General features: G+C 37.0%; 4 protein-coding genes across 9 annotated transcripts; 1 reads left to right on the top strand and 3 right to left on the bottom strand.

The window, feature by feature from the left end:
- Positions 1 to 16681: 16681 nt before the first annotated feature.
- LOC131332043 (cyclin-dependent kinase F-4) lies at positions 16682 to 26084 on the top strand. Of its 3 annotated transcripts, XM_058366065.1 has the most exons (19): positions 16683 to 16843; positions 19502 to 19762; positions 19836 to 19886; positions 20005 to 20550; positions 20634 to 20712; positions 20833 to 20901; positions 20991 to 21080; positions 21167 to 21305; positions 21598 to 21700; positions 21815 to 21867; positions 21963 to 22029; positions 22349 to 22457; positions 22906 to 22971; positions 23126 to 23194; positions 23318 to 23381; positions 23464 to 23580; positions 24386 to 24417; positions 24768 to 24849; positions 25589 to 26084. In XM_058366065.1, exons 4-19 carry the CDS (start codon positions 20543 to 20545, stop codon positions 25798 to 25800), a joined length of 1359 nt encoding a protein of 452 aa, XP_058222048.1. In that variant the 5' UTR covers positions 16683 to 16843; positions 19502 to 19762; positions 19836 to 19886; positions 20005 to 20542; the 3' UTR covers positions 25801 to 26084. The 3 variants fall into 3 exon arrangements, with proteins under 3 accessions (XP_058222049.1, XP_058222048.1, XP_058222047.1); XM_058366064.1 differs by having other exon boundaries at positions 19502 to 19886; XM_058366066.1 differs by lacking the exon at positions 21598 to 21700 and having other exon boundaries at positions 16682 to 16843; positions 19502 to 19886; positions 21167 to 21225; positions 21833 to 21867.
- Positions 26085 to 26910: 826 nt separating this feature from the next.
- LOC131334103 (protein Brevis radix-like 1) lies at positions 26911 to 37326 on the bottom strand. 2 transcript variants are annotated; one of them, XM_058368980.1, is made up of 6 exons: positions 36875 to 37326; positions 35126 to 35289; positions 30514 to 30878; positions 29428 to 29557; positions 27946 to 28328; positions 26911 to 27367 (listed from the first exon to the last, which is right to left on the bottom strand). In XM_058368980.1, the coding sequence occupies exons 2-6, from the start codon at positions 35237 to 35239 to the stop codon at positions 27289 to 27291; spliced, it is 1071 nt and encodes a 356-aa protein (XP_058224963.1). In that variant the 5' UTR covers positions 35240 to 35289; positions 36875 to 37326; the 3' UTR covers positions 26911 to 27288. The 2 variants fall into 2 exon arrangements, with proteins under 2 accessions (XP_058224963.1, XP_058224962.1); XM_058368979.1 differs by having other exon boundaries at positions 36880 to 37320.
- A 14303-nt stretch (positions 37327 to 51629) lies between these two features.
- LOC131333359 (uncharacterized) lies at positions 51630 to 56515 on the bottom strand. Of its 2 annotated transcripts, none has more exons than XM_058367834.1 (5): positions 56085 to 56515; positions 53978 to 54073; positions 53798 to 53846; positions 53529 to 53653; positions 51630 to 51832 (listed from the first exon to the last, which is right to left on the bottom strand). In XM_058367834.1, the coding sequence occupies exons 1-4, from the start codon at positions 56451 to 56453 to the stop codon at positions 53559 to 53561; spliced, it is 609 nt and encodes a 202-aa protein (XP_058223817.1). In that variant the 5' UTR covers positions 56454 to 56515; the 3' UTR covers positions 51630 to 51832; positions 53529 to 53558. The 2 variants fall into 2 exon arrangements, with proteins under 2 accessions (XP_058223817.1, XP_058223818.1); XM_058367835.1 differs by having other exon boundaries at positions 53978 to 54067.
- Positions 56516 to 64932: 8417 nt separating this feature from the next.
- On the bottom strand, positions 64933 to 71203 carry LOC131333480 (growth-regulating factor 4-like). 2 transcript variants are annotated; one of them, XM_058368021.1, is made up of 5 exons: positions 71048 to 71203; positions 70663 to 70958; positions 69327 to 69681; positions 66377 to 66783; positions 64933 to 65220 (listed from the first exon to the last, which is right to left on the bottom strand). In XM_058368021.1, exons 2-5 carry the CDS (start codon positions 70868 to 70870, stop codon positions 65213 to 65215), a joined length of 978 nt encoding a protein of 325 aa, XP_058224004.1. In that variant the 5' UTR covers positions 70871 to 70958; positions 71048 to 71203; the 3' UTR covers positions 64933 to 65212. The 2 variants fall into 2 exon arrangements, with proteins under 2 accessions (XP_058224004.1, XP_058224003.1); XM_058368020.1 differs by lacking the exon at positions 64933 to 65220 and having other exon boundaries at positions 65228 to 66783.
- Positions 71204 to 71600: the final 397 nt, after the last annotated feature.

Here is a 71600-nt window from a genome sequence, read left to right as displayed (position 1 = left end):
ATAGGATTGAACAAATAGTTCAAGACAATGATGGTACTGTATTTTTAAATTTTAGAAATTCACAGACTAGTCAATTCACGAGAAGTCTGAGTTCTAGAAATGGTCAGGCTCCTTATAGAGTTAGCATGCCTAATACTAGTCGACATTCGACATCTGAGATACCAGAATCTCATCATCCGATGGACGATGAGAATTTGGTTGGGATAAGAATATCTCAAAATCAAATACTTCATGGAGTTCATACTCCAAATGATCATACAGTAGAATCGCCTACTGCTAGCGAAATGGCATTTACTATTAATAATGATAATAGGACCTGAGCTTAGACAGGAAATTAATAAAGAATTCCAACAACCTAAATATCAGAAATTTAGGAGTTGGTATTTCAATAATTATAATTCTGATCAATTACAAGAATTCAAAAAGGAATTTTATGATTGGTTGGAACGCCAACAAAAAATTATACCTTTTACTCAATGGTTTTATGGAAGGTATTGGATTGAATGTGATAGATCCATAAATGTCATACAAGATTATCATAGGAATTGGAGGTCTATGACAGGTACTGTTATTCGAACAGTGCATCCTCCTACAATACCTTTGTCGATAGAGGGCAATTCTGAGTCTGATCCACCATTAGAAACTGCTGCTTTTGTTAAACCAACTAGCACAGATCCAAATGGAAAAGTTTATAAACAGAACAATCACACTAATGCTTGTCTTAATACTATCGGTGATCAATTGATCAAAATAGAAGAGCAAATAGCTCAAACTAGGGAAGATATTAAACAGATGAGTCCCAAGGTCAATAATACAGAGGATGGTATCTCACCGTCAAATATTCGGCCACCATTACCTATAACTGGTTTTAATCTCACTGACCCTAATAAAAATTCTGATTTACTTAAGGAATTACAAAAGAGATTTAAGGGTCTAACTCTTAATGTTATTACTGATGAACAAGAAATGTCTCAACAAGAAGTTACAGAATTAGAAAATTCTTTTCTTCAATCTCAATTTGAGACTATTAATAAAATCCAATATCCCCAAAAATTCCCTTATGGAGGAGCTGATAGGTATTATTATCCTAGACCTACTCCACAAGATATGTTATATGAAGAATCTGGTTTCCAAAAACAGATGTCTTATAGTGGTAGGACTATCTATGAATGGAACATAGATGGCATGACTGAATATCAAATTTTTAGTGTTGTACACCAAATGATGATGTATAGCACAATTTGTACTAATAATAAAAATGAAGATAAAGAAGTTGCTGGATGGATCACAGTGGGATTCACTGGGATGATTAAAGGTTGGTGGGACAATGTCCTTACGTCTAACCAGCGACAAGAAATATTAAATGCAGTAAAAACTAATGAAGCTGGTCAGGTAAAACAAGATGCAGTTTATACTCTTGTCCAGTCAATAATTTTACACTTTGTTGGTCATTGGGACAACCAACGTGAAAGAAGTAGAGAACTACTTCAAAATTTGAAATGTCCAACGTTAACACATTTCCGTTGGTATAAAGACGTTTTCCTTGCAAACGTAATGCAAAGAATTGATGCTAATAGTGAGCATTGGAAGTCAAAATTTGTTGATGGATTACCTTATTTCTTTGTAGAGAAAATAAGGAAAAAATTACCTTATTTCTTTGCAGAGAAAATAAGGAAAAAATTGCGAGACCAAAATAATGGTTTAACTATTGATTATGATAGATATACTTATGGACAACTTATATCTATAATTATCCAGGAAGGATTGACTTTGTGTAATGACATAAAGTTGCATAACCAATTGAAAAAACGAAACCTAACTGGAAAACAGGAGTTAGGACAATTTTGTGACCAGTTTGGTTATGATTTACCCCAATATCAAAAACCTCAAAAGAATAAGAGTAGTAACAAGACTACTCGAAAATATTCTAAAAAGAAGTACGGTAAAAAGAAACAGAAGGAGAGGGTTGAGCAATCAAGCTCAAAATCTACTACTGCTAAAAAGTAGAGAAATAAAAAGAGTGATAAGAAAATCACTGCAAAATGTTTCAAATGTGGCAAAATAGGACACTATGCCAATAAATGCAAAACTAAAAAGAAATTAGAAGAACTTCAATTAGATAAAGGATTAAAGCAAACTCTTTACAAACTTGTAATTAATTCTAGTGATTCTGATTCAGAAGATCAAATAAATGATCTCTCTGAAAATGAAAATACTTCTTCTACTTCAGAAGAGGAAGAAATCACTAATAATTGTAGCTGTAATGAGATTGAGTGTTCAACTTCTAATGATTATTGGAAGGCAACTGTTGAAATGAATGGTCTCAGTATTAATGTTTTTACTGAGAAACAGCAGGGTCTTTTAGAAGTTATTGATCAAATTGAAGATCCTCAACTTAAAATAAGGATCATCGAAACTTGTATTTCCTCCATGAAGGAAGAAGAGGAAGACAGACCCCAGCTTCCTAATGAAAATTACAGCTTAAAAATTGTTCTTGATAGATTGGAGCAGGTGGAAAATTTTAAACCTGTTACTATTCCTGAACTAAAGAGTGAAATCAACACCCTGAAAGCAGAAATTAAGTTGTTAAAAACTTTTCAGAATAAAGCTGCTCAAGAATTTTATGATATAAAGACAAGATTAGTTGTCTTAGAAAATAGAGGCAAATCAAGCAAAGTGGATGATTTGGCCTACTTGAATTCTATTAATAAGGTGGTTTACCAAAAATGGCACATTAAGGTCAATTTGGTGATCCATAGGGAATATATAATCAATGATATTATTGCACTAGTAGATAGTGGTGCTGACATGAATTGTATTCAAGAAGGAATAATTCTAACTCAATATTTCGAGAAAACCTCTCAAAGCCTTACTAATGCTAGTGGAGCGAAAATGATAATCAAATACAAACTCAATAATGTACACATCTGTAATAAAGGTGTTTGTTTGGAAACAACTTTTCTTTGTATAAGAAATCTTCAACAGGAGTTAATCCTTGGAACTCCTTTTTTGGCTATGTTGTTGCCAATGAAAACCTGTACTGCTGGTATAACTGCTCAGGTGGATGGACATGAAATATTTTTTGAATTTGTCTCCCCACCTGTCTACAAAGAAATCAATGATATTATGAGGAAAATATCTCATAAAGATAAGCAGATAAATTTTCTTAAAAAAGAGATTCATATAATGAATATTAAAGAAATGCTTCAGACACCTACTTTGAAAGGAAAAATTTCTCAAATAGAGAATAATTTCAAACAAGAAATATGTAGTGATATCCCCAATGCTTTTTGGGATAGGAAAAAATATATTGTTTCATTACCTTATGAGAAGGGTTTTAATGAAAAAAGAATTCCCACAAAAGCTAGACCTTCTCAGATGAAACAAGAATATTTGAAATTATGTCAAAATGAGATTGACAGTTTGCTCAAAAAGCAGTTAATTAAAAAAAGTTATTCTCCTTGGAGTTGCACAGCTTTTTACGTCAATAAAAATGCCGAAAAGGAACGAGGTGTTCCTAGATTGGTTATTAATTATAAACCATTGAATGAAGTCTTAATGTGGATTAGGTATCCCATTCCTAATAAAAAAGACTTGTTAGATCGACTGAATAAAGCAGTTATCTTTTCCAAATTTGACTTAAAATCTGGATGCTGGCAGATTCAAATACAAGAATCTGATCGTTATAAGACAGCCTTTGCTGTCCCTTTTGGTCATTATGAATGGAATGTAATGCCTTTTGGTCTGAAGAATGCACCTTCAGAATTTCAAAATATTATGAATGATATTTTTTATCCATATGCTGATTTTGCTATCTGTTACATTGATGATGTTCTAATATTTTCTGAGAACATTGACCAGCATGTTAAACATCTTAGAGTTTTTAAAGATGTAATTAAAAGAAATGGATTGGTTGTTTCTGCTCCTAAGATGAAATTATTTCAGACTAAGGTCAGATTCTTAGGACACAATATTCACCAAGGAAAGATTATCCCTATTGATAGAAGTATAGAATTTGCTTCTAAATTTCTAGATGAAATTAAGGATAAAACCCAATTACAGAGATTTCTCGGGAGTCTCAATTATATAGGAGAATATTATAAAGAATTAGCTCAGGATTCTGCACTCTTATATGATAAACTTAAGAAGAATCCTCCCCCCTGGTCTGATCAGCATACTATGGCTGTTAGAAAAATCAAATTAAAAGCTAAACAATTGCCTTGCTTGGCAATTGCTAACCCAGAATGGGAAAAAATTGTGGAGACAGATGCCTCAAATATTGGTTATGGTGGTATCTTAAAACAACATAACCCAAATTCTGGGAAAGAAGAGTTAGTACGTTTTACTTCTGGACTCTTCAAAAATGCACAAGCTCATTACAGTACTATAAAGAAAGAAATTCTTTCTATTATTAAATGCATAAATAAATTTCAAATATATATATATATATATATATATATATCGGGGAGGGTTTCAAAATAAGATATACGGTGTTCCTTGGCTGTCATTGCTTCTTCCTGCAGTGAGCTAATTGCATGTAGAGATCCGTAGCCTGGTCGCTCGGGCCGTTTTACCTTTTGACCTATGTGAACAATCCCAGTACATATGGCGCAGGCGGAAAGCAGGGTTCTTAGAACATAACATTCATTAAAGTCTTTGCTAGTATTGTGTCCGTTCGATACATGGGACACAAGGAAAAAAAAGAAGTGCCTTGATATTTTTCATTGTTTCCGTGCATTAAACAGACACTACGCTAGTTCATAAATAAGATTTTGGAAGAACTACATTGCACCTGTTAGATTCACGGGATAACATACACACCAGATATTTGATAGGAGTAATAAACTTACAAAAGTTCACCGAGTTAAATCAAACTAAATTGAGCTTTGATTGTACCTCTACATCTTCCCATTTGCAGTTTGAACTTGTGGAGAAGTGTTAATTTGAGTATTGGTTGTGCTAATTTTTTTCTCTTGTATGACAACAGTTTTTATTAGATAGGCTATTTAACCGGATGTGAACATAAGTATTCAAACTCATTAGGATGACCACCTAAATAAGTCATCTAAATAGGATACCTATTTAGTTTTTCGGTTCTGCTGACAAGTGCCCCAGGGGGACAAGTTAAGGTGCATTAAATATGGATATTCTCCAACAATAAGATGTAAGTACTATTAATGCCATTTTCTAAAAAGAAAGTCAACAACAATGTAAATATATATACTTAGAGCATCTCCAACACTTAACTTCAAATTGGAGATGTCAATTTTTTTTAAAGGTATATGTGGCATTTTGGCATCTTCTATTTGACATTAGAAGCTCCTCTCCAACCATTATGCCAAAGTTTTGAACTTCACAACAGTTGCTTTGTACTTTTCAACGGAAGTTTTTAAACTTCTCACAGTTACTTTTGAAATTTGGCAAGGGGAGAGGAAGCTGTCAATTTTGGCAGATGGGAGGTTCATGCCAAAGTCATGTCAACTTTGGCAAAGAGAAGAAATATGAGTTGGAAGGTGAGTTAATGTAAAAAATAACAGTTAATTTATCCACCTCAGCTTTGACATCTTCTATAGGAGATGCTCTTATTACTCTACTATTTTAGCATGTAATTAAATATCTTACCATAATGATATGTGTGATATAACAGATATCCAATTAAATTGTGCTAACAAAATATAAACCATAGTTTTGCCTTAACCCAATACCATGGCACGACAAAATTAATTGATATGTTCAAAATTCAATTTTTCGCAAAATCCTATAAGAGAAAATAAGTTCCTCTTACAGATCCAGAAAATAATGATCACATGAGTAAGAAAAAACCCAAAAGAAATGAAATGAAATGAAAAGTCCTTTCGAAAAAAAAAAATGAAAAGAAAAGAAAGAAAGAAAGTAAAAAAGTTGCAGATGGCTCTTGATCTGTAAGAATTGCTGGAAAACATAGATCGAAGATTTTGAACGTAATATATTGAAAACGTTTCAATATCTATGTTTTCCAGCCCAACGTTTTAATTGCCCTTGATTTTTTGGAAACTTTAGAAATAGAAATCGGCAAAAGGGGGCAAATTCTTTTAGAAATAACATTAAGTGTTGAGAAATATTTCACATATATTACACCTTAACCTCAAGGGTTGTTCACGGTCCGGATCGGATCGGATTCATATGAATCCAATCCTAATCCGTATCTCACGGTTTTTAGAAAATGCAATCCAATCCTAATCCAAAAGTCTCACGGTTTGGTCCGGTTTTATCCACAGATTTCCTGTCATAAACATTAAAAAACGCAAAAGTACTTCAACTATTGTATTACATATTATTCCAAATTTTTAGTTTAAGTGATGAGCAATAAGAGAAACATTATAGTCCAGATTGACAAATTTTCAGTTCAAGTGACCAGCAATAAGAGAAACATTACATTGCAATAAGCTACAAACTGCAACATTACAATTACAGCCATTGTTACATCATTCCAGTCCAAGTTTCATCATTCCAGCAACCAAATTCCATCAGTCTTGAATTGGATTAAGAGAAACATTCTGAGTTCTGTCTTAAACAATTTTAGGATTGTGGACAGGAGTATACTGTCTACGGTTTACCCCTTAAATTTTAATGTAAAATTGTTAAAAAAAATTCATAATAAGTAGTAGAATTATAATTATTTATAAATTTTACACACACAAATGTATATATTTTATTTTTTAAATATCTCACGGTTCGGTTCGGATAATCCACGGTTTTGAAATAAAAATCCAATCCTAATCCGTATCTCACGGTTTTTTAATTTTCAAATTCGTGTCCGAACCATTAATCCACGGATCGGTTCGGTTCGGACCGATTTCACGGTTCTCGATTTTTATTGGATAGCTCTATTAACCTGTGCTTCGGAGACATTGGTTAGCATTTGCCTTAATATTTTTCAAAATATTGAATTGTACGTTATTTGGGTGATCAAGAAAACTAGAATACTATTACGTAATAACAGTGCTCCAAGAGCTGCTGTTTTAGAAGGTGACCTTTGCTTTCTTTACACCTATCCCTTGCATTGGAAACGTGGCGCCACTTGTAAAACCAAATTCAGCGCACCTGATCAGCCACCCACCAAATAATGCAATTTTTATTTTTTGACCAAAAACCTAATAATGCAATTTTTAATTTTTTGACCAAAAACCTAATAGTCATCAATGAAGCAGTTGTGAATCACAAACAAGTAAAAGTAATTGGATAAGATAAGAAAGAATATATGTTTGCCACCACCCACATGACCTAACTCTGTGAAATCACACCCCTCATTTTACTCTGTGTGGTAGTTGTGTGTACCACTTGGAAAAAGTGGAGCCCACTTGTTTGGTTTAATCACACCAGAGAATTATTTAGTTTGATTGAGGAATATTCGGATCGATCCTCTCCTGCCCACAGAGTGAGATAATTTGTGGTGTTGGGTTCATTTGTAGGAGCTTTCGGGAATCACTGTAACGATCAAAATTGTTTTTTTTTTTTTTTTTTGAGCTCGGGGAGAATTTGAATCGGGTTCAAAATCATGTTAATACGTAAATTATCTACGAATATATTTTTAAAATGCAGTTATTTTTAACAGAGTGAATTGATTTACTGAATTGAAATCCATTTGTCTTAATATAAATTTATTGTGATAATGTTCTTATTATTATCCAATTTAAATTAGTGATGTAGACGAGTTTTTTGAAGAAAAAAAAAAGAGAATTGTATTTTCATCCTAAAATCAGCACCTACTTACTCCATGTTTTAGTCCATGACACAGTCGTAATTACCTTTTAGTCCTATAAATGCATGCATAAAAGCCCCATCATATTCCTATTAACTAATTTCTCTGTGTATTTGTATATAGAATATGCGGATAAAAAAAAAAGTATATAGAATATCGTCTTGTTTGGTAGTCATTTCGTTTCCTGTTTTTTGTTTTCATTTTCAGAATTTTCAAAATTTTGAACTGAAAGTATGTTTGGTTGCCCAATTTCATTTTTCAAAATTGAAATAGTTTTCAAAATTTTTGAAAATTGAGGAAGTGCCAAAACTCAGCTTTCACTTCCTTCCAAAAACAAATTAAAACCGGCTGCCAACCAAAACAATGTCGTCGCCGAACTCCTTTGCGACAGGCCTAGGTACCCTCCCCTGCCCCCTCCGCCTAACCCCTGCCCTCCACCTCCGCGGCGGCGGCAGAGGAGACGGTCCCAGCCGCTGGGCCCCCCCGGCCACCAGGATCGCCCAAACAGCTACCTCTTCAACGGCTGCCGCCGGCGGGGCAAGCAAGGAAGTGGGAGGACTAGGAGCTCCCTTACTACCTCACGAGCTTCCTCACCATTGTCATACTCGGAGTGGGCCTCAACGCAAAGCCCGACCTCACCATCGAGACCTGGGCCCACCAGAAAGCCCTCCAGCATCTCCAGACCCTGCAATTGGCTGATAATTCTGAATGATTGTTGAATCTATTGAGTAATTTGATTTAGCTTTCTGCTCTGTTTTGGACGAACGTGTTGGAAATCAGATCTTGGCTCTTCAGCATTTCAAACAGCTTCGGTTTTTTTTTTTTTAATCTTGAATTGTTAAATACTGTATGTGGAGGAGTTTATGATGATTCTCTGAATTTGGGTTCCAGTTTTATGTCAAAAAAACCGGGGCAAAATTCCTTGTTTTTTTTTTTTTTTGAAAATAGGTTGATACAAACATATTTTATGCTTTCACTTTTTTTTAGGAAAAGTAAAAACTGACTTCAGGAAATAGAAAATAGAAAACAGAAAAGTGGCAGTGTTACCAAACATAGCCTAATTTTTTCAATTTTGGCTGACTCTTCATGTGGGAAAAAATAGTTTTCGTCAGATCAAGATTGAAAGCCCTACGATTCCAACCGCGTCCTCGACAAATTAAAAAGAGCAGAGCAATCCTTTTCAATTCTCTTTATATATGCACATCTATATATTTGTTTAATCCCACACCCACACCAACACCAAGGAGTGATTATTATGTGCTTTTGGAGCACCATCGTGTGGTGCTCTCGGAGCAAAGAATAAATTTTCAACAACCATATCAAGTGGCGGGGTCAAGAATTCCATTCAGAGGGGCACCTTTTTACAATAAGATAAAAAAAAATTCACTGTAAAATATAAGAAAATTACTAAAGCACAAAAGTTTAAACATTCTTTATTAGGCACAAAAGCTTGTAAACACGAGTACAAATGTCTTAATATTCGTTGCTTAATTTTTTTTTTACAATTTACTCCGCCGAGTTTTTGTCTTTTGAAAGTTCGGTATAATTGCTAGGTTAAAAATTTCATTAAAAAAATCTGGCTCTATGTATACCACCAATTCATTGTTCAACTTTTGATTATTCATTCGGTTCTACAATGGATTGCTCAACTTTTACTTCAAAAAATTGGAAAATGATTTGGATGGATTTTAAACATGCTACACAAAGTAGCAATTTGCTATTTGACTCGGTGAAAAAAGTATTTAATTCTTGAAGGGGTCCATTGATTTAGTTGAAAACCCATGACAACACATTAGACAATAAGTCCAATACCCAAAATATGCTATTCCTCTAATATTTTTTTGAGAACGTACAAAAATAAAAAGTGGGTGATAAAAATCCGGAAAGACACACGTAACCCCCTATTCGTTAACTGCCTCTGCCCTAACCACACCCATACCCGCAACATGGCTGACATTGTTATGGTTAATTTTTGTTGTGATATATGAGCACAATAATTTACATCCGTTTTATGATAAACTTGTGATACAGTACATTAAAGTCTTGCGTAAAGTATGATAAATTTTGGATATACAATGATAAATTGATTCGATTGGCTATTTCTTATAAAAATTATGATAAATTTAGACGTGTTAAATTTATCGTTTTTTTTTTTTTTTTTTTTGTTATCATGCTTCTTGCATGGGATATAATTGTGATAAAATTATCATGCTTATTTTAATAATTTTCTGACAGACCTTGTGGTGAGGAGTTACGTTCCATTATGGGTACACCATTTGGTGTACTCCAAATATATATCGGATTGTGTCGGATCCACTTTAAGATTCCATAAAAATAATCGGAACCTCTCACTATGTTTAAAATGGTTTTCCATTATTCCTATAAAAAATCAGCTAAGTCAAACATCGGTAAGGGTTTGAGAGAGGATTCCGAAATGAGTCTCACACAACACGTTATATATTTGGCGTACGTACACCAAATGTGAAAAGGAATACCCATAATTTATTATTGGAGCCGATCCTTTGACCATAATGCATGCTAAGTGTTTCGATTACCCACGTGATATATGACTCAATCAAATGGTCATGATGCAACGCTACATGAATAATTAAAATGATTAATCTACATTAGTTTTGATTTTTTTTCTATTTGGGATTATCGGTCCGTTTGTTCTGACTTGGACCCTGGCTGGCCTAGTCATCATTAATCAAAGCCAGACATCCTCCTTAATACGTACTTTGAAAAATCTATTGGAAATGCTTTACCATGACTTATTAGACTTTATCTTTATTTTTTACACAATTAATCAGATGCACTTCATCGTATATATGCATGGTAACCATGTGTACCGTCAAAATCCAGATCAATTTAAAACAAGCTCTCTAGTTCCTTTAAAAATTTAACCAAAATAACAGTACAACTTGCTCAATAAATAATGTATTAAAATTTTAGCCAAAATAAGCAGTAAGGTATCGAATTTTCCCCCTATTTTAATGCAACTAAACAGATGTATTATCAATAAATGGCGTGGCAAAATTATTTCCCATTAAATATCACTCTTATGAAAGTATTAATTATGCCCACGCAGTCGATCGTATTGACCATCTTATGTTCAGTTGATACTAGATATGATGGATAGTTCATTCGACATTTCTTGTGACATAGTTGTGCGAAGGTAAGACTTAATCAATTTCAACTTTGAAAACTTTTTTCTTTAGAAACAACTATGATGATATAGTCGATTTTTTCGTTGAACTTTTATAATAGGGTACTAACATAGAAGGAGCCCCTAACATTTACAATTTCTTGGGGACCTAATTTGGCGACATCTTTAGCTCAAGGCCAACACTCTATATAAAAGGATCCGTTCTGCTAACAAGTGCCCCAGACACACAAGTTAAGGTGCATTAAATATGGATATTCAACAGTAAGATATCAGTACTATTAATGCCATTTTTAAAAAAAAGAAATTCAACAGCAATGTAAATACATATACTCATTACTCCACTATTTTAGCATGTAATTAAATATCTTACCATAATGATATCTAGTACTTTTTGCAGATACAAATATCCAATTAAATTGTGCTAACAAAATATAAACCATAGTTTTGCCTTAAACCAATACCATGGCATGACAAAACTAACTGAGACGTTCAAAATTCAATTTTTCGCAAAATCTTATAAGAAAAAATAAGTTCCTCTTATAGATCCAGAAATAGCTAGTGATCACATGAGTAAGAAAAACCCAAAATAAATGAAATGAAAAGAAAAGAAAAAAGAAAGAAAGGAAGTAAAAAAGTTGCAGATGGCTCTTGATCTGTAAGAATGGCTGGAAAACATAGATATTGATGACATAGATTGATGATTATAAAATAAAAATAAAAAGCCTATATTGAAGACTTTGAACGTAACTACGTAAGACAGAGAAAGTAGAATATGAAAACATATACTTTGAACGTAAGATATTGAAAACGTTTCCATATCTATGTTTTCCGGTCCAAAATTTTAATTGCCCTTGATTTCTTGAAAAACTTCAGAAATAGAAATCGGCAAAAGGGGGCAGATTCCTTTAGAAATGACATTAAGTTTTGAGAAATATTCTATACCAGTGGATGCCCGTGCCTGAAGGCACGGCGCAACGTATTCTTAACCCAAAAGTGAATAGAATTTGAGAAAATAGAAAAGTAATACATGACAATAGGTACTACATTTTGTTAAATTTCAAGTGAGCCCGTCTACGTTAGAGCACAATCGAAGTCCAAGAAAAATCAAGCTCAACGTAATAATTTATTAACTCCAACACGTACAATAAGACCCCATGCGCGTCCCTGCACATTTTATAGGCACAACATAAACAATGATGCCAAAAGCCCCTAAATTACCTTGGCAGAGAGGAGAGGAGAGTTGAGTAACTCATAGCAGCTATATCAACTACAACTTCACGGCAATCATTAATAAAGTAACATATTCATATCATCAGATTGTTGGGGCTAACATATTCATATCTCTTTGAGGCATTGTTGGTGTTGAGAGGCATTGTTGGTGTTGAGTACTCTCTGCAACTCCTTGCAAGTGGGCGATGGAGCCTCCAGGATTAGTTGAGGTGCGCGAAAATTGGTATAGATATCTGAGTTATCAAAAAGGAAATACATGAAAGGAAAATAAAAATGTTCTCTTTTTTTTTTTCACCAGTAACAAATAACGTCTTGGAATACAAAAAAAAACTTCAGGTCTTTACCCTTGAATCCTTAAGGATTGACCGAAACCAACAATGGGTCAGAATTATAATCAGAACCTCAATTATATTTGTAACATCTCAATTCGGGTCAATACAATATTGATCATAATTTAGCGAATCAAAATCTGACCGAAAACCGGTCTCACCAATTCCTAATCCCACAATTAACTCATAATAAGTTGTAAAGCCTTCATTGTGGATAAGCAAGATTTGTATTAACAAAGAACAAGAAGACATGTACAATTACGCAGGTCATACACCAAGCCATACACATTTAGGAATATAAAAATCAATATCATCGCAAACCAAACCACTAATTTAATTAACACAAATACTGTCATGACCATAGAAAAGCTCCAAAAACAGTATCGTGGATTTCGTGATTGCCCATGCCTAAATGCACGACACAATACGCTGATCAAAAAAAAAAAAGGCGCGGCACAACATTTTTTATTACAACTTAAAAAAAATTATCCATGGAGAGAAACAGTGTACTACTCTAGACAACATGACACGAAATTGCATCAATATATCTAACCTAGAGAGAGGGAGAGAACGAGTAGAAACATTAGAATAACGAAAAAATAAAAAAATTTGATTACCTCTTGTTCTGACAAAGTAGAGGTAATGACGCTCTCTCTTTCTCCAATCAAGGTTGGAAGGAAGCTGATTTCTTCTCTTCTTGGAAAAGCTTACGAATTAGATTATTAAGGAAAGCGTAGATTCATTAATTGTTGAAGGAAAACGTATGTACATACTACTCCGTTTTAAGGAAACAACGTAATTATCAACTTTAAAAAACAAGTAATGTTTCCTTTTAGTATATATATGAATCAAAAAAGGTTTGTTTCGTTTTTGAATGTTAAAAAATCAACCTAATTCGGGTCGTTACAATATTAATCATAATTTAGCGAATCAAAATCTGACCAACAACCGGTCTCACAAATTCCTAATCCCACAATTAACTCATAATAAGTAGTAAAGCCTTCATTGTGGATAAGCAAGATTTGTATTAACAAAGAACTGGAAGACATGTACAATTACGCAGGTCATACACCAAGCCATACACATTTATGAATATAAAAATCAATATCATCACAAACCAAACCACTAATTCAATTAATAGTAATACTGTCATGACCATAGAAAAGCTCCAAAAACAGTATCATGGATTTTGTGATTGCCCATGCCTAAAGGCACGACACAATACGCCGATTAAAAAAAAAGGGCGCGACACAACATTTTTTATTACAACTTTAAAAAAATTATCCATGGAGAGAAACAGTGTACTACTTCAGATAACATGACTCCAAATTGCCTCAAAACATCTAACCTAGAGAGAGGGAGAGAACATGTACAAACATTAGAATAACGAAAAAAATAAAAAGATTTGATTACCTTTTGTTCTAACAAAGTAAAGGTAATGACCCTCTCTCTTTCTCCAATCAAGGTAGAAGGAAGTTGATTTCTTCTCTTCTTAGAGAAGCTTATGAATTAGATTATTAAGGCAAATGTAGATTCATTATTGAAGGAAAACGTATGTGAATGCTACCCCGTTTTAAAGAAACAACAATTATCAACTTTAAAAAACAAAGAATGTTTCCTTTTAGTGTATGAATCAAAAAATGTTTGTTTCCTTTTTGAATGTAGAAAAATCAACCTAAAAGGAAATTATTGAGTTGGATGTAGGAAATTTAAATAGGAAAATCTTGTTAAGGAAACAACGTAAAATCAATCAATTGAAAAGATTTACCGGTCATAAGGTTAGGGGAGTTTAGATTAGGAAGTATCCTCTCGATCAGACGGCTACAACTAACATGAAATATTGATCGGACGGTTGTAGAGGGTGCTGGATTTATATCTATAGACAAAAACCGCTCTATTTTATAATATAGATATATATTACATCTTAACTTGTGCACCGACAACATTAGTTAGCATTTGCCTAAAAAGATTACCAACATCGTGGGGATGGTAATTTATTGTTCTTGACCAGAAATTCATAAGTAATTCTTTTTGTAAAGTCTCGATTTTTCGGAAGTAATATAAAATAATTTCTTAAGAAATTTTTGCTAAATAAATATAATTTTTCAAAATAAAGGTTTAGCTATTACAATCTCAAGATAAATCTACTGATTCAAAATACATTGTCAATACATTGACTTCAGAGCTGACTTTAGGCTTGATACGGATTCTAAGCATACTCGATCTTTGTTTCTGATATTCTCTCCGTGTCGAACTGCACCATCATTGAATCCCCTCTGTTGAATCCTGCGCACCCTCTGGCAAATTGATCGCCGAAGCAATCGATTTATCAGGATACAGACATATCCGTGAGTGATAAATCACCCAGTAGAATAATCCAACCCAACTACCCCACTTACTTTACAGCTAGCAAGCAGCAGGATAATACTGAAAAAGTAAAACAGAGATTTTTCACAGTGCCAGTCCTTTACTATCCATTAACCTAACGTAAAATCTAAGATCTCATCCACGAGATCTTTCCTCCCCAACCACTAGCTATGCCCTATCCCATGAGATCACTTTCTTTTGCTGTCGCGGATTGCACCTAAGTTATGTACCTAGTGTGTATCCCTCTCATTACAACAAAAGAAAGCTTATCATGTCCGAATCATAACTAGGGTTCGCCTATCTTATGCATCACTTCACAATCATTACTGGGCTTACTTTGTCAGTTTCAAATCATCACTGGGCTTACTTTGCCAGTTTCAAGTCATCTCATCACATCTCAAAATTCCACCTGCAGGCAATCTAAAAATAAAACTTTCCAATTTATCAATTACTTAGCATCGTCTAGGTGAATTCTATTCGCATACCACCCCATGTCTCTAGGGTCCAATCTAGCATTCAAATCAAGTGTCGGTGCAATACACAATTAAATCAAATTATAATTAAAACAAATAACGAGCAATGCAATCACACAATTTTTCATGAATGGGCCGTTGCCCTTATTCTTGTATGGCCCTAATGTCAATAATAGACTGAGAACTTTTTAAAAAATATATTAAAAAAAATTCTAGGCTCTTATTAATTATTTTTAAGAAATTAGATTGATTAAAAATTAATTAAATACATTAATTAGGTAAAAATATTAGAATAATTATCACGACATTAATAAGAGCCCTAAATGTCTTATACAACACGTTCGAGTGCCAAAAGTTGGGTTTGGAGGGTCGCGGGATTATTTTAAATAATGATATTAACACATTGAAATTAAAACATATCTTTTATTTGCATCTTCTCTCTAGATTACAAGATTTTTCATGCATTTGTATATATTTATTCAATTTGAGAATTTATTCATTAAACAAGCTTAATTTCAACACAAAGTTCCATGGGAAAACGAGAGAATTGATTTAAAACAACCCATGCATCTTTATGGAGTAGGCCGCTAAAAAAAGATCCTTATTTTTTAAGAAGACAATTACAAGTTAAAAAATTACGGGTTTATTGAAATTTAAAAATATACAATATGGATATGTAAATTTTTTTCATTTACATTATTTTTGAGTTTGAAAATGTGAAATAACCTGCTTATTTTTTAAGAAGATTTCTGAAACGGGGCCTAAGTACTGTATATATTTTTCCATAAATGAACCAAAAACAAATTGAGAAACGAGAGAATTCCAGATCTGCTAAATGATCTTGGGTCCACCCATCAAGTGGCAGTGACTAGGGATGTCCCACCCACCAGGCCACCATAGCACCATCCAGATTTAAAACGTTTCGTAGCTTATACTACTAAACTACGGATGTACAGGATCGTAGCCCCTCTCACATTATTACATATACTACTATATTCAGTCTCCCCGTCCTACATTGCGAAAATCATTCTTCGGTTTCTCACTAAGTTTTTTTTTTTTCCCAATAACGGATATACAGATCAGCTTACAAGTGCCTTACTTAAATTTGAATCTTGAAATAGCCTTGAGTTGTAAAATATTTAACCACCCGGTAAAATTTGTAAAGAAAGCAAACATTTATTTAGAGTTTATTTTCGCTATATTATCGGACTACACGGTAATTGACAATGGTCAAATCGTTTCCGTGAAATGATAAACAGTAGGAGTATTTTACCTAATGAAGAATGCGAGAAAAACGACCCGCTTAAAATTCGATGAAAATATGGTATTACGCCCTTCATGACGATTACTTAATCAAAGCCTTTGGGTTATATAAAGTAACAAGATTTCTTGCCCGCAAAGCGAATACAGATATTTGGTGGGTGGGGAGTTTTCTAGAGAGAGAAAAATAGAGGGGGAGAGAGAGAGAGAGAGATAGAAATTGAGCGGAGCTGCCCGCAGTCCGTGGCGACTTTAGGTTATGCCGTTTGCACCACAGGTAACCTTCTCTCCCTCCCTCTCTCTCACTCTGAATAATATGTATGTATCTTGTTGTGATTTTTCTCTACGTATTCGTGCTTTATTCACGACGTATTGGATGTGAACCAGATCTAAACAGATTTATTCGAAATATTTTCGAACCGGTTTCAGATTCGTTTCATTAGATCTAGCGTTACGGAATTTTCCCAATTAACGTTAGGGTTCCGTCTTTTGTGTATCCATTAACGTCGTTTTGAACACTATAGATCAGAATTTGGGGTAATCTAATCTATCGTTATTTTTTATTCATATGACACTTGGGTTATGATACGTGATTAGTGTTGATTTGGTTCTGTATAAATCCTCATGGTGCTTGTTTTTTTGTTTTGAATATTCATGATTCAAGCTGTTGATTAAGCCGTTATCTTTCTTTCAACAATTGTACATTTCAATGTTCTAGAAGTCGCTAGGCACTAGTTGGGTGGAAGAGGGGCGACTAGCGCCTAGAGGCCGACTCGTTGGCCAACTAGCTCCGTAGGCGGCTGTCTACTTGGCACCTAGGCCGATTTTTATCTAGGTGTTGGACCCCAGCCTAGCGCCTAGGTGCCGACTAGTTGGCTGCCTAGATCAATTTTTTTTTAGAACTTTGGGATATTTAGTTTTGATTTTAGAAACGATTTGTATATATGATACTGTTGACTCATGGCAATGAATGGTTGCTGTGTTTTATGTCCCTCGTGTTTGTTATGAGGGGGAGGGAAAGAGGGAGTATCCTTCCCCTTCTATGGTTGGACAGGGGAAAGGAGAGTTACCTTTCCTTCTTCTTTATCTGGCTGGTCAATAGTCATGTGGGGAAGGGAGGTGCAATTCGATATTTAAATATAGAAGAATTAATGAAGGGTATAATGGTAGGAACTATGAATGTGTTTATGAGAAGCAAGTCACTTCTCCTCGGTTTCCTTCCAATTCTTGAAGGATACAAGGAAAAAAGAGCACGTCTTAGAATGATTGTACTTTCTCGCCAACCCTCCACAGCTCTCCTTTCCCCTCCTAAAGTAATCCGAGCATGTTAATAACTAACTTCTCCCTCTGGATCCTAGAATTCCCCTCCTAACTCCTCAGCCCCAATGGAGTATTTTGTACGTTTAGCATCAGAAGATCGTGAAGGGTTCTATTCAAAGATTTTATTAGCTTCCATTGATCGCAAGGGATGGTAAGTTGGTAACGTCGGTGGTCCCTACAAATCGATATTGTACAGTGGATCATGTAAGTAACAGTTTTTGGCTAATATCTATGAAGCACCGACACCTCTAGAGGTCGAAGTATCACAGTTTTGGGACACGGGGATACGGCGGGGACACTTGGCATGTCCCATAATTCAATTTAAATTTTTTACGGGGACCTCTAGAGGTTCGTGTTGGTGTCCGTATCCGTGCATCATAGGCTAATATAAGATACGGTTAACGTTGCCTTAACATTCTGTAGCTGTAAACGGGGCCACACACATGCTAACAAAAAGAGAAGAAAATCCAATTCCAACCACCACCACCAAAATGCACGCAAGGGGGAAGCCCAAGAAGGGGGAGATTAGAAGTAAAAAAGGAACTTGCAGCAGGTTCTCTGCTTTTGATTGAAGAAAATAGTCCGAACTTATTGTATAGAAATTTTGATTTTCTGGGATGCAGTCATTGTTTTTTGTTGTATCATCGTAGGATCATGTTGCCCAAAGAACTGGTTTCTTGATGCCTAGAATTCTATGAAGCACCGACACCTCTAGAGATCGACGTATTACAGTGTCGGACATGGGGACATGTATGTCCCATAATTTAATTTAAATTTTTTAGAGGGACATGGTGGGGGGTCAAAGTGTAATATTTTTTAAAATTTTGGGGGTCAAACTGTAATTTCTCAATAGGGTTGTATTGAACTTATGGATATCTTGTTTTATTTGAATGGTATTGGAACTATGAATTTTTTGTTTTGTCCACATTTTGCCATTTAAACTTGGAAAAAAATATAAATAAGTAAATAAATATACATGTGGCGTGTCCCCCGCTGTGTCCGTGTCCCCATTTTTTTATAGAATTCCCGTGTCTGTGTCTGTGCATCATAGCTAGAATTTAAGTTTGATGATATGAGGTAAGGTAGTGTTGAAATTTTGGCTTGAAGAAATAGTTTTTGAAGAAATATACTGCTATAGTGGTGTCTGAAAAGTTTTGGTTGGATCTAACTATTTGGATTGCAGATATCATCGTGATCTAGTTTTCTTTTCATATAGGATCTTGATTTAGCCTTTCATGTATGATTGAGATTTTACTACGTTTTGATGCACCGCCGTCACAGACACATATAGCAAACCTTAGATGATAAGAAAAGAACTTAAGCAATAAATGCAGGCTATCTCTGACGAGATATTGTCACGGGATTGTTATTTAATGGTAGAAATCTTTATTAAGATCACTAGGGTGATTGTTGCATGTGGTATTCAGAAGTGGCAATGGGGGAGTTAATAACGACTTAAATCCATTCTTGCCACTCGTTGGAAATTCAGAGATACCAATTCTTTTTGTATATTTGGTTTTGCTTTTGTGATTGTTTGAGAGTGTCATTCTTAATCCGTGCAGAATACCTTGTTTATGTCATGTGCATTATGGTGCCTATTTTCTTGCTTTGCCAGGTTGCGTCAGACTTCGCTTTCGGGGACTTTTTTTCCTTTACTAAGTCATGGAACAAGTGTGCCTTTGGTCAGATTGCTACCAGTTTCGGGTTTTCCCTCTCCAGCAAGCGCTTGACTGGCGGCGTTTCGTACTTGGAGATTTCCTTCTTGTTTCGTTCGTCAACTGCACTTAGTGGACATTTTCTCTTGAATAAACAATACAGGAGGCCTAACGCAATTTCTTTCTGAGATAGGTGTTAGATCTTTTGTGCACATCTATGAGTAAGCTGCATATTTGCTTCTTACCAAGCCAGCTTTATTTGGAAGCATTTTCTGACACCTTTCGTGCTTGTAGTGCATTGTTGGTGCAATATCCAGTTGTGACCGATGAGAAATCGTCTTCTAGGTATAGCTTCGCCTATTGTTGTTTCTTGTATACTCAATATGTTTGTTCTCGTTCGATTAGTTTTGTAGTCTGACTCTAACCTTTGTCTTTGTTATTATTTTTCTTTTTCTGAATACAGGGTTGAAATCTGCAAACGGAGAATGATATTTTATTAAGTAGTTTATATTAGTAGTTCTAAGTATTTCTGTCTTCTCTTCCCGACGGCTGCTGGTCAGAGAGATGAGTTGATCAGTAAAGTAACTGAAGATTTTGTGAGAGAGTTTATGTAATGTACCTGAGGTAGCTTTTATCAAGTTTGTGATAGTGCCAGGTGACTCTGTTCTGATCAAGGATCCAGTATATTTGCTAAAGCAACATACTCTGGCTTGATCAAATTTGGACCGGCGTCAAGATGCTTTGCAGTTCTCTTGTCCTCCTATATATGCCTTACTGTCACCTCAGGGCTTTTGTTTTGGTACATCTTATGAATAAGGCTGTGCGGCCTGTCCATCAGAAATATGCTGGTTCTGTGCTCATGCATGGTGCAACACAAAATTGATGGCGGATTCAGCTAGATCAGCTTTAAAGTCTTCTACTGAAGATAATTGTTTTAGTTTTCGTCTACCTGCATTTTTTTGTTGAGTAAATAAAGCATCACGGGCTCTTGAATCACAAGAATGGAGAGGTGCGTTGGTTTGTTTAATCTTTTTTGGTGAAATTTCTATCATGATTTTTGTTGATTCAGCATGGCACTTCTGGGTGGTACAGGTATAAGATAATCAAAGAAGTTGGTGATGGAACTTTTGGAACTGTCTGGCGGGCTATAAATAAACAGAGTGGTGAAGTTGTAAGTTCACATAATTTCCTGTCGCCGTTATAGATGACTTCGTGAAATGTTTCAGTATGCTCTTTTGAATTAATATCCTAGTAGTTTGAGCAGCATCCACAACTTTTGTTATTTCTACAGGTTGCAATTAAGAAAATGAAGAGAAAATATTATTCTTGGGAGGAATGTATAAATTTGAGAGAAGTTAAGGTAACATTTTACTGTTTAAATTTGAAGACTCTGGCTTTACTGTTTGTCTCTGTTTTGACATTACATGTTTATGTTTTTTTCTCTCTCAGTCATTGCGGAAAATGAACCATCCTAATATTGTGAAGCTGAAGGAAGTCATTAGAGAGAATGACATTCTGTATTTTGTGTTCGAGTACATGGTTTGTGGACTTACCACGTCTTTCAATGAGCTCACTCTTAAATTACATTGTTAGTTGTGTGAAATGCCAGTTCTTTCTTGTTTCAGGAATGCAACCTATATCAACTTATTAAAGACAGAGCAAAGCTTTTCTCAGAAGCTGAAGTCAGAAATTGGTGCTTTCAAGTGTTTCAGGGGCTTGCATACATGCATCAGCGAGGATATTTTCATCGTGACCTTAAGCCAGGTAATTCTTACTGATTGCATATGATTCATGATCCAGGATTTGTCTATCTGGTAGATATGACCTTTGAAAAGTAGACCTGATTGAGATGTTACAACTCTTCCTTTTTGTATCCGTTCAATTTTTGCAAAATAGAAAGATCAAAGAAGCAATTGTGTTTAATTTTTTCATATCGGATGATATTTCTGAATGATTCATAGGCATGGGTTCACGTCAATTGTATAAGCCTTTTTTCTGCCCTTGGTTTTTGCTTTGAGGAATATGTTTTTCAGCTCTCTCTCTCTCTCTCTCTCAGAGAATTTGCTGGTGTCGAAAGATCTAATAAAAATTGCTGATTTTGGTCTTGCTCGTGAGATCAGCTCTCAGCCACCTTATACAGAATATGTTTCAACACGCTGGTACGACATAGTGGTTTTGCTCTTTTTCACTATTTTTTTTTCATTTCTTTCTTATAGTGACCGCAAAATTCTGTTGTTATGCCGTGTGTTTGAATCCTAAATATGACTTGTCAGGTATCGGGCCCCTGAAGTTTTGCTTCAGTCTCCATTATACGATTCTGCAGTTGGTGAGTTGATGGAAATAAACCTTGTTAAGAAATGTATTAATTATCATGCCTTTAAATTTTAAGTTTGTAATTGGTTTTCTTCCTTCATACACCAGATATGTGGGCAATGGGTGCAATCATGGCCGAACTGTTTACCCTCCGTCCCCTTTTTCCAGGCTCAAGGTGCATATCTTGTTCTTTCATCCCTTTCATTTCTTGTTATAATTTACAAGTCTGTTGGGACAGTTACTAGATCTAGTAGATCATGACTTTTGGTTAAGCCGTTAAAGCTGTTTTTCACTATAGAGGAGGTGAAAAGGTTAAGATCAAAGATGCTTTTAGTATAACATTTTACTTTATGATGTGTTTGCGATGTTTTCAATGTAACTTTTAATCCCTGATTTGGATACATCTTCTGGGTTGAAAATCTTTTTGTTCAAAATTTTGCCTCTGTGTGTGTGTGTGTTGTGTAGTGGACTAAGTATCAACCCTCTTGCTGCAGTGAAGCAGATGAGATCTACAAAATATGCAGTGTACTAGGTACTCCGACCGAGAGTGTATGGGCTGAAGGACTTAAACTTGCAAACGATATTAACTACCAGTTCCCTCAGGTCAGCTGATTTTGTTTTTACCATGTCCCTTTGTGGATTCTAAGCCATTAATATTCTTGCTACGTCAAGTGCTTTGCCGGGTGTTGTAGTTTGGATATGTAGCTGTGTATGCCTGAGCTTTCGTGCTGTTGCAAGTTATGTGTATCGGGCCCATATTCTGGTCATGGTCTAGATTTTTTTGCTGTCTCCATAGTAATATGAGTATGGGCTGTTAGAACTGTAGCAAATGTTGGAAGTTCCATTGATTGCATGCTTCTTATGGTTCTGCTTCGTTGGTGCAATCTGTATGAATAATTAGAATGCTTCCTAGTTTTTCTTGTCTTATGCATGTGCATTGACTTTTAATGTCATTGTTTTAGCACATTTAGCAAATTAACTTTTAGTAACTTTTATTTGTTAGTAAATATGGTCCAGGCCTTAAATAATGCTGTTTTATTTGACATGACAGCTCACTGGTGTACATCTATCTGTGTTGATACCATCTGCTAGTGAGGATGCTGTCAATTTTATTACAGTAAGTACTGGTTTTTTTGAAACTTATGGAGTAACTTTCTGCTATACTTTTGGTCACCATGTTTTTATGATAATGTGTTTTGAGAGCTTAGCTGGTTTTGTTTGGTATCTAGCTTATCTTCTAAAATTTATTTGTCTATGTCTTACCAATCTAGTCGCTGTGTTCGTGGGATCCTTGTAAGAGGCCGACAGCCTTGGAGGCCTTACAACATCCTTTCTTTCAGGTGCCAATTTGTTTTCCTTCTGCACCATAAGACCTGGAATGTGCATATCATTATTTTCCCTTGTAGTCTATCTGCCACGCCTTCAGTAATTTTTTAATTTAATTGCTTCATTTAATATGTCAGAGTTGCTTTTACATCCCACCATCTCTGCGCTCCAAATCTGCTGTCACTAGGACACCTCCATCAGGTATGTCTTTGTAGGACTATTTTGTCCTCCTTGAAAATTTATGAACTACTACTAGATCCTGATTTTTTGACACACATCGCAGCTGGAACAAGGGGTGCATTAGAGCAGAAATCTGTGAGGCGGTATTCTGGGACTCTGCCTAATTTGAAGCATGCAAGCAACCTTCCTCCTGTCAAATCTCACGTTTCTGTAACCACAGGTCAGGTCGTACATTATTGATAGTTTTTGATGATCTAAGAGCATCTCCAAGGAAGTAGCAAAATCAAACTAAACTACATTTGAAGAGCCATGTAAGCAAAATGCGCTCCAAAGAAGGTAGCAAACTAGCTACATCATTTTGGTGTAGCTCTCACTCTTCAAGTGACTCTTCAAATTGCCAATTCACAAAATTAGGTATTCATGATTGGTGAATTAATTAATTTATTTGGCAGTGGGTCCATTAAAGTCAAAGGATAATAAAAAACTTCAAAATTTGAAGGGTGCTTTGGAGTGCACTTGTTCCAAACATGTGTCACCACAGCCAAATATAGTATAGAAATTTGCCACCTCCCTCAGAGATGCTCTAAATAAAGCTTTCGCTATATTTAAAGAACCGTTCTGGTTCTAGACGTAATTTTTTTTATTTTTTATGGGAGTTCTTGATGTAATTGGTTATATGAGAGTAGATGGAATTATAAATATATGGGAGATGCCAAATTTGTATCTGTTGGTGATATCTAATGTTTATTGAACTTCATTTTTTACTTCGATGCCTATAACATGATCTGTTTTTTCTAAAGCTAGTATGGTATTATCCTCTTTGAGGTGATTTTAGTTGCAACTCTTCTTTTTTCTTCCATGCCTGCAAATAACTAGACTCTACTGAATAAGTATTGACCATGCAGAATGTCACCTAGAATGATATCTGTATGTTTATGGACCTCTGAGGATCATAATGCCATAATTGACAACTGAAAATGAAAAATGGTGCCTCATTTCTGATATGTTTCAGTTGATTGTTGCAGGTGTGCAGCGAAAGTTGGAATTGAATAATCAGGTAAGACTTGAAGTGCATGAGCTTACATATACTTTTGCATCTGTATCATGTACACAAGACGACATAAAGTGGGACCCACCATGGTCCGTTTCATATTCCTAGTCGTCATTTTTGCATGGATGACTTACACACGGAGGCTTATAAAATGAACGGCTCGAATCATAAAATGGCACCTTGGTGGGTTGCATTTTACGTCAGATGGTCACATGAGAGGTTCTTTTCTCGGTGATGGTTATTCCAGATGCTTGTTCTTTGGTTATTTCTATTCTTTCGGTACTGTTATTTTGGTTATGGCAGTGATTTGTGTGCTCTTCACTGATTTTTTCTGGTTATAACTTTGTGCTGCTTAGGATGCAATTAAGAACGATAAGTTTACAAAGGCTGCTGCCAAACCTCAACCAAGATACCGGCCACCTGCAAGGAACAGTCCGAGTAAGTCTTTCAGCTATCTCGTTATTGTTATATTTTTTTATACGGTTTATATAGCTTGATGGCTCCCCCAACCCCATTCTTTTTGTGCCTCACAAGTTTGCTTCAAACCTCTGGTATCTTTGCCCTGATGATGTGATAATCTATGGTGTACTGTTGTGGGGCACCTTCAGCTCCTGGCTGGACACTGTCCCCTCCCTCTAAGGAAGAACACTGAGAAACAAGAAGGAAAAGAACGGAATCTTTATTGCATCCTAACTCCTAAGCACCACAGAGCAATGACCAGAAAGTTAGAGAAATGGATGCATAGGGAGCTAGTAATCTTTTTTTACATGACTGAGGGTTTTTACGAGGCATGTTACTTCACTTGGAAAAGTCTTTTGGATGTAGTTTAGCTGTTTTGCTAACAGTACGTACTACATAGAGTCGTAGACAGTATGTGTATCTCATGCATCTGTTCTTTTATTGTTGTGTGGTTGTGCATGTTAAGAGCTCTGTGGAGAGGTGTGACACAAGGTTATGCACAATTTTTGTTTCTTGGAGTTCATACCAGTATATGTTGTTATCAAGTAAATGATGTTTAAGACAAAATGTGAACCGCAAACCATCATAAATGTTAGTAATAGGAAAGCTTGTTAAAATACCAGTATAAAGCCCATCAAATTTTGTTAAGCCTGTTACATCGTCAGTGTTTTAGCAGTTTGTTCCCCTTCTGATATACTAGAATGGTTTCTGTTGGCAGCCTCTATTTACAATGGGAAGGTTGCCCGTGGAGTTTCAGAGACAGCGGAGAAACTGGGAAATATGGCTCTTGGCTCTGCACGAGTGCCAGCAAGGCACGCCGTTCCAGCACCTATGAAGGCTGGGGGATGGCATGGCCAACCTCACTTGTTTCTTGGGCGATCTCAAGAGATTCAGCCTGGAAGAAGCCTCTCCAGAAAAGTGGCAGGATGAAAATGGTTAACGTGTTCAGTTACGGTTCTATGGCACATATAGACATTGCCTTGTGTGCTTGTTTGTGGTCGAGCTTTGCTTATCCAGTGACCGGTGTGATATTTTGAAGTTGCGTGAAAACCATATTGTGATGGGTGATGTTTGAGAATTTCCTTCAGACCTACGTATCGAAACAATGTGTGATGGATGGTGGTTACAATTCACGAAAGATACATAAGTATTACGTATCAATAATGGTTTTGTTTTAGTACTATGCATTTCGTTATAAAGATTGCAGTTTGCTATAAGCTGAGTGTTTGGATGATGTGACTGCCATTTGCATGATACGTACTGATCTTCTTTCGCTGAGAGACCAGTAAATATCTTCTGGAGGACTTGGACTGGACATCTGCTTAATAAATTTGCTGTTGATTTGAGACTTTGTGAATACATTGTTTTAAAAGGTGGGGAAATGGAGTTTGTATGGGATGAACTTTCAAGTAGAATATTATTCTGCACAATTTTTTCTACTAATTTTTGGGTGTTGGTTGAACTAAAAATTTGAAAAACAATTTAAGTGAAACTTTCTCCATCAATTTTCCGCAAGTCATTTTGCAGCTCTCTACCATAATCCGACCATTAACTCTCTCTCTCTCTCTCTCTCTCTCTCTCTCTCTCTGGCTCCAAATGTAAATTACCTTCTGTTTTTTTTTCAAGTATTGCTAATGCCAAATTTTTTTTTTGTTAATGCTTAAACTATGTGCAAGGTATAAGGTTTTTATGCACTAAAGTTTTGGAACTAACAAAAATAATTTTTTGCTCTTATCATTTTGGAGCCACAGAGAGAGAGAGAGTGTGTGTTATAAATTGGATTGTGGTTCTCTCTCTCTCTCTCTCTCTCTCTCTCAACTGTGGTTCAATTGACGCCACAACACATGAACAATATTAAGGATAGAGCGACTGGGTGATAACGGATTGAGTACTGTTATTGATATACATGAACAATAACTTGTACTGAAACTAATTGCTGTAAAATTCGCGGTGTGAAATTTTCTTTTAACTGAAAAAGAAAACAATTTCGAAATCCAGATCTAAAACTAGTACATACTCGAAGTAACGAACTCAGACCTGTAAATTCGGAGAAACTTTTCTTCGGTAAATAATGTCAGAGAAACTTACAAACTGTTGGTGTGAACTGTGATGATCACAAAACACATATCTCTGAGAAATAAGAGCCTCCAGAAACTAAACAATAGCTGTGCCTCAAATGGCATTCATTTGAGTTACTGTCTATCTACTTGCTAGATTATGGCCACTCTGTGCACTGATTCCTTGCGAAAAATCAAAACATGGTGCCATTTCAATATTGAAATGTTAAAAGGAGAATCTGATCTGTGGTGTCAGTATTAGTGGATAGAATTGTAACGTCATATGCCGAAACGAATTTGATGATACCATATCAAGAGTAAATGTGAGGACATCTTTGGCCTGTGAGAAAAAACAAATAACTCAAAGATATTGAGCTTGTATCCTATCCCTATTCTGTTCCCACCAGACCTTCGCGTGTACTTCTCCAAACCTTTCGCGGCTGTGAAAAATGGAAATATCAATCAGCAATGTAGATGGAAACATCAATTTTAAGGTCCTTATAAAAGGAAATCCCTCTGGGCAAAGCGGTAGTAAGGAACATACCTTGAAAGGCGTCATTACAAGACATAGTTAAGTATGAGGGGGGGGGGGGGGGGGGGGGGGGGGGGGGGGGGAAAGGGGAAGTGTAAATACATACAACTAATTGTTTGAACAATGACAAAAGTTTACCAACGATAATTGAGTTACAAAGACGAATTTCATGGCTTGCCAAAACTGCTTTGTAATACACCAGTATGTCGAGAAATCTGCTTGGTAAACTGACTTTCAAAGTTTTTAAAACAACCCAATTTTAAGAAAACATCAAAAGTCTAAAGGTGAATTGTCAAATTGTTATTGCACAACTGTTTGAATTTTGAAATAACAAGGGAAATGGAAAAAAATGAAGATGGAGGCGGCGAAAACAATCTCAAAGAGGTTAAATTTGAAAAAAAAGAGAACACATTGGAATCAAGGTTCTAGTTCCACAAAAACTGCACAAAAGAGAATAAAACGAGAGATCAGGTAAACTATCCATACCTGAATCTTACACGCCGTAGCTCTCTGGTGCCATCAGCTAATTGTCTAATGGTAATGTACACCCCAGGCTCATCTTCTTCAATCCATTCCGAATCAATGTCGCTGGCATTGCTAATCGAAACTGAAGCCTCATCTCTAGATGAGGTGGTTGTTCTTGAAGCGTCCATTGATGATGTCTCACCCTTAGGGGCTCCGGTGCCATACGCAGTACTTGACCCGGCAGCATAGTAGTGGTGGCTGCCTCCTTGATCTAAATGCTCCGGTGGGAGATACCCCTTACTCCCAGAAGGTTTATAGTAGTTTCTTGGAGTCCATTCTTTGTTTAGTGATGGAGCCATCGGGCTTTCTCTAGCCGATCCAAGTTTCGAGTAAGAAGAATCTCTCTGCATTGTTGAGAGTTCAATTCTATTAGCTACGGTAATTTCATATCAGTTCATTTGGTGATTTACCTATTGTTGAAAGTTTTGAACTTGAGTTGTAAGTGGTTATGTAAAGGTAGGGAGGCAAACAGTAGTAAGAATTGAATCAAAGATAACAAGTCAGCTTGTGTAGTGACGTATCGAAGTAAGCTGTAAAGGATGGATAACTTTATAAAGGACTAATTACTAAGTGACTCTCTCCTGTTAAATCTACTAATATTGTGAAATGTTAATTTGATAACATGTAGGTCAGACAAAGTATATCAAGTTATCTATTAGGCCATCACCCTTATCATGTGCAATCCTGTCTTAGATGCAGAGATGAAAACACTGAAACAAGCAGGGAATGAAGAACTGTATCAACCATAAAGAAGAGAAATACAATGCCAATGGGGACCAAATGCAGACGGATAGGCTTTAAGCCAAGACCTTCTACAAGCCAAAGCTTTGATACCATGTTAGAAAACAAATTTTCTCAAAAACTTGAGTTATAGGAAATGGGCCATGTATATCTAAGATGTCTAATATCTCCAAACCCCAACCTACTACAATGTTAATCACAATAACTATCCTGTTGATGCAAGGATGATCAGAGGTGAGTTGGGTCAGGTAGCGACCAAATTAGAGAAGGGGTAATAAAATGTGGTAGAACTTCTTTTAGTCTGAATAAAGAGAAAGGCCTATCATAGTGTTTGTCCTCCCAATGAAGGATGTTTAAAGGTGAATGGGATATGCTAGATATGTACCTCTTAAGTTGGTAAAGGGCTCGCTAATATGACTATATGAATATCAGACCAGGACAAGAGAAAGTAAACCTTACCTTCATATTCAGTTGGAGATACTGGAAAATGTGCAAATGTGGATTTTGTCATCGTGGTTATAATTAATCAGGAAAGACTAATTTCCTTTCTCATGGGTGAGGGATTTTCATACCAAAACACGTGTATTTTAGTTTATATGGGAACGATTTTGTGATTCCGGACAAGTTGCCGTTCAAACAAAACAAAATCTAGCAAAGCAGAAACCAGTGAAATGAAAGTGGGGAAGTAGATAAGTGGTTCACCTCACACTCAGACCTAGAGGGAGTGTCAAGAGCTTGTTGATTGAATTTCTGAACATTGTAGAGCTCCATGATTCGATCATAGTTCTCGCCCCACCACCGTTGAGCTTGCCATTTGTCAAACATTTCTCGGCTTCACATTTGGAATGTTCCAAGAAATCAGTATCAAATCTTGTATGATAAAATAAATTCAGCAGAAAAATCAACAATCGAGCAATTTGGTATTCCAAAAACTTCATATAGTCTGTTTGTTAAATTCCAAAATCTGAACGTTTTCTTGTGAGGAGATGAGCTTCCCCACACACCTACCTTGTTGCATGTGGAAAAGTCTAGTTCATGCATTGGTTGACTCTGAAAAATGTGATCTACGTAAAAACTTTCTGATGATCATAAATCTTTCAACGTGGACTCTTTAAACACCCCCGTGCATTAAAATATACAAAAAAGGAAGCACCAGTCGAGGGTCAACAAAAAAGGAAGCCCAGCAATACATCGTGCAATCCAATAAGGCAATAAATGTCAATTTCTATGTTATATGGACCAGGGTACAAGTATCGGGCTTGTGCTCATGGTTACGTGTCGAACCTTTCTAAACTTAAACCTCAACACATAACGATATGTGTCAAAGTTCTGGGTAGGGTATGGGAATATGTCCAGTGTCCTAAACGCTTCATTGTATTTTACGGTGGATAATATTCTTTGGTAACATGTTTAACTATTTAGAAATTTACCAAAATAAACAACACTAAGAAAATGTATCGAGTTTCTATTTGTCATCCATATGACAGGTTAGAAATGTATTTTTTCTTGCTGATGTGACCTTTTTTTTTTTCCTTCACCAATTATGAAAGACAGGGGATTCAAGCGTTTAATCCGTGTTGAACACGTATTCCACACCCTTGCCAAGCGTTTAATAGTGTTTAAAATCCGTCTATTTAATCAAGGGTAAATTCTTCAACTCATTGGTCTACTTTTTAGGCTCTCTGTTCCTGATTATGCAAAATAGATTCAGAGCCATTTTTCCTGGATTTCCAATTTTATAAGAGAACATAGTGCATGAGCAAGAATTTGTACAGAACACTTGTGTACCTGAATCGGATTCGTTTGAGATCATTCCCACCATTAGGAAGAGACACAAAAGTAATTTGAACCCCAGGCTCCACCTGTGCCATCCATTCTTTGGGTTCATCCTCATCATCTAGCACCACTTCACCACCTCCAGGGGTCCGGTCACCACCAAAAGCCCTAGTGAACCTTGAATCTGATCCACTCGGGCGGTGACCGGTTCTAGTAAAATCCCACGCGGGTGTTGAGCTCGAGCTTCCTGGTTGCATGTAGGAGGGGTAGGGGACCCCTTCTGAGATGGTGTCGAACTCTGGGAAGGGCCGTTGTCCTCTCTTGTAGCTACTAGAGCCTTTACAGGAACCCGACATTTTCAGTGCCATGTCCTTTATCTGCATATTGTTGGAATCATTGGTTAGGTAAACGTAATAATACAGTTCTTCTCATTGTTCAGCATTTCTTCATTGAAACTAACCTCATAACCTATCGTAATATGCTCGAGCTCAAACAGTCAAATCTTCATATGGGGAAATAGGTTTCCAATTTCCATGCACGATGGTAAACGGACTTTATGACAGCAAAGGATACGTGACAGTTTCTTTGAAAGTTGATTACAACTTCAAGGGCATTGTTTCAATAGCATTGCAGGCCAGTTTTAGTGATGTGGCATACTATTACGTTGAATAGAAATTTGTTGATGGCAAGTGCAATGAAGAGATTAACGATATCTTTCTTTCACTCATTTCTGAATTAACGGCAGTCTTTAATCTAGAAAACCTGCTATCTTGCTCTAGAGGCAAGGAATCTTTTCGGATATTTAAGGTTCTAGAGTACATTAGAGTTCTGAAAACAATTTTAATTCTCACCTGACAATACTTAATAGATACCCATTAGAATTGCAAATGCGAGCAATGCCACATATAATCACATTTCCTATTCCTAGCACCAACGTTATGGTGCATTCTTGTGCGCACCCAATATGAGAAAATTTTGGCAGAGTGCCAGAGCCGTTGCACCAATGGCAGTTTAGTAGCTTGATTTTGCTATTCTTGGTTGAGAGTTCAAAAACATCTGATGAACATGGAATTCCATACTATGCAACCAGCCAACACTAATGGGACCTTCACTAATGTACAAGTAATAATCTACAAGTATGACACTACGGTATCAGTTTTGGACACTGCGGGGGTATGTGGGCGACCGAATTTTGCATTTTTTGGGATAGACTCTTTGGTGAAAAAAATTTCACAATCAATTTTAAATGAGACCCAAATGCATTTTACAAAAATTAGAATGAAGAATTCAAAAATCACATCCAGAGGAGCTTTTTGGATTTTCATTTGAATTTTTTATTTATTAAAGAGTACGAGTACAGTTAGAATCATCCACTCTATACTGAGTTACCACTCCTTTCCGTAGAAATACATCCAAACACTCTTACAAATTGTTAAAATACAAATCAAAACCTATTTTTTAGATTAAACATCCAAAAGCGACATCTCTGCAAAATATATTCTTCACATATCATCCAAACACTTTCACATATTCTAATTATCACATATTCTAATTATAATCCAAGAATCTGTTGTCTAAAATCCAAAATCTGAACACCCCCTTACTGTCCTATTTCATTCAACAAATTAAATGCAGCTGGACTAAGAGAAAACATAGTCAAAAGTAATGGTCTAAAGTTTGAAACATCTATTAACCTTTCTGCTAAAATTTGAGCCACATTATGGCCAATCATAAATGCACTTCACTGGGTACTCATAGGATAGCATTTTGCCCTTTTCTTTTGTGAGTTTTGAATACTTTTGCATAGAATGGATCAGACAAGAAATCAATTGTGGGTCACAGCAAGGACACTATAAGATATCTTTCCTCAATATGCTGCTTCTCTTTTTTCCCAGGATTCCCGCTATGATACTACCATATGTGAAGCACATAGTCAGTAATGGAATGGAGTTCCATAGTTTTTACAAAGAAGTGATCAAATCCCTTCACTCCTATGATTGTGTCTTTAGAAGGAAAGAGGTTAGGTTTTCTAATGTGTGCTACAGTTGGACCCAAAGTTTTATGAATATTTTTTTCTTTATTTCCCCCCTGTGGTTGCAATGTTTGAAGTTGTACCGTGCACCTTCATTTCCTCTTCAACGTAGTCCCCCGGTCACTTTCCTTTAGTATTTCAAGCGATACAACAACATGTACAACTCACGTTACCGATTATTGAGGGTATATTAGGCTTTCTACAAAAACTATAGCACAAGAAGGAAAAGGGCTAAACTATGCCATGGTCCTATTAGTTTTTTTGTATATCACTATGGTCCCTCAACGTTTCAAACGTGTCTTCATTCTGTTTTGTTTGTCTTCAAAATACTAAGGGAAATGACACAAGGACTACTTTGATAGCAAGTAACAGTCTAGGGTGAGCTAGGGTAAATTGCTAATAGTGCAGAGACCAATAGTGTCATTGAAAGGTGGGGGAGGGGTCCAGGGGATTTGGTATTGCAGCAATATTCAGCTTTTCTGGATGTTGTCAAAAATCCTTATAAGAAAAAAAAAAAGTTGGCAAATAAAAAAAGACAGGCTGTCTATACATGGGTAGACAAAACTACTCCTGAGATGTGCATCTATGGCCTCACAAGTGGTGTCCTAATCATCTGTGAGAGAACTCTTTATCAGAGCAAGTCCATTAAAAGCTCTTTTCCTACCAAGGAACAAGTTGTTTCCTTTTCCACTTTTTAGATGACAACAGATTCTCTATATAGATAGCCCAAGGGTTACTCCGGTTGGTTGGTGGATTTGCTCCCTCACACAATTAACCAATGTTCAATACTTGGCTCAGGCCGCAAGAAAGTAATTTATGGTGAATTCCCTAGATATATGACTTGCCTTTGACCGGGTTGGAAAGGAGATTAGTTAAGGTGTGCATAAGTTGGCCCGGATCCCTTGACCGTTGAACCAAAAGAAAAAAAGAAAGAATTCTCTACATGGACATCAGCAGAATTTTACTTTTCACTCACAATCCAACATGAGATCTAAAAATAGATTGATGAAACCTTTACTCTCTATCTACCAAGTACAGCCAATGCTTTATATGGGGACCTACAAGAAAGATAGCATGCATGACCATCAAAGAATTGGAGAAATTAAAGTTGTCTTCGGTGCTTCAAAATTCAAATGCAGAATTCTCACACAATTGCCGATGAAAAAAAAATTCTCACAGAATTGCAAAACCAACAATACATATCATTGAGGCAACAGAAGTACGAATTTACTGCCGATAAAAAGAGAGCATAAATTTACTAGCAAAAAGCAGAATGTGAACTTTCTCAACAATCCACTGTAAAAATTCAAAGAAGAATATCAAGAGTTCAAATGATGCCTATCCGCCCATCAATCAGTACACACAAGAAATTCATGCTGAAATTCAAGCTGCGAACAAACATAACCGTCCCAAAATTTCCTAAACCAAGTCAGTTAAGATACTTCTCTGCAAATTTTTTTGTCATGGCTCTTCTACTCTAATAAGATTCACACAAATCACCGGACATTTTTCCCCCTCGAGATCGCATCTCTAGTTTTCCTATCCGAAAAAGTTTCCATATTAGCTAAATACTTCGCGGAGTCTTCAAAAACCATGGTGAAGACAAATACCAATCAGAGTTTCAGAATCCAACTTCAGGGGCCAGCTAAAAGACCAATAAAACACTCTCTTGTCTTACAAAGCATCATTTTCGAGGTTTGATTCTGTTCAAAACAACAAAAAATTTCTCTGGGAATTGGGAAACATAGGAGGACAAAGGTAAAAGGGAAAGTTCATCTGAATGTGAACTATGTCTGGGTCAGTCAATCAAGCCAAGGAATTGGTTTAGTTTTGTTTCGCATGGAAAGCTTTACAACCTGTGAACTCGACATCTTGGCCCCTCTGCCGACCCAAGGAAACAATATCTAAAGTGCACCATCAGGCCATTTTCTCCTTACCCATAAAGAAGGGAAACGTTTTTTTTTTCTTTACAAAATACCGGCAGAATTATTCGAAATGCATGTGATACCAGCAAGAGCTTCTCTATTAGAAATTATTGAGGAATTACTCTGTTTATATGAGTTGTAATCAGGGGCAAAATGGCATGGAAGTCTGAAACTCACATTCATCAAATTATGCCTCAAAAGTATATATTTGGACTACAGTTAAAATGCTTAACTGCTCTCTCTCACACATACACGCACGCGCGCTATTTGTTCACACCAAGGTTTTAATCATGACACATGAGGTCACGGTTCAACGGTATCTGTAATAGAGGTCGTTCAATTAAAAATAAAAAACCATTTTTGATGAATTTTATGAATACCTAAATTATCCGCAACGGCTGAGTATCGGCCGTAAACGGGTTTGTGAATAAAAAACGGACCCAATACATACTGGAAAAACTGGCCGATGCATATGCGATTTTCTAACTGTTTTTCTTGTATGACTATCGACTAGAGCTTATATTCATCCTATACGAGAAGGATCAATGATTATTAACCAAACGAAAATGGTATAAAACATGAAAGTTTTCCATGAAATTGAAATACTCCTCGTGGGTGATTGCAAACGCGGGTAATTATAAAGTGGGTGAGGGTATAGGATTAGGACCTGGGACGTCAGGCCTTTGACAGAATCTCTTGAAGACGGAGTTCCACGCGCCCCCACCTCGTCGTCGTCATCGTCTTCATTCCTTCGCTTCGAACATGTTATACACGTCAGCATTTCCCCCTTTTTTTAAATTCACCCCTTTTTTCTGTTTTTCTTTATTTTACCTGTACAAAAAACAAAAGACAAACACATTGAAGACGCAATAAATGCATTGATAAAGCAACAGTGTACAAATTTGCTCTTTCGGGCAAACTGCTCCCTCGGTTGAAAATGTCGCATCAAATTCCCAAAAAGACCCTCCAAAGCATAATACAGTAACATTTTGAATGGCAATTTCGGAAATCAATACAAACAAATTAGCGACATTTTAGAATATGGTGCCCCAAGAATTTAGGATAAAATAGACATTAGACCAATGACGTTTTATTTTGTCTTACACAAATACCAACGGTCGATGGTCGATAACGACAATGTTCGATTGATCAAATTGACTTTCTTAAGATTGTATAAGAACTTATCCCTAAATGGTCACTCTCTTCAAATAAAGTCAGGGATTACTGATTGGTTGCGGGGAAATGGAAATAGAACGAACAGACAAGAGGGCGAATATAGAAAAAGAAATCCCCGTTTCCATTTGATTTTTTTTTTTGAGAAGGCGATCGATTATGAAGGATACGAAAAAGAAAAAGAAAAAGGAAAAAAGAAGGAAAGAAGCTCGGGATCAGTGAAACTGGAATGGAATGGAATAAATAATGGAGCCAATAATTAAAAGGTGAAAAAATTCGAAAGTGGCCTCAAAGAGTGTAATGTGTGTGCGTGCTTTTTTAATGTGCAGAAAAACGAATAAAGGAGAACAGGCCGCAAAGAGTAGTAGTAGTATAATCCATACGCAATTCCTCTTTCGTGCGTATCACATCGATCTTCTGTTGTTCAAGGAAAACCAAAAGCGAGCCATCATTCTCATTCAAAACAAGAGGGAGAGAGAGTGGAACAGAGTAGAAACTAGAAACCTGTTTTTTTAGAACACGCGAGTTTCCAGCTGAGATTACGAGGACCTCGATCAATTTTGGGGACCAGTACTTCTTCTACCGTTTACCATCGAGGTCCAATTAAAGCCGTCACAAAATCCCGTAATAATTGACCCTAGAAGAGGTGATTGCAACTGTGAAATTTCGAACCTCGTAAAACGTTAGTAGAAAATTGTTTTTTTGTCACAAATGACAAAATGGAAGCAATGAAGTGAGAACACTGCTTTAAGCATGGAGTGATAACTGTCTAGCGTCAAAAGCGTTTGGTGAATAGACAGAGAGACAAAAGAAGATAAAAACTCCACAGTTGATTGAATTAAATCGTACTGTGTTCTACTTTAAAGAAAAATGGTCCTGATCTCTCTCTCTCTCTCTCTCTCTCTCTCTCTAAAAAGCACTGAATCCTTCCTTCGGAAAACTTTAGTTCTTCTTCTTCTTCGAATATTGCAGTACAAATACGGTGTTTATAATTACATAAGCATGAAAACAAACCAAGAGTTCAACTAATTTTAGACCCACAGAAGGAGATTAAGAACAATGTAATAGAATCACGAAATCAAAACAAGTATAAATGAAACGGAGGAGGTTCCAACGAAAACAAATAAGCACGAGACAGAGAAAGGATTTGAAGATTCAGATTTTGAAAAATTTATTGCCGTACTAGTCACTTTACAGAAGAGAGATATCTGATTACCAATGGAGAATGGATTCCTGTACTCACTTTACCTTGAAATGAAGCTCTGTCTCTCTCTCTCTCTCTGTGTCAAAACAAGGAGTCAAAATCAGTAACGCCCTTTAACGGAGATCAATGTGGTGGCCTACTTTACAGTCCTTGTGAGCTTCAAACAGAGTAGAATGAAGCTCTAAATCTTTCTGTAAAGCAGCCAAATCTCTCGGAAATCCCTTGAATTCAGCTTCGGCGAATCAAGCTAAGATATCAGCATTTCCTCAAAATCTAGAGGGAGACATGGAGAGCATGTTTCAGCGACATAGACACGTGTAGCTAGAGAGAGAAAATTCTTTTACAGAGTGATTCCCGGGAACGAATCTCCGCCGGTGGAGAAATGCCGGCGAGACTCCGGGCTGCTTTTGCGATTTGATTGAGAGAGAGAGAGAGAGAGAGAGAGAGAGAGAGAGAGAGAGAGAGAGAGATCACAGATGCTACGCTCCAGGTTCACGTTTCTATTATATATATATATAGACGAGTATATATATGGAGTATTTGCGTGTGGGAACAAAAGAGGAATATATGGACACAAATCGAACATGTCCCACGGTTCCTAATAAAATTTGATCTTCAAATATTTATTTTTATTTCTCTATTTGTCTCTCTTCATTTATTATTTCAAATTTTTTTCTTAAAATCCAAATTAAACAGAATTCAAAGGTTATTTAAAAGTTATCTTACCTAATAAAAAACTTTCAAAAGCTATTTAGGGCCTGCTTGGGAGGCAAGTTGTGAGAATATATTCTCTCACAATATATTATAACTACATTCTAGAGGCACAATATGAGAATCAACCATTGAGGAGTTTTTCTATTCTAATTTTGGATTATATTCACACATTCATAATCTATTTTGAGCATTATCCTCATAATAATAATACCCATTTATAATCTATTTTAAGCATTATTTTCTCAAACACTACTTTATTGCAAAATCTATTTTGCACATATCTTACTAACACTCTACCACATTCATCGACATTCACCACATCCCTCACCTCAATAAATCATAATTTATTCTGACCACAATCCAAAATAATAACTCACAATTCGAAATGGACAATGCAAAAATAATTAGGCTCTTAAACGGGCCCTTAAATGTTGATCTTGACAATTATAACTTTAAGGTATTGCCATGAGAATTTTAAAGTATTTACTATAGACATAATACAACTCTTTTATGCACTATAATTTTAGCATTATCAAAAACAATTTTGACATTATTAGCATCCTGATACTGAAAGTGCCCGTTTGGTTTATATCAATTGTCTTTAAAAATAACTGATATTATTAGTGTACAATAACATTTTTAATTTTTTAATAAATATTTGACATTAATTATTTGTCTTAACGAAAAAACAACAAACTACAGAAAATGTGAATCAAAATTAAAAAAACTCAGACAAAAGATAAAAAGAACAAAAAAAAAAAAAAAAAACAATTCTACCATACAGTATTTTTCAAACTTTTAGCAGTTTATAAAAAAAAAGTTTTAATTTCACTATAATTTTTCCTTTTTTTAAATTTTACTTGTGAAAACGAATAATTAATCTAAAAAAAATCAAATGTGAATATAACAAAAATACTGACAAAATTTTTGCCAAATTATCTCTATACTACTATTTTTCACATGCAAAGAAATGATAGATAGAGATGGAGAAATGTTGTGCAGTGGGAATTGATTTGATGGTTCTTGATCTATCAAAATCATCTGATTTAATCAGCTACATTTTATGTAGTAGGAGTAATAACCTGAAAAGCACCTTATATTGCGTCCTCCTCACGGTAGACAGGAGAGAGTACCCCTTTCATGCCTAATCTAGACATATAGGTCCCACATGTTCTCGTTGATCAAGACCAATCCATTACCATTCCTTTACTGTTCTGTCTATACGTATTACACCCGTATACTCCTATCGACCGCTATCCGACTATTTCTTTCTTATATACACTTTCTCCGTTTCAATTTATTTGTCTCGGTTTTATTCTAACTGGATTAAAAAATTAGTTATATCTTTAAAGTGGTAATGAATTTTATATCCAATATGAATTTTGTTTAATAGATCTCGATTTATTTTATCATTCAATATTTTCGAAATCACTTAAAACATTATAAATTATAAGATATAATTAATTGAAAAGTGACACGAACTTCCAAAAATGACAAGTAAATTATGACAGAGGGAGTATATGTCGGCTCTACGCATTTAATTATGAGATGGATCCACACATATGTGAAAAGTCGAGCCCGATTCAATTACTGAATGAGCCCATATAAACGAGTCGAGTTCATACAAACTCGAACTCAAGATCGGCTTGATTACTAAACGAGTTGAGGCGAAACAAAATTAACTCAAGCTCGATTTGTTTTCAGTCCTAGTTATGCATATATATGAGAGCATAAAAATATTACTCCTACTTAAAACATTTGAATTTATTAAAAGTAACGAGAAAATGAGAGCCGGAAGCAGAGACTACAAACGAGAGCTAATTAAAAAATATTACCCGAATATTTATAGTATGAGATTTCAAATTTTCAACGTCGGGTGGATGAATATCAAAAAAAAATTTAACCACGCAATAGAAGGTGATATCAATTGCTAGCGACGTATAAAAGTATAGTATCAAAAAAGTTTGGCAAATATTTTCAATTAACTTAAATAATTACTCCTACAAAAACATTGCTTTACTGTAGATGCACAACATTCTATGTATATTTATATTCATTTCAAAAGGTAAAAAATTGAACTTAGTGTTACATATTCAACGATATATTCATACAATCTTAGGAGAACGGTCTCTGAATTTCTCAAAAATAAATTATAAATGAGTGAGTGTTGGATATATTTAAAACCATTTAGCGGACAAACTCGAGTAATTTTGATCTTTTTTTATTAAAAAATATCACTAGAATTCTAGAAAACTTTTAAAAGTTAGAGAGGAAGGTCTTCTGAGCTCATCCCTCCCTCCCTTGGTAGTGCTTGATTTTCCCCCTAATTTTTTTTTTCATTGCATAAAGTTGGTCAAAGATGACGTTATGTCCCCTTAGAGCATCTCCAAGGAAGATAGCAAAACCAAAATTAATCTATATTTGGAGAGCTATGTCATCAAAATCCACTCTAAGGGAAGTAGCAAACTTGCTACACCATTTGCCATAACTCTCTCTCTCTCTCTCTCTTCAAGTTTGACGAGTGAGAAATGCTTCTTCAAACTTCCACATCATCAAATTTATTATTTATTATTGGTCAACTAATCAAATTGAACCTAGAGCTTTTCTCTCTAAGACAAAACTTTACCCGCCTTCTTTCTTCCATCCCCTCCCTCCTCCTAGGGTTCTACAACCCTAATACGATGCGGGAGGGGAGGGCTTTCCCTTGATTGGTGTTTTTCTTCCTCTCAAGTTTTTTGCATTTAATAACTCCCTCCTATCCAGTGAGGGTCTTTTCTCTCGATCTCAGATCTGAGAGTTTCTTTGTGTTTTTAATTCTTTTTCCTTTCCCTCGATTTCTCCTTCATCATCGAGTTGTCATTTCGAGTTTCGATAATGGTGATGGTCCTTTGGCGGCGATGATGATCTAATGACAAATTAGATTGGTTGGATTGGCTTCCCAATATTTGATTCATTTGGGGAGGTTGTCTTCGTTTTGGTTCAGATTTTGGATAGCACAAAAGGTCTCGTCCTCCAGAAGCAAAAGTTGTCATTGAAGATGTTTGTTGAAAAGTTGATCAGTTTATAGAAGTTGTGATTTTTTTCGTAGATCGATAAATATAGTTGCACACATTTTGACAACTTCGAATTTTATGAGGTTTTAGTATTCATACTTGGATAGCTAAACCTTCTTATTGATTATTCAATCTTCTATGGAGCGATAATCATTGTATGTACTACTATGCTCTTTTTTTTCAAAAAAAATTTCTATCATGTTGACAAAAAAAAAAAAAAACTTTTTTGACAAAGCGGTCCCTTAAATTATGATAGGTACTCCCTCCATCCAATATTCTTGGTCCTGTTTCACTTTTTATGCCACTCAAACAATTGTCTATATCTCACAATCTATAATATTTTTTACAATTTTGAAAACTTTGTTCAATAAAATTATTTAAGATCTATCAAATAAGATCCATATTTGATATAAAAACATTATAAATTAAAAGATATAGTCTATTTTTTTAGAGCTCCCAAATAGTAGAAAATAGGACCAAGAATATGGGACAGAGGGAGTAATAAAAAAGTTTGAAGACTCTGTTGAAGTGCACTTGGAGATGCTCTTATTAAATACACGCACGCCGTGGGAGAAGGGTCCTGTCCACAGACCAGTTTTGTCCAATTTTTGCATCCAAGTCGTCCAAGAATGTTTTGGACGGCCCAAATTTGTTCTGGTAAATTTTTATTAGGAAATATGACAGCCAATGACGTGTTTTGATAATTAATACCCGATGACATTTTTAGCATTAACAAATGTTCTTAACTTGTCCTTGGCGGGTATTAATTATCAAAACACGTCCTGAGCCGTCATTTTCTTTTTTTATTACAAAATATCCAAAACACTCCCAAACAAATCTGGACCGTCCAAACATTTTTGAAAGGCTCGAATGAAATGGACGAAACTGGTTCGGACATACTGGATAGGATCCGACCTCCACACCGTGATGTCTTACTACTCCCTCTGTCCCTATTTAAATATTCACTACGGTTCTGCGTGTTATTTTTAATGGCTTATATTTCTCGATGTATATGATATTTTATGTTTTTAAGATCATTGTCTTATAGAAATAATTGAGATCTATCAAATAAAATCCATATTGCATATTTTTAGCAATATACATTGAGAGATATAAATAATTGAAAATGACACGCAAAACTATAGTAGACATACATTTAAATAGGAACGGATGGAGTAACATCTTTCGACTGTTTAAGATTTCTAAGAGTTGTACTGTCTCCTACTCCCTCCGTCCGCTTTTGTTGGTGCAATTTGGAGATTTTCATAATTTTGAAGACTTAGAATTATAAAACTAATTGAAATATATCAAACAAGATCCATATTGCATATTTTTTAGAGTCTATACGGGAGGATATAAACAATTGAAAGTGGCACAGATCAGGGACGGAACCAGGATTTCGTGAATGCGGGGACCGAACTATGAATAACAAGATTTTAAAGTTTCAAGGTTCGGGAATTCAAATACTTAGTTTGTTTTGGTTTACGTTTTGAGGGAGGTTTTTCTAGTAATGAGTGAAAAAAAATAGAAAAATAGATGAGATTAATAATTGAAGAAAAAAATTACGAATGACCATACACAGAGAGAGGGATAGGGTTTTGAGATCCAAAATGAACACATTCTTAAAGCATTTAAATATCTAAATAATATCCAAAACAAAATATCATATATAGGTGTTTTTAACAAACAAAAAATAGCTAATATTAATATTAATATTTTTTTTTTAAATCCAGACCAACGCAGAGACCGTGGCAAACGTGTGTGTCGTGCCATTTAACTTTTGTGCCAATCATGCTTCGTACCGTGCCGTGCCCGTTTACTTAAATCGTGTCGTGCCATGACTTGCCCATTTACTCAAATCTCCGAACCATGAATTCCTCCAACTTTGCCTTACAAAATTCACTACAATGGTCTGTTTTTTTGTTTGTTTTCATGTAGTAAAATATTTGATAACTATATTGTAGAAGTAAAATTTAAAGAGCCAATTACCCAATGTGGCTCACCCTAGAGAGGACCCCCTACTAGTATTTGTATTCTGAAATTCGACAATTTATTAATTTCAAACTTTATTTGCATAAATTTAAATTATGGAAAACAAAGTTGAGAAAAGATTTTTAAAAAATGAGAAAAACAGAAAAAAGGAAAACAGACAGAAAAGTGACACTTGTCGTGCCGTGCCGTGCCATTTAACTTCTGTGCCAATCGTGCTTCGTGTCGTGCCATGCCCGTTTTCTTAAATCGTGTCGTGCCGTGCCGTGCCATTTTCAATCGTGTCGTGCCATATCGTGCCGTGCCATTCTCACGGTAGACAGGAGAGAGTACCCCTTTCATGTCAAATTATTTAATAATTTTTTTCCCGTGCCTTGTGTCGTGCCCTTTCGTACCCGTCAACCCGTGCCGTTCCTATGCTCGTCAAACCCAAACCCGTGCTCATGCCCAGCTAGAACCAGGTCGTGCCGTGCCGTGCAGTACCCGACTAGGCCTAAAACCGTGTCGTGCAGTGCCCGTTCCACTACCGTGTCGTGACTGTGCACGTGCCCGGCAAAACCGTGTCGTGCCGTGCCAGGCCAACTTCCGTGCCGTGTCTGCCCACTTCCGTGCTCCGTGCCAGTCCACGTGCCCACTAAAACCGTGCCGTGCGCGGCGAAAACCGTGCTCCGTGCCCGCCCACGTGCTCACTAAGACCGTGTCGTACCGTACCGTGCCGTGCCAGGGCACGACTATACCCGTGTCGTGCCACATTTAACTGTGTCGTGCCAGCGTTGTGCCGTGCCGTGCCGTGCCGGCATGGTCCGTTTGACACCCCTACATGGCCCTCATACCATGCGTAGATTCATCTCTAGCACACAGACTACCAAGGGAGTGCAACAAGTATAGAATGATGGAATAAGAAAAAAAAATTGATTGGGAATCATCAAGAGGAATTAGAGATGGGCAGATGGTGAGGTGAGGTCCTATCAAATTGCATGCACGTACGTACAGTTGATTGACTCTGTCTCCACAAGGGAGGGAGCTAGGACTGTAAAAGAAAGAATCAAAGTAGTACAAATGCAAATCCTGATTGGAATATGTCGAAAGATTGCAATCCAAAGCATGTCTAGTCACAAACACTACAACAACAGAATCTAAACAACCGGCCAGCACCACCTAAACCTCGATTCAAGTTTCTGTTTTGTCTTTCTAAAATCTGTAACTGGTCAGACCTATATATTCACAACCAGTACGTAGTACTATCCTACTCCTCCTCCAAAACATGTCTAAAATTACTATTCACATCTCTAAAAAAAAAAAAAAAAGATTTTGCCACTTCATTTTTTGTTAATACCACTCCCCTGTAAGTGTATTTTTAGTGCAAAAAATACACTTGCAGGGCAGTGGCGTCAACAAAAAAATGGAGTGGCAAAATCAACAGCCTAAAAAAATTATCTATATATTTTTTGTTACGCAAAAAAGATTTTATTAATATTTGAAAAAGATTACGAAGATTAAACTGATCTCGAACACAAAGATTACAAATTGTCTATACTTCCTTTGTTCCTAAATGAGAGTCCATGTTATTCTTTCGGACACTTCAAAAAATTGTTTATATCTTTCAATCTATCATGCTAAAAATATTCAATATGGATTTTGTTTGATAGATCTCAATTAGTTTTATTAGACAAAATTTTAAAATTATAAATTGAAAGATATAAACAAGATAAAAATAATCAAAAATAAATAAAAATGGACTCTCATTTTGAAACGATGGAGTATTTTTTAGGTTTATATACTACTCCTCGTCATCCCACAAAAGATATCCAAAATCACTATTCACACCTCTAAACAAATTGTCTGTATTTTCTAGGTATGTATACTACTCCTCGAGTCTCAACCCACGAAAGATGTCCAAAATCACAATTCACACCTCTAAAAAATTTATCTATATTTGTTAGGTACTTCCTCTGTTCCAATTTACATTTGTCTAATTTAAAAAAATCAACTTATTTAGGAAAGATAATCATTACACTCTAAGGCCCCGTTCCGGAATGAGAAATAAGTACTTATTTTTTAAGAAGGCAATTTCAAGCTCAAAAATGATGGGCTTATTGTAATATAAAAATATGCATTATGGATCTTGTTTGAAAGATCTCATTGAGATCTTTAATACGGTGCAAAAAAATTTGAAAAATTATTTTTCATTTACATTATTTTTGAGTTTGAAAATGTGAAATAAGTACTTATTTTTTAAGAAGATGTTCTGGAACGGACTCTAAGAAGTTTAACTTTTCACAAATATTGTACCCTTCAATTCAAATTGTAGTTGTCACTACAAATCAAGGAAGAAGGGTAAAATGGTACTTTTGTAGAACTTTTTTCCAGGTCTTCTCGAAATGAACAAACATTTTGGGACATAGAAAAGTCAAAAAGTAAACAAACAAAATGATATGGAAGATGTATATACTGCTTATAACGACCTGCACTAGTGGTTCACAAAGATCCTTCGCCTATCCAAGCAATTCAAAAGTTTAAACTCAAATGTGCCATGTAGCTTTATTTCTATGTCCAATAGTCGATTAGTAATAAACCGATGTAACTTCAAGTGGTGATTTGGTGAAAAAACGTAGGCCATTTATTAACGTGGACAAACAAAAAAAACCCACAAAAAATATAAGTTGGACCGAGGCCATGTTTCAAGTGGTGATTTGGTGAAAAAACGTAGGCCATTTTAATCAACAAGTTTTGATATTTAAGCATCTTGTTCACACTAGCTAACAACTTATCAACAATTTATTTCTCAATAATTTTTTCGCTCACAAACCCATATATAACTTATTTACTACCAGAAACAATTTGACATTTCTTAACAATTTATTCACTACGAAAAACACCTAACAACTTGGTTGTAACGAATTTTTTCTCACAACTTATTTGCTATCGGAAACACCCTGAATGATTCATTTCCAAATACTCCACTATTGATTCATGTACTTGAAGGGTACGGAGGGAGCCATATTTAGCCGCACGTCAGACTATGAATACGAGCGGTAGGGGGTGCTTCTGCAGTGTAGCGCAGGGTGTTTGAATTTGGTTGCAGAACAGAAGTGGGTAAAACCTGCTGGTCCTTTGGTCGGTTTTGTCAGCTCAGCAGCTTAGCCAGCATGCATGAGCATTGCTTGTTATCCATTTTGCTTTGTTTTGACGTTGCGGGCAATGTGTTTTTTTGCTTTACCTTTAACCGCTGTTATTGTTCAGCCTGCTCCTCCTTGCCTTTATTCCTTTTGGGCTAAGGCTAAAAAAACCTCTCTTTAAGCAAAGAAGAAGAATGCTCTGCTTCTGCTTGGTCCCAACAACAAAAGAAACAAAACTGATGAGAATGCATTAATTCAACATTATCAACCGGTTCGCTACCATTGGTTTCCAATTCATTTTTAGTATACTACCAATTAGCCATAGAAAGGGGAAAAAATAAAAAGGGGAGTGACTAGTCAGGAAAGGATGTGAGCCCATAAGTGTAGGCTTCACTTTGAGCCCCATTAACTAATCTAGACTGCTCATTCTCTCCGTCTTGTCGAGCTGGTAATTCATGTAAGAATTCAGCTTCGTCTAGTATCGGTACGCAACTATGTGAATTGAGCATAGCTAACGAAGTCTGATCAACTTGAATTCTTACATGAATCACTAAATAAACAAGATGAAAAAGTTAACAGATCAATTATCAAAAAAATAAGTGCGACTTGTCCAATCGTCCCCAAACTATTACACCAGTTTCGATCTCAAAGTAGGCCGATCGCATCGCAAACAAAATAGTTTCGAGGTCGCACCTTTGCACATTCCTGAGTTCTTCCAAATATGGAGTTTCACTAGTAGAGACATTGAAATTATGTTTTCCACTTGGCCAATCACGATTGGTCGCGACATAATGGTACATGGCAATGCTTAACTAGTGAAAATTTTCAGCCATCTCTTTTTATTTTTATTTTTTAGGGATGTATAAAAGTGTTGTTGAAAAAGGGGTTCTTACAAGATCTTCTTAGGGAAGAAAAGCATGGTCAAGGTCCAAAGGTAGCAGTCAATTCTTCTTCTTCATCATTATTCATTTCCCACTAATAATTGGTTCAATTTGAAACCCATAAGCTCATAATCATGCAACTTTAATCAGAGCACCTTCCCGTTATTTTCATTTTGTGTTTTTTCCTTTTTGTTAAAGGGTGTGAACCGTACAATCCAGGGACCATATCCTGTTCAATTTTCGCAGTCAATGTCGTGATTAAATTATTGTTAATGTTTCAGTTAATCAAACTATTATGTACTAATCAAACATAGTCACATTCTGGTGAAAGTAAAATGTAGGACATCTACCACCGAGGTGATATAGTTCAGGTGGTTGGAGCAGCGAACATCATGAGGTTGCTCTTCTCCCACTAGTCCCGAGTTCGATACTTGATTGGGACCAGATGGTTGGGGCAGAGGGTTTCCATTTAACTTGCACATCGTTGGAGGTATGGTAACAGAGCCTATGATGTGGTAACGGATCGATATTTTCTCCCCGATCGGGTCAGCTATATATGGCTAATTAAGTTCAAACATTTTAGATCGGGTGAGTTTTCCAATTGATTAAGGGATCGCTACGCTGGTTTAATCTAGCCTACCCCTTAACTTTGAGGGTATATTATGTGTCCATGTGTGTAACATCTTAACAGATGAAAGCTTCAAGTAACAGGTCAACACTTGGCAAGGCAGGAACTCAGGAAGTGCCATTAGATTAGCACCATGGTGAAGTTTAATATACAAAAGCAAGCTGTATTTAAATAATAATAATGGAATAAAACTACGTACCCACCTACTATATGAGTTTTTGTAGACTTCGGCGGCTTAAGCACTTAGGTGAGACCTTTTTATGGGCTAATTAGGGAAAGCAATTCCTAAGGGGTGCTTAAGCACTAAGTTTACATTTTTTTCCCCCCACAATTCGTTAATTCTAATCTAAACTATCTTAGGGGAATTGGGGAAGGGATGGGGCTTACAAGGATCGAACTCTACCCATGTGCATGGAAGTATGTAAGGGAGGCCAATTGCACTCCACTCCACTTGCACTAAGTTTACATTATGCCCAATGATTCTTTAATTGAAGAAATAAAATATGTACAGTCCAGCTCTTATGAGAACCACCTTATTTTAATAAAATGCGGACCTCACTTTCCCGATCGAATTTCGATGATCCGAGCCGCTCAATGTGTTCAGAACGTGATTTTAAGGGTACTCGCGAGAAATCAGCAAAAAATATGATTGGGAAGGACTTCATCCGAGCAGTTTTTGTTTATTTTTTATTGAACGGTTCAAACAAAAACTACTCGGATAAAGCCCTTCCCGATCATTTTTTTTGCCAATTTCATGTGGGTATCCTTAAAATCACGTTCTGAACACATTGAGTGGCTTGGATCACCAAAATTCGATCGGGAAATGAAAGAAATGAGGAGGTCCGACTCCTTCATTTAAGACTGAGTGAAAATATGTATCGCCAATGTATGCTTACTTGTGTTTTGAACAACAAGGATTGATAATGGTCAAATAGAAAATATATTTACTTGGGCCTGTAGGCACATTTTTCGGTTTGTCCATTCGATAGTTATCAATGGTCAAATAATTGGGGGATTTGGGAAAGGGAACAAGATCAGATCATCATTCCTTAGAAATTCTGTCCTCCCCAAATCTCTGTTCCAGCCAAACACTGCTAGAGATTTTCAAAATAAGTAAATAAATGGGTTTTGATTTGGGTTATTTTTTAGAAGATATTGGGACAAGTTTTTGTGAAATGTCGCAACACTTTTTCAAATGAGTTGTGACTTTATGTGTATGATTAATATAGCATCCATTAAATTGGAATGTGTTTATTTGGAAGAGTTGAGTTTGTTGGAAACGGATATGGAACATGGGGTTGCCTCCAAGAGGCATAACCCTTCTAATTAATTATTTTCATGAAAGGGTCCCTACTAAGAGGCGTGATTCTTTAATTGTCTTAAAAAAAAATGATCATTCTTAATGTGTGTTTACTAAAGACACAACATTTCATGTAAGGGTACCTATAATTCACTAAATAGCCATTTATTAAGTCATTCCAAAGAATCCAGTCACCGAAAATTCCATATTGGATTGCTCACTCTCTACTCACTATCTTCCCAGAATTTTAGGCACACTCATATTCTGTTATTCTGTAGAAATAGAATATCGGATTTGCTACAACCCGAAACACTTCATCTGGTGTGGGTAAATACTGTCTTTAGGATAGCCTTATCCTAACGCGCCTCAAATTGTTTGTACCATTCTAGATTTTTTAAGAGACGATGCCATCCCATTCATCATTTTGAAGACCGAATTTTCAACAATAACTAACATGTTTTTTGAAGAGGTCTTTGGCCCAACATCATTGTCCGTACACGGCCAAAAAACTAAGATTAATAAGCTTGAGACCTTAACCGTCGCCCATACGACTTGAACACTAGCCCTTTTAGTGACAAAAATGGTTCAATTTGAGCACAACTTTCTCACCCGAAATCAATTTTCTAAACGAAACAAACAAACAAATGTGTTGGAATTTGGGGCTGGGGCTGAGACCAAATTGGGTCGCCCATGTGGACATAATCAGGTGACCGATTAAGGTGTTGCTCTCCTTGGTTTTTTGGAGAGTTTTTTGAATTTTTTCTTTATTCAATTTTTTTTTTCTGCGTTTGTGAGTCCTGCATCAACAGCTAAATAGAGTTGGTTCTATTTTATCTTGATGGAGGAATACAAAATCAACTCTATCTCCTAGGGGTACTGGAGTTTGTATGCATCTGGAATGCTCCTTTTAATTCCTGCAAAAACACATAGGGAAAAACGCAGAAAATTACTACTCCAATAGAAAAAGTTTCTCTCTCTAGTTATCTCTCTACCATTATAGAGCTCGTGGTATCACTTCATCGCTTGACATTATTGTTGCTAAGTTAGTGTTTGTCTTCGGAGCTCGTGATTCATCCACAAAAAATCCGATTCGAGGTAACCCGAATATCGCTTCTCCATTCGTTATGTATCGTTTTGCAATGTGAAACCTTGTCTCTACCCCTCAACAATTAAAGTTGAGATTCATATAAAGGCTGCGGATCATAAAAAGCTGGGAGATTAGACTTTGTTCTAACGTTAGGAATGTTGGGTTATTCAAGCAAACAACATGTAATTTGAAAAGTGGTTACAAAAAGCTATTCAAACAAGAGACACCTACAAAAACAAAAGCAGATCTCAATCTCAATCCCCAACTCTTTCCCCATTCTCAATGTTTTTACGATTCTTTAACATTATTCTTTTTTATTTCTTAATTGGTAGTAATAGAAATTTTGCCCATGTTAAAAGAAGAGAACAAGTACGACTGTGTTCTTCTTGTATATATTCCATAAACAGCTAAAAGATGGTATGCCCATTCATTCATCTTAAATAAATGCATATTCTTGTTTTAAAAAAACTAACTTTTTAAAAAGATGGTTTTCAAAATAGTTTTCCAGAACATGAACACTCTTCTTTTTTTCATTTCTTAATCATCTGGGAAAAAAACACAGTTTCATAAGCACGAGACTTGTCTTTTTTGGTGTGCTCTAAAAATGTGCACTTTTCCAAAAACAAAATCCTCCAGGTACAAATTTCGAAAACGGTATACTAGGGCTTTTATTTTTATTAGAAAAAATCCTACACAGATTTTCTGTATTTCAGAAAACGAAAAAACAAAAGTTTAAAATTAATACTCCGTCCTATTTTATTAGACCCTTTCGGATACAACTGGGGATTAAAAATTTGAGATGGAGATAGTACTAAACCAATCAGGGCCAAGTTACTAATATGAATTGTTGTCTCTTTCCTATCATTCAACCTAAACCATAAACCTTAAGGGCCCGATTGGATGCATCCATAGGGAGGAAGATTATTTATGCGCCCAGACGAAGGACCATTCTAAATGAATGCCTTTGCTTGGCAGCCCAAAAGGATACCCGACTATTCATGGCTGGAACTATTTAATTTGGGTAAAGGTGGATAAATTATGGACGGCTCTCGAGCTGTCCATTTTTTAGTCCAAGCGGATGAGGCACTCCTCATCCCCCTTCTCCCACCTTATCCCTTCATTTCAACTACAAAACAATCTTATCCCTCCATTTTATCTCTCTTCCAAACCAAATACTATTTTATCCCCTTTTTTAATATCTCATTCAAACCTCCTACTTTTTTTTATCCACCTTCCATAAAAATCACATCAATGTAGATCCATCCTCCATAGATAATACCCCATATATCTTATTCCCCTCCATAAATAATACGGAGTACTACTCTCGAACTCATCCCGCATCCAATCGAGTGTATTGGAAAGACAATGTGTAACCCATAATGGTTCAGCCAAGGAAAGCAAACACTTCAATGGGGTAACAAAAGGTGTTCAGTTTGAATTGGAAAGACAATTTGTATCCCATAACGGTACTGACTGGAATTTAACATAAAAGAAGCCTATAGGGGAGGTTTAAAGCATGTGATCTTATTGCAGTAAAAGAGGCCTATAGGGGAGGTTCAAAGCATGTGATCTTATTGCAGTAAAAGAGGAAAAGTCAGCCTGTATTGATATGTCTTGCATTATTTGTGTAGACATCGTTTCTAGCACAACCCCATCATCTGGTTCTCATAAATAATGAAAGAGAAGCAAAACAAAAGGAGGACAATACTTGTGAACCTCTCTAATGCATGCATTAAATTCAAGCTCTTACAACGTATACTCCTAGAGTGGGGCCTCGAGAAGCCTTTGGTCGGGTTCGATTCCCACTCCGCGTCATAACCATTCTAGTGTTGAGCTAATCTATAGAGACTTTGTTCCGGCTTTCTTCGGAAAACTTTCAACACCGTTGAAAATGTGCTCAAGATTGTTTGTTTCAGTCCCCTGGTTATCTATTTCGCTCTAGTTGTAGGTATTTTTTTGTTTGATAACACGGTATTCGACCCAAGGGACCTAGTAATCCAGGGACCAATTCTACAAACAATTTTTAGAGTGTCTGATTGCAAGCCTACTCCACTTTTAGTAACCAGTACAAACTGGTAGCACAAAGAAATGACAAAATGTAACCTTTTGCTTTTTTGGTGACAGTATCATAACAGTTCATTCAATGCACTGGAAAAAGAAGTCTAATTACATCTTACAGCAGCTTCTCCATGCAATCTCCATAATCTTTTCCTCCACTCTTGATTCCTAGCAAAAAAAAGTCAACAAGATGGGTGATTGTCCAAATTCAGTCCCATTTAAACTCTGCTCATCAAAGCACAACCAAATGTTAACAAGGACATGGGATCAAAAGCTGAAAAACGTGAGCTTGTCCGTTTTGGAACTCTAGACTCAAATTTTGCTTTCTGCGCACGGTCTCCAATAAATTCTTTCTCTCATTTCTCTATCTATCTCTCTCCACTCATTACCCAAAATCCCAAAACAAACAAGGTGAAGTACGTGCAGCATACGAGTCATAAGTGCACGAGTCCGTAGTAGTTGTGCCTTTGGCAAATTCAGATTGGATTTATGAATGCAAGAAATTAAAAAGGTCAAACATCATTTACTCTTAGGGGCCATTTGTTCAACAACAATAAGATATATAACCCCCATATAATCTCAGATTAATAATGATCGAATTACTAATAGCACACCCCCTGGTGTTGTATATCACACACTTTATCAAACTAAATATTCAAGGTATGTTTAATACGAGACATAAATAGTTTAACGAAACACCGAATATTTGGCTACCTTGATCATATAGTCCATTTGATGCTTATAAACAGGCCCTGAGTTTCTATTGTTTCACAGATGAGAATGCCTAATGCAAAGTAAAACATTAAACAAAAAATGACCCAAGCTGCCACTATTGAGAAGAAATATCATGTAACACAAATACTGTTTTGCAATTCATGACATTTGATGCCGAAGCATCCCAGGCGGAAAGGAGACCAAATTCAGAATTCAAGTCCAATGTAGAAGTTTATCCCATGTAAACTCTTATGTTCAAAATGCTCACATCGGATTTAGTTATGATACCAGGTTTCTCAAATGCACTGAGCACTAAAAGTAAGCAAGGAGGTTGGGACTTCTTTGAACCCCATCGGCAAAAAATCTTGCCACATCTCTCTTTTCTGAACAGCATATACATGTTCTACACAAACTAAAAGTTGTGCTAAGCCAAATTTTCGCAGGATTCATTGAGTTGGTCATCTCTGCAAAACTGGTAATATTTCCTAGTACAAGAGTTGAAGCTTCCTATCCCTTAGATTCAAATTTCATTAGTGTGACCTACATTAATACTTCGTGTCCCATTCTCTCGCGCAGTTGGCTTTTATTAGCCATTGCCTAAGCTTAAGTTGAAAATGTATTTCCACAGTCTGTATTCCTACTAGAAACAATTGACCCTAGACACCTTACCCTTACTGCTACTCTGTTTGGCGTATAAAGGCGAATCGGGTGGCAAAATATATCACTAATTCAGTGGTCAACTGTCTGTCTTATTTATCTGGCTGTAAGCACACTAGCAAAAAGAAAACCATGAATTCCAAGTCAACCAAACTGGCATATAAAATCTGTGAATATCTTTGATCATTGATATGGCTTCTTTGCATTTTATGGTCTAGGCATTTAATTGATGAATTTCAGATTGTTTTCTTCATTATCGATCTTAAGTTGATTATTAGCCTAAGAATTTCAGAGCCAGTGAATAAGATCTTCTGAGTTCTGCCCCTTCACGAAACAGAATTTTGTGAATTGGAACAGTTAGATATGCAGGAACAACACAGAGCAAACTTAATAAAGCACTCCAGTGTTTGATATACTACAGGAAAGGTGACACTATGCATGGTACTGCTGCGATTGAATATGATATCAACCTCCATAAGTGCTGCATACTCACCTTGTAAATCGTGGCCTGGCAGCGAGCAGATCACATCGCATTTGATGAAATCCCATAGCGGCTTCGGAGGACATCAAGGGATTTCTCAAATGACTGCGAGAGCTCAGGAATGGATGTTTTGCAAACTGAAACAAAAAGAAGACGACCAAAGTATTTATTCAAAGAATCATATGATAATTAGCACTTTGCAGACAGAATTTTTTTGCCCTTGTCTGATGGTGTTGGATTCTCATTTCCAGTCAAAGAATCCCAGGGAAAGACAAACATACCACGAGATGCACTGGCCTGTGCTTCTGCCAAGAACTTCAAATATGAAGCCTGGAAAGTGGAAACAAATCATCAGTTTACAGTGGTGAAATTGGTCAAGGGGCTTATAGAAAAAAATTAGATTTAGTTTTCTTTTCTCTCTCTCTTTTTTTCTTCTTCTAAATACTGTGAAGAGAAAGTACCTTCATTGCTTCTCTACTTTCACTGATTCGGTCTGATATTTTCTTATGTTCCTTCTCTGCTTCATCTACCACTTGCTGGCATGCCTGTGTCTGAATCTATTCTCGATACAGAGGCAAAGAAAGAGATGACCACAAATCAGTTTAAGAAGATGCAATGTCATTTTCCTACATTTAAATCAACATTGCAGGATTTCACTAATTGATATTTGATACACATTTCCGAATGATGTGCACTTCCTCTTGCTGGAAAGAGGACATACCAAAAGATAGGAGTAGAAGGTGTGTTGTTTAATCTCAACATGAAAGGAATGGAATTAAAGAGTGGTACTTAAGGAAAGTAATTAAAACATTTTGTCATTTCTAATCATAAGTAAATACAGAAAACAACTGACAAATATGTAAAGGTCTCAGGATGAGTATAGTGTCTTTCAATCAAGTACTAAAGGTTAATTCCCCAGGGAGGTCACTGGTGAGTTCTAATAAGTAGCATAACTTCGTCAAAGTTTAAAGATACCACTGTGACCCATCACTGCCCTTTCTTTAGAGGAAAGTTGCATGCTGAGATGATTTCAGGATCATTAGGAAAAACCACGCTCAAGATAACTTGAGCATTGGTGCTGAAGTCTATGGAACGATGATTGATCTGGTTCATCATAGCCAAAAATGTCAAATAGCGGCATAGAAAGCAGATAAGAAAAATTCCTTTATAGGCCCTCTAAGCTTGGGATTTACAGTTCTTTAACCGCCACGGGGTGGAGGCGGGCCCTGACCTCACCGAAGTTTTGAAAATTCTACCTAGATCCTACAGACATATTTTCGGTACCTCTTTTTATAGCATACAGTATTTTGGCCCCTCCACAGGTCTAATATTAGATTGCACCTAGCCCCAACCAAATTCGCTAAGAATAAGGGTTAGATTGGGTATGTTATTATACTGCAATGCATACATGATTTCTAAATGAGAGCAAAGTTGACCAGCAGATTCCCATGCAAGACAGGCAGGCCGCAGAATTACTACTCTATCCAATCACTTCCACCACAAGCTCAATCAAATCCAGTATGACAACACCAATTTCGAGACCACGGGATGGTAGGCCGTGACTAGCATAGATCAAGTTATATCCGGCATGACACAGATCTTAACAACATCTGCAATCAACCAAAATTTAGGCATTCCATTGCTCCTTTATTGGCTTGTTCGATGAACAAAAGTAATGTTGATACCTATTAGCGTTACAGCCAAGCTGACCAGAAATCAGTCAGTCATCTAATGGTTTTGTGGATGTAATGGCAGCATATGAAGCATAGCTAGTTTAATCCCGGAAGATGCTCTCGCTCTTCCGACTCAAGTTACGATGTTTTGTCTCAGCTAAAGCAAGTCATTAATCAAGGTTGTTACATGACTTCGGATTGTAACCAAATCGCTCACAACCATCATAGGTGCCTTAGGTGGTGATTGAAACCCAGATCTTCGGAGCTAACAGGATTGTAAATCAAACTGCAGGACGCAACGTACGAACTCGGTTCCTCAGCATTACAACTAGAAACTGAAGCAATCAAACATTGGATGTCAATTGACAAATGCTATATACGATTTGCTTAATGTTGCGAGAGATCAGAATACGATCACAAGGATAGCAAATATCAGTAAACCGCATCTACAATAACATTTATCTCAAAATTAACTCTGAGCTCTGAAGCTAACTTGAAATGTACAACAAAATACAGTGACAGAAGCGCACAAGCGCGCGCATACACAGAGCTAGCAGGGAGAAAACAAAACTCTGATTTAGCTATCAGAGCGGACGTCTAATTCTAGATTAGCTAACCACTCAGAGATCACATTTTCGAGAAGAGACAGAAATCAGAACACATCATCTAATGCTAGAATAGCTAAACAATCAACGTACAATTGAGAGAGAGAGAGAGAGAGAGAGAGAGAGAGAGAGAGAGAGAGAGAGAGAGAGAGAGAGAGAGAGAGAGAGAGAGAGAGAGAGAGAGAGAGAAATCAGAAAACCTAATAAATGGACAATTTCTACAGAGAGAGCGAGTATGTGTATAATTAGAACGCATCATCTACTTTCAGATTAGCCACACACACACAGACCTTGAAGCGTTTGTGGAGACGAGACTGAGAGGCCTCCAGGTCCTTGACGATCTCCGCATGCGAGCGATCCAGCTGGTGCTTGATGGAGTCCAAGAGCGAAGCCGCCATCTCCTTGAGATCAGATATCGTGCCCAGGCTCTTCATGTTCAGCGGCGATCTGACGACGTTCTGGATCCGATCCACCGAGCTCGACGCCACGTTGTCCTTCTTCCGCTTCTTCGAGGACGAGGCGGCGTTGTTGAAGGCGCCGAGGTCGAACTCGAATTGCTCCTTCGGCGACTCGCTCGGCGATCGGTTGGGGCTGGCGGTTGGCGGTGGGGAGACCAGAAAGTCCGCCACGGTTGGCTTCCTCGTTGATCTCTTCTTCATCTCTCTCTCTCTCTCTCTCTGATTTCAATTAGGAGTCGAGCGAAAATGAGATGCGGTTCAAGTGCGTTGGTATTTATAGTGGCGCGAATGCGAAATTTAAAAGGGTGGGAAATTTCATTCTACTGTTAAAACAATCCACGCATTGAATTTTTTTTATTTTTTTTTACAAGGCAAACTATGGGTACACCATTTGGTGTACACCGCCTTCGATGGGATCCAATTAGAGGTCTCACACAAATAATCGGAGCCGATCAAATTTTTTAAAACATTTTTTTAAGTATCCTTGTAAAAAAATAGCTCCGTCGGATATCAGTAAAGGCTTTATCAATTCTATACCCAGTTTCCTATTAGCAAATTTGGCATAGAATCGATTAAGCATTTACCAAAATCTGATGAAGTTGATTTTTTACAGAGATGCTTAAAAAACGTTTTTGAAAAAGTTGGGCGACTCCGATCATTTGTGTGGGATCTTTAAGTGGGTCTCATAGCAGGCGGTGTATACCAAATGGTATATCCATAGTTTTATTGATTTTTCAATGCAACTGTCACTTGAAACGCTTCTCTCACATGGGGTGGGACCCATACATATATGGGACATCACTTCACGTGAGAGGGCGTTACAAATTACCATAGTATAGGGAAAAAATTCCTATTCTACCAGGGGAAGGGGATGCCCGGAATGCCGGGATGGGGATGGTGGGGTTTGAATCCTCACCTGATGATCTAAAGAGTATAAACCGCCTCCCACTCGGCTGTCACTATTTACCCACACATTCGTTTTTGGCATCGCTGATATTTATTCAAAAAAATTCCAATTTCTGTAGTTGGTAACTTCATCAAATTTGAAGGAACAAATGACAAGGAAAAAGAAAAAAAAGGAGGAAAACCAGATGATGTTGAAGCAACAAACTTTGGCAGACAAGGTTTCTTTGTTTGAGTATATATGATATGATAGTCGATTAGCGAGGTTGAATACCCAAGGTTTTTGAGTAGGATAGTCATTTGAGCTTGGAAAATATGTTTGTCGTATAAATTTAATGGATATTGAGTCAAGTTTAAATAATACTACTAAAGAGTGTCTTCATTTAATTATTCCGTTTGAATATGGACACAATTATATTCAGATTGAAGTCCAAAATAAGATAATAAACTAGTGAGACGTATAAACCAAACAGCCCCTAAAATGACGTGAGAAGCCCAACCCAAAAAACAAATCCTTTGAGTTTCTGAATTGCTTCTGCTGCACATTTAAGGGCTTGTTCGTTTGGTATTTGGATTTTGAATGGGCATTAAGAAGGCCCTTTCTCCACAAATTTGTGTTTTACTGTCTATTTCAACAGTTCAAGCCAAATAGTGGTTCCTCCCCCCATGGATCATTTGATTTCCAACACATTTCAAGACATGATAAATTCGGTTGTCCCTCTCTTTCTAACTCAGCGTCGAGAGGAAGATGTACTAGGATTTATGTGCATCATTTCCACGTCATTGTTATGATCTGTAAAGGAGAATGACACAAAGGATTCAAGCTCTACTTCAACTCATCAGAATTTGCAGGCCACGTCAGCAACAACTTTAGTTAACTAAGAGTGTTTAGTTAGTTTGTGTCGGCGGTAATTAGTGGAAGGTTAATCAGTTGATTAATTGGTTGTAGAGGGTTATATTGGGGATCCTGTCATTATAACAGATCAACGAAAAAGAGAAACGAAACAAAATCAGATTTGCTTTCTCTTTCTAGACCTCTTTACTCTCTCTCTCTCTCTCTCTCTCTCTCTCTCTCTCTCTCTCTCTCTCTCTCTCTCTCTCTTCTTCTTCTTCTTCTTGATTGTTCTTTACTGATTCTTGATGATTTGCGTACGATTTTGTTAAATTCTTTATGGTATCAGAGCTACAGTGACGCAAGTCCAACCAATCGATCCACGGTCCTCACTTTCTTCATTTTCGTTTCAAACCCTAACCGAAGTGATTTGCAGAAATGTCTTCGACTTCGTCTTCTTGCGATAATGGAGTCACCATGCCCTCCGCTTTGGCATTCCTGGTGTCTAATTTTCATTCTCTCGTGACGATCAAGCTGAGTTCAGATAATTACTTGTTGTGAAAAACACAGGTCTTGAACGCTCTTAGGGCTAATGGTTTTCTTGAGTACGTAAAAGGTACAATTCCTTCACCTCCTTTACAGATCCGAGATACAAGCAACAATTTGATAACAAATCCTGCGTTTATGTCTTGGACTCTTATTGATAACCAATTATTGTCGTGCTTGACTGCGACTTTGTCCTCGTCCACATTATCTCTTGTTCTAGGGCTAGAACATGCATCAGATGTTTGGACTAGTTTGGAAAATAGGTTTAACTCTATGTCTCGATCGAATCTACATGAACTTAAGAGGACTTTGTACAGTTTTACTAAAACTGGAACAATGGAAAAGTATATAGATGACATCAAGATCTGTGGGCAGAAATTGAGTGCAGTTGGATATGATGTTGATGATGATGATATGGTCTTTCATGCTATTAATGGTTTACCAAAGGAGGAATTTGGTTCCTTAAAACAGACTTTGAGAACACACAGAGATCTGAAGTTTCATGAATTAGAGTCAATTTTGAAAGCCGAAGAGCAACAAGCACATAAGTCAAAGGGAGATAATGGAGTTAGTAGTGTATTTGTTGCTACACAGAAATTGCAGGAGCTTAATGTCTCTGGTGCTAGTTCTTCTTCTCAAACCACTACTCCTCAGTCTGAGAATAGTAGTTCAGCTGGTAATGTTTCAATGGTACCACCTATATCTGTGCCTCAAAGTATTCAAGCATCTCAGAGTTTTCTTCCTTAGAATATTCAGGCCTCTCAAAATGTACAGCCTCAGTATTTTCAATCCCCGCAAGCGCAAATGTTTCAACATATGTTCCCTCAGACACTTTTCTTTCCTCAACCTAGTCCAAGGTTTAATAATGGTAATAGAAACAGGTCAAGGGGACAGGGGTTTGCATCTTTCCAAAGGCCTACTTGTCAGATTTGTGGCAAGGACAATCATTCTGCTCGTACTTGTCATTATAGGAATACACATACTACTCAAGTGTCTCGTTTTTCAGCTTCAACACCTAGTTTTGCAGCTCCTGGCTTTGCTGCACCTAGTCTGATGTTTCCCACATCAGAATACTATTCTTCTGCAGGTTTTCAGTCTCCTAATATGTGGAGACCTGAGGTTTCTTCTGTAGCCGGATTTCAATCCCCTCATATGTGGAGACCTGAGATGTCCGTTCCTATTTCTGCACCAATGCCCTTGTATCAAAGGCCAACACAGTCTCAATTTATGCCACCTGGTCATGGTAATGTAGGTGGTTATGGGGATGGATAGCATGGGCAGCCTCAGTTTCCTTTTTCTGTGAGTTCAAGTTATGGAATGCCTAGCAATGGTTTACCTGTTGCATCTGCTTTTACAGCTTATACTCTAGGGACAGGACATGTTTCTTCTAATTACAGTTCTTCTGTTTCACCAAATTGGTATCTGGACAGTGGGGCAACAAATCATGTTACTTCTGATATGAGTAACATCTCTCATCCTCAGCCTTATCCAGCAGGGGGAGGAGTAATGGTTGAGAATGGTAATTCTCTATCTGTTTTCTATTTTGGTAATAGTATTCTCCCAACACCCAAGGCCAGGTTTCATCTTACTAATGTTCTACATACTCCTGCTATCACGCATAATCTTCTCTCTGTTTTTCAGTTTGCTAAAGATAATAACTGTTCACTAACCTTCAATTCTTCTGGTTACGTCATTCAGGACAACCACACGCACCAAGTTCTATTCCAGGGGCCATGTCATTCAGGACAACCACACACACCAAGTTCTATTCCAGGGGCCATGTCACAAAGGCCTCTATCCTATCCAGAGCTGCTTTAAGTCTGCTTCTGCTCAGGTTCCAGTTGCTTTTCATACCAATAATACTGTGTCTCCTACTGAGTCTACTTCTGCTACCACTTTGTGGCATCAAAAGCATGGTCATCCAAGTACTCCTCTTTTTCAGTCTCTCATGAAACAATTTGCTTTACCTATTTCTAAGCCCTTTGATGTTCAATATTATAGTTGTAATAAAGTGAAAATCACAAGTTACCTTTTTCTTTGTCTACTTCTAAGTCTACCAAGCTCTTTGATTTGTTGCATATGGATGTGTGGGGTCCTGCCTTCAGTCAAAGGATTTAGGTATTATCTTTTGATCATAGATGATTGTACAAGGTATTGCTGGCTATTTCCTTTACACTATAAGTCTGATGTTAAGACCACTCTTGTTCATTTCAAAGCCTATGTTCAGACTCATTTTCAAGTCTCTGTTAAAACTGTGAGATCTGATAATGGTAAAGAATTTGTGAACAATTTTCTGACTCAATTGTTTCTCATTAGTGGCATTCTACATCAAACATCTTGTCCACACACCCCTGAGCAAAATGGTGTTGTGGAAAGAAAACATAGACATTTGATGGATACAACTCTTACCTTACTTGATCAAGCAGGCATGCCTGCTCAGTTCTGGTTAGAAGCATTGATTACTACTGTTTTCTTAGCAAATAGATTTCCTCATTCTTTTTTACAGTTTCAAGTTCCTTATGTTCTCTTGTTTCATACTAAACCAGACTATCTTACTCTCAAACCTTTTGGTTGTGCTTGTTTTCCTTGGCTTAAACCTTATCACTCTCACAACTTGATTCCTAAGTCAACTAATTGTGTTTTTTTGGGCTATTATACCTCCTCCAAAGGGTACGGATGTTTTGACCCTCTTACAAACAAGGTTTATGCTTCTAGACATGTTAGATTTCTTGAGAATCATTTTCCTTATCCTTCTCTTACTTCTCATTCTTCTCTTTCCTTAGATTCTGAGACTTCTCTTACTACTTTTTATGTTCCTCTTACTAGTTTTTCAGATATTCTTGTCTCTGTTAATCCTCCTTCACTGTTCCATCTATTCCCATTCATAATATTCCTACTTATATACCTGTATTTGATTCTGTTCCTATTACTATCCCTTTTAGTTCTGATTTAGCTCCCTCAGCTACTTCTGCTTCAGCTCCTACTTCTACTTCTCCTTCTCCTTCTACCAATTTGAGTGAACCTTCTTCTTCTGTTTTTGTTCCTCCTATGGGTCCTTCTCACTCTATGAGAACCAGGTCTCAGAATGGCATTTATAAGCCTAAACAGCCTCTCACTTTGCTTACTTCTGTTTCTTCTTCCCTTCCTTTTACTGAACTTGCCCATTTCTCTGACGCTATACGTCATTATGTCTGGCAAAAGGCTATGGCAGAGGAGTATGAGGCTTTAGTGAAACAAGGTAGTTGGGTTCTTGTTCCTTCACCCTCTCATGGGCATGTCATTGGGTGTCAATGGATTTTTAATATCAAGAAACACTCTGATGGCACTGTGGCACGGTACAAAGCTAGGCTTGTAGCTAATGGCAATCAACAAACTGAAGGTATGGATTTCATGGACACATTCAGCCCTATCATTGAACAACCCACCCTACGCGTTATACTTAGTCTTGCTGTACATCATAATTGGTCTCTTAGACAGCTAGATGTTTCCAATGCCTTCTTGCATGGTGTCATTTCAGAAGATGTATACATGAAACAACCGCTAGGGTACAAGGATTCTGTTCATCCTGATTATGTGTGTAAATTGACCAAAGCTCTTTATGGTCTTCGACAAGCACCTAGGGCCTGGTACTCTATGTTTTCTGGCTATCTTGTTCAACTTGGTTTTCAGTCCAGCAAGGTAGATACATATCTCTTTATTTTGTCTCAAGGTCAACATCTTACTTTGGTTTTGATTTATGTGGATGACATAGTCATCACCGGAAGTGATTCTTCTTACATCACATCTCTTATTCACAAGCTTAGCCAACGGTTTGTTATGAAGGACTTGGGGACTCTCCATTATTTTCTGGGTATTGAGATTACTACTTCTTCTTCTGGTATTTTCCTTTCTCAGTCCAAGTATGCAACAAAACTTTTTACTAAAGCTGGGATGACTGACTGTAAAGGTTCTAATTCTCCTGCCTCTGTCAAGCCTGGAATACCAGACTGTGATTATCCTTTGCAAGATGTGTCTTTATATAGGACTTTGATGGGTTCTTTACAATACTTGACTTTGACAAGGTCAGAAATTGCTTATTCTGTTAATGTGGCCTCTCAACATATGCATGCACCCAAACTTAGTCACTTCATGGTAGTCAAACATATCCTTCGATACATCAACGGATCCATCTCTCATGGACTTCATTTTGTTCAAGGCCCTCTCACCCTCACAGCCTTTGCAGATGCTGACTGGGCAGGGGATCCTGTTGATAGGAGATCCACAACAGGTTATGGTGTGTTCATGGGTCATAATTTAGTCTCTTGGTGTGCTAAGAAACAGCACACAGTGGCTAGGTCATCCACTGACGCTGAGTATAGGGCCATGGCTCAAACAGTTAGTGATTTAGTTTGGTTGCAACAATTGTTTTCTAAACTGCATATCCCTTCTTCTACACCTCATGTTCTGTGGTGTGATAACAAGTCTGCCATTGCTTTGGCATGTAATCCTGTCTATCATGCTAGGACTAAGCACATAGAGATCGATTACCATTTTATACTTGAGCAGGTGCTAAATAATCAGGTTGTGCTCTATCATATTAATTCTGAGGCTCAAATAGCAGATATATTCACCAAGGCTTTATCTGTATCAAGGTTTCAGCTTCTCAAGTCCAAACTCATGGTAGCTAACCCTCCCATGCGTTTGCAGGGGAGTGTAAGGGAGAATGACACAGAGGATCCAAGCTCCACTTCAACTCATCAGAATTTGGAGGCCACGTCAGCAACAACTTTAGTTAACTAAGAGTGTTTAGTTTGTGTCGGTGGTAATAAGTGGAATGTTAATCAGTTGATTAGTTGGTTGTAGAGGGTTATATTGGGGATCCTGTCATTGTAACAGATCAACGAAAAAGAGAAATGAAACAAAATCAGATTTGCTTTAAATTTCTAGACCTCTTTACTCTCTCTCTCTCTCTCTCTCTCTCTCTCTCTCTCTCTCTCTCTCTCTCTCTCTCTCTCTCTCTCTCTCTCTCTCTCTCCTTCTTGATTGTTCTTTACTGATTCTTGATGTTTTGCGTACGGTTTTGTTAAATTCTTTATGATCAATGAATACGACTTGGCCGGAAAGTGCTCTTGCCTCTATCATTAGCTCAGGCAGTCGCTGTTTATGGTGTTTTAGTCACCTTTCATTGCCCACTTGCTTCTCTAGAATTTACGGAGGCTTTACACATCCTCTACTAATATGACTTGTTTCCAACTTATTTGAGATGGCACTTGCATCATGGCATCTTGGCATGCCATGATTTCCAAGAGGAAATAAGGGGCCTGCGTAATAAATTAAAAACTTCAAACAAAGATGGGTAGAATATGAAGTTCTGGAAACAATTTTGTACTGATAAGCTTGTTCAGAAGATCGAAAAATAGGAAAAAATTAGTACTACCATTTCTTAGGGTCTTGGACCTGTTCTTACTGCAATAAAGAAATTTACAGACGGACAATAATAGGAAATCAAGGAGAACACTTCAAACCACTTCAGAATGTCATGTTAGGAAGGAATTCATCAAGCGAACAGAATAATTGGAAACCAAAGAAAGCCTCTCTTTCCTTCTACAAATACCTTCCCAAATTTATGGTCCAAACCAAATAAAGTGGTACATAAAAATGCATTAGCACGCGCAATTGCTTTTATCTGGATCCAAACGTAGCATCTGGGCTAAACAAGAAAGACATGTACTCGTGTCATCGCTTAAGGACCCCAAATATCTTTTTCAAATGTCTCTGAAAGGGTTATTTTCCTAAAAAATAAAAATCCCAACAAACAAGATCCAAACTGTCGCTATTACATTGTCGATTTTCGTGGGTGGTATGGTCTGAAATTCTGAAGTTGTGGCACATCCAGTGGATTTGTCCGGCTTCATTAGCAAAGTTAGCAAGTTGGTGGTTTTGGAATAGATTCCGAAACTTGGAAAAAAATATTTGAAAAGTGTGTTTTTTTGCAACGTTATGGTCAATTTGGTTAACGAGGAATGGGTATATCTTTAACGGGGCAACAACCGAAGCTCTGGAGGTGGCAGACCTAATTAAAACCAAGGTAGCCATGCGGATGAAAGCCAGTTTGACATCAAGCTTTACTCGATGGAGGACTTCAAAAGGTATTTAGATGGGATTTGAAAAGTGAGTGTAGGGGGAGGTAAAAATTGAGGGTAGTCTGTGAGGTGTTCTTATCCAATCTTGATTGGATATTGCTCTGTAGTTTCATGTTATAGTAGTTGTCTTTGATCGATGTACCCCGTCGAATTTAATAAAAGTTCCGTTTGCCGAGCCAAAAAAAAAAGAGATCCAAACTGTCGCTACTTGAAAAGCATTCTGCAGAAAAAATGTCCGAAAAGAACAACCAACCAAAGGTTTCCTTGCAAAACAGAATCAAAAAGAAAAAACAGAACTTGATTATTTTGGATACCACCAGCTTAACTACCTCTATTCTGGATAGAATCAAAGCGCACATTTGTTTCTGACCGTAATCAGTTCAGAAAATATTACAGACCAACCCCACTAACCAGGCTGTTTAACACAAAGTTCAGCAACATAAAAGAGATACATGAGTTTGGAAAACAAGAGAAGGTACAGTACCTTCTCAAAAGTACATTTATTGATTCATAAAACACATCCCAAATCCAGAGACGATAACTCTCGCCAGCTTCTTTCAATCATCTGCACCCAACACATTAGAGAGAAAAAGGAGTGATTCAGAACACTGTCTATTCTTAAAAACCTATCCCTTTCATGTGGGGTTGGAAAAAGCTGTTTGGTTGAGAGCTATAAGCACAAACATTTCGAAGGGGTGTGCCATGTTGGACACCAGTCACACAATTTCATTAGACACTTGTCGGACACACGTCCAAGCATATTTACCATGTTCTAAAATTTTCTACAGTTGGAGTCTGTTGGACACACTTGGGGAACACACATTCTCTTATTCTTTGCAAGCGATGCTTTAATGTTGGTCTATTAAGAAACACAGGTGAGCAAGATGAGTGTAGCGGAAAGGAGAATGTTGAGGTGGATGTGTGGTAAGTCTAGATGAGACAGGATTAGAAATGAAACGGTTCGTGAGATAGTAGGTGTAGCACCTGTAGAGGAGAAGTCGAGGGAAAATAGGCTAAGGTGGTTTGAGCATGTCTACCATAGACCAAGAGATACAGAAGTTAAGAGAACGGATAGGATAGCTTCGAGTAGCAATGCTACGAGAAGGGGTAGACCTAAATTGACATTATATGTTGTTGTGCGCAAAGATATGAGTATAATGGATTTGTGTGAACAAATGACCCTTAACAGAGCTCAATGAAGGAAAATGATTCATGTAGCCGACCCCAAGTGATTGGGACATAAGACTCGATTTGGTTTATCGAGTTAAATATCTCGTATATATAGTCCATATAGCAATGGCATAACCTTAAATTTGAGATTAAAAGAACGTACAAAACTACTCCCACCTTCCTACTAGTTAGACCCTTTTGGGGATTCAAACTTTTAAGGGGGCATGCAATGATTACACTTTAAGTCAAATTTCAAGGCATTGTTTGTTTAATGCCCCTTATTCTAGCTCACTGGAAGTGCTATCATAGATATCTATGAAGATAGTTTTGGAAAATCTCCAATTTTTTATTCTTGAGTTTTTAAGATGGACAAACATTTTGGAACACCCTAAAATTGAATAATGGACTAACCATTAGGAACGGAGGGAGTGTATATCTTGCACGTGTCCAGCATGTGTCATGTCCTTATCCTGTTGAAAATTCCTGTGTCCCTGAACCCGTGTTGTGTCATGTTTCTGTGTTCGTGCTTCTTAATTTTAGAGTGGACTCACCATTAGGGGAATAAGAACTCCTAGCAGAGATTGATAGCTGAGTGGTGGCAAATGCATTCTTTTCATATCCATGATCATCAAGATCGGCCCACGAAGCTCTATCTTTAGGCCCACCGTCCTCCCAGAAAGGCCTTATAGCATGACTCTCCTGTTTCAAGGCCCCCAGTGAACCAACATCACTTCCAAAGAAGCAATGTTGCTGCCGCTGTCTTGCCATTGCAGAATTGCTCATCAAATCAAAATCCTGCAGCATGTGTGGTTGACAGGAATCACTTTGCAGATGAGCACCATAACTTGGAATCAGAGAGGGGTCTATATTACGATCCAATCCTAGAGCCCGGACACCTCCTGAACCTTCTGGAAGGAAACCTTGTTTGTCTTCTTCAGGTTGGTTTCCATGGAAATACCTGCATGTTTGAGTTACGCAAAGAGAAGCCAACTTAAAGTTATTTCTTCAAGCAAACTGATATACTAGAGTAAGTCACTTGGTAGAAGTATAAATTGTACCGTACACACCAGGGGACTACACCTGAAAGCCAAAGGATATATATCTACATAAACGGAAAAGAACTATTTCCATCCCCAAATGAGTCCAATTCTGACTTCATACTCGACATAAACCAAAAGGTAAAAACTGGGGAGGATGAAAAGGGTATTTGAAATTTTTAACACCTCAAACCAAGTATGGGTTATTAGAAGGGGTGTCCCGATACTGATGGAAAAAGTATAAACTACTTAGACTTCATGGCATCTGGGGGCTATTTATGGGGACAAAGAACTAGGAGCAGAAAAACGAGAGGGCGTGTTGGGTGGTCAGGTTTGGGAACTTAATGGTGAGGATTAATCTTTCTTTAGGAAAGGAGATATAACCAATGAAGCAATTTTGATGGATGGAACCAGCACATTAATTTTCGGAGCTGAAAACTGCTAGAGATGGCCGACATAATTGCATATGGTCCCAGCACCACAGCGTCGACAAGAATAAAGGGATGATATGTCACAACCGCCATGAAAGTACATCTGATACTGTGATTAGTCTTTCTTTCCATATGTGATATGGAAGAGAGAAATCTAATAACGGAAAATCTCAATAGGCTGAGCCAGTCTATTTCAGAGCTGAAAGATGTTAAAGATGGCAACAAAAGCCTACACAAACTACTCTTAACACCTTGCCTCGACAAAAATGTTACCCGGATCATGGACAGTGCCGACAACGAGGAACAGGACAGGCACACCACATGCTTAAACTATAGTATTGGTTAAGTTGGAATGAAGCTCGCTGCTGTAAACCCAATCCCGACTATAAGCCCCTCCATCTAGCTGCCTCCAACTTAGAAAGAAGGTATTCAAGGAAAGTTTGAACATCTAAAGCCAGTTTTTGAGTATGAAGAAGACTCTCATCTCTTTGGTAGTGAGAAATCAAATCAAAACATCACATTGCCAGAAGTCCCATGTTTTTCCCCCTAGTCTTTGCACTAGACTTCTTAGCATTTGAATTTCCATAGAACAAATCTTTTGCAAGGAGACTACTATTTTGAACAAGATAGAGAATCATGAGGGATTTATACGTTTTTCAGAACCGAAGATGACAAGTTTCTAATCTACCTTGTACTGTCCTGTCAAACTATTTATACTTGAATAAATAGTTCTTGTGTCCCTTGATTTCCTACTATGGTAGGCAGCTACTAGCATCTTTTTACTTCTGTTGATGAGTCAATCTGGACGGGGAAAACCATACATCTGCTATGTAGAAATGGAGGTTATTTTACACACTTAAAGTTCATTACTATTTCCACAAGCCCATGCAGATGGTGAAAGGACGGCTATAAATTAAAATAAATCATCTATGTCATGCAATCACTTTCTCATCTTCAAGTTGAAAGGAGCAATTCTGCCAAAAAGCCTTCTATTTCTATGAATTCAAGTAATGATATCACCAACTCAATGTAACTTACGCTGTCATCCAGTAACAAGCTGATTCAAAGGAGTTCTCTACATGTTTTGCGTGACTAATTCTGTTCACGAGGCTCCGTTTGAATAATCCGAAACTTTGACCTAATATATAGCCAGAAATATTCGACAGAACTTTTTTAAGCTTGCCTCATTAACCACGTTTATGTATTATGTCAGAATATTCGGACTTATGATGAACCAAATCTATATCTACTCACTTGCAAAGCTCTTCATTATGCACTTGGGAAAGGAAGAATTGCGGGTGTAATCATGTAGAAGAAGAATGTGCTTGACATACAAGTCAATAGAAAGAGTGACTTTGGTACTTCTGAGACAAATCAAGATTGAGAATATATGGTAAAACCTAAAGTAAATATTGATATTTGTTCAGACGGTATCCAGTTTAATCACAGAGTATCAACAAACTTGTAAACGATCAACTACATGTTGTGGACTTTCACAGCTAATGAAAAAACTAAAACTGGGCAATGGACGTTCAGCAAAATTTAGCACAGTATAACAGGAAATTTCTTTTATTAGCAAGTAGACAATAACCAGTGAAGCCTTATACATCAAAAAATGTAGTGAATAAACTGCAGCAGTTTTAAACAAATAGATAAGAAACTGAAAAAAAAAATTTAAATACTTAGAAACATAAATGCTCTAACGAACTTCTGAGTGACTTATGTTAAGGTAATCTTTGACAGGGGAAGCACAATATAACCATCTATCAAAAACCTAATGGCATGCCTACCCAACACTTGTAAATAATTCTGGTCAAACTTGCAGTCTTGTTTCCACAAATATACCTGAAATCTGACATTACAGCACATGGATTTAAATCGCATTCAGATGACCTATGCTGATGCAGATAAACATGCCTAAAAGTGAAGAGTTCAGTTTTCACAGCAGAAACACGCTCGACTAACTATGCCCCAAAAAAGAAGCAATGGTGATAGTTTGTAACACAACCTCACAAGGAAAAGACCAGGTCTACCTGTACTCCTTGTTATTGACCCCATAGGATACAGGCTCCATCTGCCATTTTGATGCATTGCTTCCAAGCAATGAGTCCTTATTATCAACAATGGATTGCAGAGGCAGGTTTTGGAAGCTACCAGTTCCACCAGTACTCCCAGGAGTCCCATGTGATATCACAGCTGACAATGACTGAGAGGTAGATTGAGATTCCACATGCTTTCTTGAACGGTTGCGGCCTCGGTGCATGTGCCGCTCACAGTATTTGGACTCAGGATAAGCATCTTTGGAGCACCTCCACTTCTTTCCGTCCGTCCTCCGACATCTGCCAGGCTCAGGGTCTATTTTCTTCCCATAATAGGAACAATAGCCCACTGCAAAAATGGAAAATTAGAAAAACGTATGAAGAACTAAGTTTAGCCCCAGTGTATGGCCACAACATTGAGTGGATTAGTTCATCTAAAAGACTCATTTGTATGAAAGCGGATTATATTCAATAACTTCAACAGGTAAAAGAGGCAAAAGCATGGGGTAATTCCAAATACTAAAGTCAAAGAACACAGGATTCTCAGTCCCAAAAGTCTCTGTCAAGGGTCCCAAACTCCCAATAGACTCTCAATCATAGAAGTATGCAACGAGATTCATACATTTCAAGATTCCCACCACATTGTGGGGCTGAGAGGCTGAGAGTGCATTGAGACAAAGAAGGATCATTGAGGACACAAGATCCTTGGCAGAGTAAGTTCACATTCACCCTTAAACACTACTTCCACTCAGACCCGGGAAAAAATTAATGTTGATCAAAGATGTGAGGCTCAGTCCAGATGATCCAAACAACTATAAAACAAATTTCTTGAACATTTTATGGTGAGACTAAAAAACCAAATTAAGAAAATTCTTTTACACAGAGAGAGAGAGAGAGAGAGAGAGAGAGAGAGAGATCCAAGGAGCTGATCAAAGCAGAAAAGGAGAGAATAGTAAAAAATGAAGCAGAGAGAGGACCAAATAAAAGCTTTAAGTTCTTAACTAATATAATATACAGTCCAATTAATGACACTCACAGCCCTTTCGATTGCGAGAAATGGTGTGACATGAAAGGGGAAGACGCCAATCAAAAAACATCATTTTCGTAATTTCCTCTCCATTTCTCCCCAAATCACTCAATCAAAATGAGTGGTTCGACAAGAAACTCTAATCCTCTCTTTTCTTATCTTATCAAATCTCTCAATGAAAGGGGCTCAGCACGATTGAACCACACTACACATCAATCCACTAATCAATAAGGCCATCCATTTTGCGCACGCGTACACACACATACACATATATATATATTGAAAAGGAGAGAGATTTCTTACAGCTGGATTGGTGAAAGAACCGGGCGGAGATAGAATCGAAGCTCTGGCGGATCGGGATGACGAGATCGGGAGGCACGGCCATACCGGCGACGAGGTACTTGTATATGAGAGCCTGATGCTCCAGCTCCTGCCACTGCATCGCCGTGAATGGCGGCCGGAACCCCCCCGCCCCACCCTCCGCCACCGAAGACGATTCACCACCACTCATTTCTCACTCGCTCACTCACTTCTTCCCTTTATCTTCTTCCCCTACCAGCTTAAGCCCTAAACAGATTCCCTTCACTTCCAACAAAAAGCTGCGAAATAACGGCACCAACAACTTAATTTACAGACAACACAAACACACACACACACACACACACGTGACACACACACAGAGATGTACCTTGGGGGAAATAGATATAGGGTTTGGCCATGGAGAAGGGAGGCAGCAGTGCAGAGCTGAGCCGAAGCTGGGAAAGCGAAAGTACAGTACAGTGGGAACTGATCTGTTATCTTCTTATAGCATTGCTTAGGCTCACATTAGCACGTAATTGGCTCCACAGCCTCAATTTTACTACTAGTTTTATTATTGAAAATTTAAAAATAGATCGGCTTATTGACGGAGACCCCTTTGAATACGGAATCGCGCGATCGTCCATTTCAGTTTTAATTAAACGGTACGGATTTAAATGAAATTTTTTTAGGAAAGAATTTAACTTTTTTCCGAAAAAAGTTTCGTTTACATTTAGACTGTTTAAAATACTCTTAAACGGTTGCGATTCACCCCGTAAATAACTGTTCACAAAATCATCCGTTAAAAAAATTTTCTCATCCATTTAAAAAACCAGTTCCACATAATATGGTGCAGTACTTGGAGTAGTAAAACTTTGACTATGTTTACAACAGGTGGTCGTAATATCAACTGGGTCTAGGTTCTTTTTGCTCAGTTTAGCCAG

The sequence above is a fragment of the Rhododendron vialii genome, chromosome 7a (genome assembly GCF_030253575.1).
Source record: "Rhododendron vialii isolate Sample 1 chromosome 7a, ASM3025357v1".
NCBI lineage: Eukaryota > Viridiplantae > Streptophyta > Magnoliopsida > Ericales > Ericaceae > Rhododendron > Rhododendron vialii.
Note: the sequence above shows the minus strand (reverse complement) of the source record. Positions and strands in the feature narration are given on the sequence as shown.

Coding starts and splice junctions, on each gene's coding strand:
- LOC131333480 (XM_058368020.1), bottom strand. CDS start 70,870: ATGAGTGGTGGTGAATCGTCTTCGGTGGCGGAGGGTGGGGCGGGGGGG. Junction 69,682..70,662: donor GTTCTTTCACCAATCCAGCT/GTAAGAAATCTC, acceptor CCATTTTTGCAG/TGGGCTATTGTTCCTATTAT. Junction 66,784..69,326: donor GTCAATAACAAGGAGTACAG/GTAGACCTGGTC, acceptor TCAAACATGCAG/GTATTTCCATGGAAACCAAC.
- LOC131334103 (XM_058368980.1), bottom strand. CDS start 35,239: ATGCTGACGTGTATAACATGTTCGAAGCGAAGGAATGAAGACGATGAC. Junction 30,879..35,125: donor TCAAAGGCCTGACGTCCCAG/GTCCTAATCCTA, acceptor AACAATATGCAG/ATAAAGGACATGGCACTGAA. Junction 29,558..30,513: donor CTCAAACGAATCCGATTCAG/GTACACAAGTGT, acceptor CCAAATGTGAAG/CCGAGAAATGTTTGACAAAT.
- LOC131333359 (XM_058367834.1), bottom strand. CDS start 56,453: ATGAAGAAGAGATCAACGAGGAAGCCAACCGTGGCGGACTTTCTGGTC. Junction 53,847..53,977: donor AAAGTAGAGAAGCAATGAAG/GTACTTTCTCTT, acceptor TCCACTTTCCAG/GCTTCATATTTGAAGTTCTT. Junction 53,654..53,797: donor ACAGGCCAGTGCATCTCGTG/GTATGTTTGTCT, acceptor TTTTTGTTTCAG/TTTGCAAAACATCCATTCCT.
- LOC131332043 (XM_058366065.1), top strand. Junction 20,902..20,990: donor TAAATTTGAGAGAAGTTAAG/GTAACATTTTAC, acceptor TTTCTCTCTCAG/TCATTGCGGAAAATGAACCA. Junction 24,850..25,588: donor ACCTGCAAGGAACAGTCCGA/GTAAGTCTTTCA, acceptor TTCTGTTGGCAG/CCTCTATTTACAATGGGAAG.